We start from the raw sequence: 72,089 nt of genomic DNA, 5'->3' as shown, positions 1-72,089 counted from the left end.
CATTGTCTGAGTGTATAGTCGTAGAGTTACCCATGTTCGTCGAGTAAGAAGAAAGAAGGTTCTATGAGGTAATGTTTCTTGAGGATATTTGATTCAAAGAGCGACGATGATCATGTTTAACATTTAAGGATTGTGTTATCGGTGCTGAAAGAGAAGAAGGTTATGTAAAGCTTTCTGAATGTGAGTTTGGTTGGAAGAAGTGAATTATCTTGGATATGGGATTTCGAGTTGAGGTGTGTTGATACAGATATTGATAAGTGGTAGCTTATGCTTCAAGGTAACTTAAAGTTCATAAGGGGAATTATTCGATGTATGTATTGGAGTTGTTTGCCTTTGTGTTTGTTTTGGAATGTAAGAGGCATTGTTTGTATGGATCAAGGTTTGATGTGTTGAGTGATCACAAGAGTTGAATATGAGGTAAACAAGACGAGTAGAATTTCGAAGGATTTTAATCTTTGGTTTGAATTACCATCCTGGAAAAGTGAAGGTTGTGGCCGATGCATTGGGTAGGAAATAAATTTATAAGTTATGTTGAGGATTCAAGAATTAGAAATCGTTGGAACGATTTAGAGAGTTGAGTTTGGTTGTGAAGCGACGTCTTCGTGTGTTAAGCTTGGTATGTTGAATCTTACTAGTGGTATTTTGGATGAGATTCGAGAAGGACAAAAATCTGATTTGGGTTTGGTTGATCGATTTACATTGATTAATCAAGGTAAAAGTAGTAACTTTTGGATTGTCGAGAATGGTGTCATGAGATGTTGTGATCGAGTTTGTATTCCTGATGGTTCGAATTCGGACAAAGAGAATTTTGGATGAGGAACATCGTAATGATTTGAGTATTAATCAGGGTGTTAATGATGTATCGAAATTTAAGGAAATGTGTAGTGGTAGGGCATGAAAAGGGATATACCGGAATTGTGTATTTGAGTTGGATTTGTCAAGAACCGTTTTGTTTGGTGCAACAGTTATCTATTTTCGGGTAGAAGTGAGATAGTAACTCTATGGATTTTGACGAGGCACCGAGTAATTGTGAAGTGAGTTGGGTCAGTGTGGATAGTCGACGAAATGTGCTCGTTTTATTCCGATGAGGATGGATTATTCGATGAAGAGACTTGCTAAGTTGTACATCGAAAGGATTGTGTGTTTGCATGGTATTTTCTTCGGATATTGGAATGACATCTTTTGAACCTTTGTGTAGTCGTAAGTGTAGAACATTTTGTATTGGTATGAATCGGGAGAGAGTAAGTGTGGTTTCGGTGTTGAAATGGTTGTGTCGATTGAATTTTCGAGGACGAAAATATTCTAAGTGGGGGAGAGTTGTAACATCCCGATTTTTATTACTATTTTATTAATTATATTAGTAATTATATTATTTGGTGTTTCTAATGATTATTTGCTTATTTATTCATTTATGATGTTTATTGAAATTTTCGCGTTTTGAGACGATTTAGTCGGTATTAGTTCAGGATAACGGATTGATATTTAATCAAAAAATTTAATATTTTTATTATTAGAAATATTAATGAGTTAATATTTAGCGTTTTGGGAATTTTTTTGAGTAATTAAGATTATACCGGAAATATGAGACATTGAGTTATTGGAGGATTTTATTAGTATTTATTTTACTATACTATTTTATATTATTTGGTGTGTTAATTATTTATTTAATTATTTGATGTGTTAATTATTCATTTAATTATTTGGTGATATAATAATTAATTTAATTAATTGACTATGTGTATATTTTTATTGGTTTAGTTTATTGAGCTAAATAGATATATTAAGAGATTATGACTATTGGGCCTATTTATTTGAAGTAGAAATAATTGAGTGAGTTATATTTTCTTAAGCCCATTTTATAAACCATAAGTTAGTAAGGGTTAAGGAGAGTAGTCATTTCATTTCATTTGGTCATTTTGAAGAGAATAGAAGGTGGAGGAGAAGAGCAAAAGGGGAAGAACAAGGAGAAGCTAGGGTTTGGAGGAGAAATTGAAGAGGTAAGGGGGAAAATCCTTATTATTATGGGTTAGTATAATTGGGTCAATGGGTAGAATATTGATAAGAGTAGGTTTGTTTGTTAGTTGAATCCATAAAAAAAAATTCATTTGCTTGTGTTGCTGTGCGTATTTGAAATAAATGAATTCTTTGTGGAATGAAAAGTGAAGAATGTTGTGCATAAGCCGCCGGACCTTGACGGTCAATAGTGTGAGGCATGTCTCTCGCTTTATTAGCAAACCACACACTTGTTTTGTCTTATTAACTGACCAAAGTCTCTAATTAAATTCAATTCACTAGAGCTAGCTTCCAACACATGCATTTCTATTTTCAAAAACGTAAAAGGTACACAGTATTTTAATTGTTTTGATTTTCTTCTTATTAATTTAAGTGGAGTAGTGCACAATCTAGTCTACCATCTAGATTAAATTTCTTATTATTTTGTTTTCTTTTCTCTGTGTACTGTCATGTTCCATTTTTATACTATTACTTTAGAAACATATAGAATTGTGTATTACAATAGAAGTGAACCACAATTATAAGATTAAATAGAATTGGAACAGTATAGAACCACTTGCCCTGTTACAGTAGTAATGGAATTTGGAAATGAACCATTGTAAATTGAAATACAGTAGAAACAGTCCCGTTTGACCGAATAGCGAAATTAAACGGTATAATTAGTTGTCCGGAATTTGATGAAAATTTACGTGGTAGCTAAGTTTAATTAGTAGATTAACGTGGTAATGTTATTTTGTTGAAATTGTGATATTTTACAAATCGACCGAAATTGTGTTTTATTTAAATATTCTTTATAAATAAATTTTAACAATTTAATATAATTGTCAACAGAGTTGTTAGAGTTGTCAATAGAGTTGTTAGAGTTGACAATAAGTTGTCAGAGTTGTTTAGAGTTATTAAGAGTCATATTTTTATTTGTTTTTGCGTAATTTTGACATGTTTAGAGTTGTTAGTGTATGATGTCGGTGTTTGTTTTTTTGTTGAAACTTTAACAATTCATATATTTTGAACCGTAACTCCGTTTGAGTCTCCGTTCGAGGCGTTAGAAAGCTAGCGCGATATTCTTTTCAATAAAAATGGTCATGAGCAATAGAATGCTAGAAATTGGAAATGGACTAGAAATATAAGTGAATTAAATTAATATAGTATGATTATTAATAGGTTGATTAAATTAATAGTTGAATTAATTTCAATGTGTTTAATTGATTGGAGTATAATTTGGAATTAGATCAACTATTCGGTCTGATGGTAAATTACGATATTTTGAGAATTTATCTGTAATTGGGTTTTTGGCTCGAATATTTATGTTGAGAATAATATATTGTCATGCCAATGATGTTGTTTTGATAATGTGTATATTCATATATATGTGATAAATGTGAATTGACATGAGATAGTATGGATACTAGTGTTAATTGGATTTTATGAATCGTAATTGATTAATTGGCATTTTATATGTGAATGATATGTATGTGTTGAGAATGTTTTGTACAATATTGTGGATAATCCATAGAGTGAATTATTGTGATATGCTAAATATTAAGATGGTAGAGATGATCTTAATTGCATATGTTTGATTAACATTGTACATACATTCATATCATGGTGTGCCTTGAAACAAAGGTGGTTTGCTTTGAAACAAAAGCGAGGCTTCGATTCTAGAGTAAATCGGAAGCGGTAAACTATATGTTTACATTTTGGTGGGCTTTGGTCTTGTCCGGATCGGAAGCGTGGCTTGGATTCTAGATATTGAATCGGAAAGCGGTGAAACGTTGGGTTCACATTGCGGTACCACATGCATAGCGTCACATATCTTGCATTGAGTCACATTAGAATTATGCGATAATTGATTATGTGAAGTTGGTGTAGTTGTGATGTGTGTATGAGCTTGATAATTGAAATGAGTGATGTTGTAATGCATATATGATTAAATGTGTGAATATGTGATCATTATGGTTGTGTGCGTAATTGAGAATATAATATTGGAATTGAATATTATACTCTTTATACTTGTTGTATACTTGATAACATGTGAAATATCGATCGATTATAATTATCTATATGGTTATACATAGTGTGATTAATTACTTGAAATGTTGATTCAACCATTGTATCTTATTATACTTTCTTCATAATGATTCGTATTCTCACCCTTCTGTTTTAATGTTGCCCTCGTTTGGCGACATGCAGGTTCTGGAGTTAGTAGTTCGCGTGTGATCTTAGTCGGAGTTTCTTCTGAGTTTTTGGAGATTAGGTAGTAAGTCGATGCTCTGGTCATGTAACACTGGGTAGACTAGTTATTTGAACTCATGTTTCTATTCGGTTATGTATTACGCTTGATTTGAGAACCCGTTATGTTAATACTTGTTTTTTGATAGGCTCTTAAGCCAAATATTCCGAATTATGTTTTAATTTATGTTGATATGATTATTGAGACTTGATCATGGTATGGGACATGGATCATTTTATGAAACACATGAGTATTGGTAGTTTTCGCTGTGAATGCATATTCTAGATAAAATATGATTAATTGAGAAGTGTTATTTGAAATGACCAGGTGTATCATATATTGTAAGTATATGTTGTCGGTTTTTAAAGGCTTTTAGTTTTTGAAAAGTCGATGTGACGCCCTTTTGAATTATATGCATGCTTATTCTCTGATTATATGCTTATTTATTTTGGGGTATAAAAGGGGTGTTACACCAAGGCATAACACTGGATCTCATCCAATCATGTTATAACCAATGCATATGATTCAACTGACACTATGCATGTGGTACCGAAATTCGTGAATCACATTCACATGACTTCTCTCTTTGATACTGCCCTTTAGTCGCTCACACCCCACATGGGCACACGACTACTGCCTCATCGCTCACACCCCACATGGGCACACGATGACTTCCCGCTAATCTCCGCACAATGGGAATTAGCCTTCCAATGCAAATGATTTATGAATAATGCACACATGACACATACTTACATCATCATCATTCCGATGCTTAACATTGCTTATCACCTCGTACCAATAACGTCACAACAAGTATGTACATGTATAGGCATCATTCAATCATTCACATACGTTCACCATAATCAACATATTAATATTAACAACATATTAATATTCACAATCATCAATCATCACCATCATCATACATCGTTACATCTATCATCATTACACACCATGTAATAAATTGCTAAAACAACTCAACAGTAAAGTCACAAAGCATGTATCATTTACGACATGTTATATACCAACATCACTCATTGGATATCATAATCCCATCACCAACATAAATACATGCATCAATACTAATATGAATAAGCACATATACATATACCATGTTTCAATTCATCAACAATTAATTCGAGTTTTTAAAGTAATGTCGGCTACTGCCCATTTTATCACTTTATCAAATAAAGCACCTAATTAGCTTCTCAACGCCCAAAACGGCAAATAAATCGGATACTCGGATCAAAAGTTATGGTTTTGTAAAAATAAAACATTTTTAGAAAATATGCTGCAGAACCCGGGTTGTCCCTACGTGGGAACCGGTTCCTGGCTGCTTCCAAAATCACGCCTCTGATTTTTACTATGGGGAACCGGTTCGTCCCACATGGGAACCGGTTCCTACGTACCTGCACAGCCAAATTCACCACTTTGACAGCATTTACCCTATCCCATTTCCCCAATTTCAGGTACATACGAACATAGCACACAAATACCATCAATTTTCACATCATCACATATTTTAGACAAATTTTACACAAGTATTAACAGCATATATCATGAGTATTAAAAGAATCATGTAATTCATACAAATTCATCAAAACCTAACAAATTCCCAGACCCGACACGTACGATTGAAATAGACAACAATCCTAATCAATCCTACTACCTACAATCGCATAAGGATTACTAACCCGAAGAATCCCCCCTTACCTCAGAGTCGAATCTTCGAAGGTCTTCTTCCCTTTTGGTTCTTCCCTCTCTCACGTGTTCTTCCTTTCTCAGAGTCTGTCTCCTTTTCTTCTCTTCCTTTTTTCCCAATTTCTTTTATTTTATGAAAACTAAAATAAAATATTATAATGGGCTTGCTTAGCTAACACCCCCTTACTACTAACCACCACTCTAGGCCCAATGCCAATATTTCATCATTTTCCAATTAATTCCCAAAAATTATTAGTTCTAATAATTTAGTTAAAAATAATAATTAAATTAATAAACAAGAATTAACGGGGTGTTACAATTTCCTTCATTTATCTGTAACGTCTACAAGTAACACTATGTTTTCTGTTATTATTATGAGTAGCTAAACCTCCCATTGCTAGGGGTGACCCTGATTTTGATCTGTAATGAATAAATTTATATTTTTGAAATGACAATTTGGTTTGTTCTACATTGACTTGTTCTCTTACTGTTTTATTGCTTTTTCTGTCGGACAAACGGAAATTGATTTTGTATGATACAATTAAGCCGGACAAGCTGTTGTTCATGATATGTCTGAGAACATATTTGAGTAAATATTACCTAGGACTAGGAATACCCTTTAATAATCAAAATATTCTTGGTATTGGAAAGCTTAGTGTCAACCGTAATTTTCTATGGACATAGTGATTAGGTTGAGGGATTAAAGAATTATTACCTGAGGACTTAGGAATAATAAATCTTAAGAACTGATAGTCAATTTGGCAAACTAGTTGTTGCAAGATATAATTATATTTGTTATATGATCGAATCATTCACCATCCCTAGCATACTACTCATATCTGTCTTCATCCGTGCTTGAATTATTTACTATATGTGCATTTTATTCATGACAAATCAAAACCCAGATGATCTTTTGTTTAATTGAAATTGTTTTAAAACTCAGTATCGTCAAGCAGTCCTTGAGATTCGATATTTGGTGTTTCCCCATTTCTACTACATAGGCAGAATAGTACACTTGCTATTTATCATATTATATTTAACAATTAAAATCAATTAGGTTTAGTTGTTTATTATTAAATCCTAATTTGAAACCGTAATTCAAAAAACCTAGGTTTAAAACCCTAATCCAAAAACATGTTGATCTTTGTTTATCCATGATTAATTAAGTTTGTTATCTTGTACATACTTGTTTATTTAATCTTTTTTTTATACTTAATTATATTTTTACCATTATCTTGTTAACTTCTCTTATGTGTTGCTTATCTAACCCCATGTTTATGCATCATATCAATGATTCATCATTCATACATGAGTTTGAATCCAAGGATTTAGATACATCCATCTCTCTTATTTATTGATTATCATACTCACTTGTTTGTTCTTGTATCACATGATATCCCACACACACACTTGAGGTATCCATTGTTGATTGCTTAAGTTTGTTGTTTTTGTCCAAAAGGATGGGAATGATATTGGCTAAAATTGTCAAGGTACTCAAACTCCCATTCCAATCTCTTTTATCTTGTGTTTAAAGTATTGTTAAAGCTTTTTACCTTGTCTTTTAAAATGGTTTTGTATTGTTAAAGCTTAACCAAATTCATTTGTTATTAAACCTTGGTACTAAAGAATAGAATTATTCCCAGTGAAACTATTCTTAGTCCATTGACCTTTGTATTGTTAAAGCTAGGTCTTTTGTTTTAAAACCTTGGTGTTAAGAGAAGAATTATTCTCGATGAAACTTCTTCTATCCCATTGACCTTGTATTTTAAAGCTTGGTCCCTTGTTATTAAAATTGTTAAGTATTTTAAAGCTTAACCTTTTAAACTCATTAGGTATTTTAAAGCCTAATTCCCTTTTAAACTTGTTAAGTATTTTAAAGCTTAACCCTCTTTTAAAAAACTTGTAAGTATTTTAAAGCTCACACCCAAAAAGACTTTGGCCACTTTGGCCCTCTTTTATTTTCCTTTTAAGAGGAACCACAAAAGCTCTGACTTTCCTATTTGCACTTAAGAGGTATGTAGGCCTAAGATGCGATGTCTTATCGAGCTCACTTTCAAAAATTTCTTTCCCCATCCCCACACTCTTTTTAAACAAGTTTCACACATGATTTTCAAAATGAATGTACAAACAAAGACAATAACATAAACAAAGAGGTTCCCATGGAGTACCATGGATATGAGGGGTGCTTAAAACCTTCCCCTTATATAACAAACCCCCTTACCCAAATATCTGATAAGTTTATTAGTTCTGATTTTAAAAACTTCTGTGGGTTTTATTCGCTCTTTCTCCCATTCCTTTTGGAAACAATAAAGCACGGTGGCGACTCTGTTTAAAACAAAATGAGCTAAGTCTTTCCCATGGCTTTAGTCTCACCAATTTCAGCGCTACAAACATTACCTACTGTCTTTCAAATAACCAAACTACATGCCCTAAAAACATCATACTTACAGATATTCAGGCTTCATAGCTTTTCCCTCCACTGCATCTCCAACAACACTTAAACTGCTTCCCTGCCCGGCATCAAATTCTAAAGAACTGCATATGAAAAAACAATCACATTAACATCAACACAACATCCCAAAATACACGGTTACAGAAAATACAAATACCTTATCTCTAAAACAACTGTTGCAGACAACTATATTCTATAAAAAAACCACATACAAAATTACAGACTTTATAAACTTAAAACATATTCATTTATTTCAAATGTCTTACCCTTTTAAATCACGGCTTACAGATGTTTGCACAAATGACTTTTCAGGGACACCAACCACTTCTCCTGCCTTATTAATTCCTATGTCATCACCACCATCCTTCAAACTCTCACCACCCACCGGTTCGACCACAAAAATCTTAAAATGATATCAACTTACACTTCTTCCCGGTCCTCTCCTCATGCTCTTCCTCAGCATACAGGTATTCAACATAAAGTTCTTTTACCTTTGAATCGTACACATTAAAATCCTTCTGATATGAACAGCTACATGCATTCCAAACATTATTATCACTGTGGTTCCATAAAATTAAAAATTAATACATATCTACTCCATCACTACAACCCCAAAAATGGGTCCCGAACAACTAAAATGCATGAACAAACACACAAATTCTATACTTTACATTATTTTACCATACGATTATATATCAAAACATCCTTATGTACTCCATAACTACAATACCACATACTTCTTTATAAAACAAACTACAACAACAAAATCGCTACCAAACCACTACCATGCAAGGCGAAATATACAGTTTCACTGCTTCAGATGAAAATCACCAGATACACATACCTTTTATCTTCCACTTTCCGGCCGGGGCTCGACATTGTTGTCGTCCGAGAAGAAGATAGCAAAACCGCTTTTGGAACTGACCAACAACCTTTGAAACTTCTATTTGGAGAGTACTTCTAAAGTTTCTAAGGAAAGATCAGTAATTGCAGTGTACCACAACTAACTCTTTGTATCCTAATATGTTTCCAAAAACTTTTTTAAAACTGTTGGGATTCATTAAAATTAATATTTAATAACTATACCACACGTGATATATTATGCCTTCCTCATGTACCTTTTTATTATTTCATATTATTAACTACACCAAATTCATATATTTTTTTTATTAAATAAATCAAAATTACCTATATTCCACATTATCTATTTTAAAATTATTTTTGTCCCAATTTTACACATACTACTAACCAAATAAATTACATAGTCTGTCCCAAAACTTCCTCCAAAATATTAAAATTAAATTAAATTATTTAACACACATGTTTATATAAGTTTTAACTATACAAAAAACTATTTATTAAACAAAATGACCCGGCACCAAAAGGAACCCGTGCACATGCACGGGTATCACACCAGTTTTACAGAAAAAAAATTATTTAACTAGTATTTTTACAAGTGGCGTAATGGTAATGGGTTCAACGAATTAGATGGGTTGATGTTTTGGAGCTTAGTACCACTTAAAAATGATTTGTAAAATTGACTTAAAATAATCTATTTATGTTAATGAGTCACTTTTTTCTTTAACCATTAGATTTATATAAAAATCATATATATAATTTAGGGTTAATAGTCATTTGTCCCCCTGCAATAGTAGCGATATTCGGTTTACCCCTCTTTTAAAAAAAAATTTGTTTTACCCCCCTGTGATATTTGGGTATCCCCCTAAACGTGTAAAAACCAGGGAGTAAAATCAAAAAAAAATATTTTACAGGGGGATAATTTTCCCTCTTAGGGGGCAAAAGACTTACAATTTTAATATTATAGGGGGGTAAAACAATTTTTTTTTTAAAAGGGGGTAAACCGAATATCGCTACTATTGCAGGGAGGCAAATGACTATTAACCCTATAATTTATTCAATAAAAGTAAAATTAATTACTTTTTTACCGGAGTATCATATGAATCAAAACATTAAAAAGTATATTAATCCCATACATTAAAAAAATAGGTAAAATACATTTTTTGGCCCCTTATGTTAACCTCTGGGTTCATTTTAGTCCCTTAACTTCAAAAAGTATCACATTGGTCCCTTAACTCTTCAAAAGGTGTCATTTTAGTCCTTTTTGTGACATTAGTGACAAAAAAACTAAAAAATGGGTCGCTATTTCCGTCGCTAATATGACAAAAAGGACTAAAATGACACCTTTTGAAGAGTTAAAGGACCAATATGACACTTTTTGAAGTTAAGGGACCAAAATGAACCACGAGGTTAACATAAGGGACCAAAAAGGGTATTTTGCCAAAAAAATACTATTGCTATATTATCACTGTTGTGAAAAACGATGTCAAGAACAAAATATAATAAGAATTAGGAAGATAAGAAGAACACAAGAATTGGTTATAACTGCTATTCGTTTACTTTCTCTTTGAACAAGATAACAAGTTTACAAGAATAACAAATAACCTCTCTCACCCTAAATTAGGATTTGCAGCTTAGCAATGATGAGAGACTAGTATGCTATTTATAATAAAACCTAACTTACTAACTAATGGGCTTTTCCCACAAGGCCCATCACACAAGCCAACTTAATAAACAAGCTAACTTAACAAATTATGGTTTAAACACTAAAACCTAATTTAACATGCTACCCTAGCATCTTCGACACAAGCATGTGAACAACCTTCGACTTCATACTTAATCCTGTCGAACCAAGAAGCCACTCTTCGACCATACTAGAGTTCGATCCAATACCTCACAAATCTCCACCTTGGATCTAACTCTACAGCATCAAGGGAACAAACTAGCTTTCTTCATGCAACTTTATCAACTCCATACAATGAAAACACTTGCAACTCGGCAATGTCTTGGTGATCATATCGGCATCATTGTCTTCAGTCGAAACCTTCAGCACTTGGACTTCTCCATGCTCGATAACTTCTCTGACGAAATGCAACCTCACATCAATGTGCTTAGTTCGCTCATGATAGGCTGAATTCTTCGACAAGTGTATTGCACTTTGACTATCACATTTAACAGTGATACCTTCACCTTGAAATTCAGCTCTTTCGCAAAACCTTCAAGCCACAATGCTTCTTTCACAGCTTCAGTTAGGGAAATATACTCTGCTTTAGTGGTTGATTGAGCAACAACCTTCTGAAGCGTTGCTTTCCAATTAATTGCAGTGCCAAACATAGTGAAAACATATCCAGAAATAGATTTTCTGGAATCCATAAAACCTGCATAATCAGAGTCGACATATCCTTCAATTACTACTTTACTATCTTCACCCAAGGCTCCACCATAAATTAGGACTCTATTCAGAGACCCATTTATGTACCTTAAAATCCACTTCAATGCTTGCCAGTGAGTCTTTCCAAGATTCGCCATGTACCTGCTTACAAGACTTACTGCATATGCTATGTCAGGTCTAGTACAGACCATAGCATACATCAAAGAACCAACTATATTAGCATATGGGATGCTATTCATATAGACTCTTTCGACATCAGTACTGGGATACTGATCAATACTCAGCTTGAATTGAGGGTTTGTTGGAGTCACAACTGGCTTCGAATTCGACATACCAAACTTTTCGAGAATCTTTCGTAGATATGCCTCTTGAGATAAGCATAACTTCGACTTCTTTCTATCTCTTCGAATGTCAATTCCAAGAATCCTGGAAGCAGCTCCCAAATCCTTCATATTAAACTCCTTATTGAGTCCAGCCTTCACCCTCGTCATATCTTCAACATTGTTGCTTGCTATGAGAATATCATCCACATAAAGCAACAAAATAACAAATGAATTACCAGGTCGAAATCTGAAGTAAACACAGTGGTCGAACTGACTTCTAATGAAACTTATGCGTGCCATGAACTCAAATCCCTAAAGCTGAGCACTTACAAATTCTGTATGGCTTCGCCAAAATCTTCTTCCGGGAAGTAATCTAAAGTGTTCTGCAGGAACAGATGCTAAGGCCAGGTGTGTTTTCCACTCTGGGGCACTTGGTTATCTGATTGAAGACTGTCAGCCATTCAAAGGCAAGGTTCGACGCCTGATTGACTCAAAGGCTATCATATTCGCTCTTGAGAGCCAGAATTGATGTTCTCCTTTGACTTAGCGGATCTTTTGAAGCAATAAGTCCATACGGAGAGAATCTCCTCAACATTGGCAATTCTTAAATCATCATGCATTTTCATGTGTAATCTTTCTTGCTTTGTTCAATACTGTTTGCATGCAAAATTTGTTTGTTTTTGAACTATAATAATAATGCATTGGATATGTTTGTCTTGAAAAAATCCATTCGCTTTTGCTCTTATATGTTTTCCTATGCTTTTTTGTGATACTTAACTCTTGTTAACAAAGCATGATAACTCCGTAGGGAGGATGATGAACACATAATACCAATAATCTCAAATGGTATGCTTTTGAGTAGAACCCCGTTGATGATGTACAGGCATTGTTTCAAATTCCCAAACACTGGAGATATAAGGGAGTGAAACCCTTGTTATCCCCTCTGAGCCTTCGAAGTAGGAGTTTCTTTTCAGAAAAAACCCTCACCTTTAACCCTGGGGCAGGATAGTGTTCAGTTAACCTGATCGAGTGCTCGAAATTCATCAGGAGCACACATCCAAAGATACAATAATGGTTATCTTTCAGAAGGTTGAGGAAAGTCAGAACCACAATGGTTAGCCTTTACAAATTCATAGTAACGATACAGCATCAATTATCCCTCGCATCTGGAGGTCGAGACCTACATCAACACCGCAGTGGTTATCCCTTACATCAGGAGGCCGAACGATGACAATACCACAATGGTAATTCTTCATCTACCAAGAATTCAGGCAGTCACAATCACTCCCAACAAATCTGAGACAATGCAGGATCACGCGACTTGGTAAAAAAAAGAAAAAAAGGTGATAAAAAAAAGAAAAAAAGAGAAAAAAAGAAAAAAAGAGACAAAAAGAAAAAGAAAAAAAGTGATGAGAATGGATGATACAACAAAAAAGGAGAAAAGGGAAGGGAGACTAACAATGAAGTGAAAATGATAATGAAATTGCTGAGCAAAGACAAAGTCGTGTGATGTTAAATTAGAGGATCAAGAAAGTGAGTGGTTGTCGTGTCCAAATACCTCATTGATTCCTCAACTATCTCATGTTCCTCTTGAAAGATGAATGCTCGTGTCAAGTTAACTGAATTTAGGACTGGAGAACGTCATGAAGGGGGTGGGCACTAAATAATTTTGAGTTTAAAAATCTTTTTTTCTCAAATTGTGAATCTGACCACGTTACAACCCTTAAAAGTTCTAACTAAAGCATGGGTTAATTCGAAAGCACACTGTAATGAGAATACGGTAAGCTGACTCCTAGGAGATCCGCTAAATGCTTGAGTTTGTATCACACCATCTTTTTTTCAAATAAATCGATGTTATGACATCCTTTCAAAAAGTTTCTTTAAACTTCAAGCCAAACATACTCTTTGCATTAGACTTATATTTCTTATAATAAACATTCTTTGCATATGAAAAAGTGCTTAACATCAAGGAAGTTTCCATCATGAACTTCAGATGAAAAGTTTTATCCTCCCGAAAGACAAGTTGTCTTCCGAACTCCGTTGAGCAGAGGCAGCAATATTTCAAAGTCTGATCACCCTGAGGGGCACAAAATCAGTTGAATACTTTGTCGAGCAAGTTTTCAGACAATCTGAGGCAATCAGGTCAAGATTAGAAGAATCTGTTAAAATACTAAGCAATCAGGGGCATTCACCCAAGCGTACCTGAAGCTACCTCCAGCACAGGCCATGCAGGGGCACGGTTTCAAAGTTCATGATACTGGGGCAAGTTGGCTATGTTAGCACGAATCTCAAGAGAGCCTAATGAGGCAAATTTATTCAAAGTCCCTACAGGCTGGGGCAAGAAACTATGCATTGGCATTTTATCCTCATCAGTAGGTATTCAGTTTAAAGTTCAAGTCTGAGTTAAACAACTTATGAAATTGAGAACCGTCAGGGTCATTGATCGGTCACCATTTCTACCTAATTTCTGTATGACGGAAGGTGAACAAGAAGACAAAAATCTTAAAAATCTCCAAGAAAAAGTTTCAAGCATAGCCTCTCTGATGGAACCAACTTATGTAGCTGTCAAAAGTCCTAAGAAAGCTAAGGAAGTCAAGAAGAATGTGGGAAGCAAATTGAAGAGAAAAGTTATCCAGGCTTTTCATCTTCACGAGTTCGCGGTTGCGGAAGTGGCAAGCAACAAGGTTTGGAAAAGGAAATACCCTCCATAATAAAGGGTAATGGACCGTCGAGCCATGCGACGTTAAACGAAGCGCTTCGTGGGAGGCAACCCACGGTTTTAATAATTAATTTCTTTGTCTGTTTGTTTTATTTTCATGAAATAAAAGAGAGCATCTCTAGTGGAAACTAGGAAGTGATCATTGGAATGCAATACCTCTGTAAGCAACCTCTCCAAGGCTGGTTCTAAAACATTGAGGACAATGTTTAGTTCAAGTGTGGGAGGGGTTCTTTTCATTTCCTTTTAGTTGTTTTCCATTTTTGTTTTTGTTTGTGTGTTATGTTGACATTGTGTTATAGATTGACTTATGGATGCCGAATGAATGATGAATGGTATTTAGTGGATGAAAGGTGAAACCTGAACCTATTCCCCCGAGGCACCCTGGAAGTTGATGGAGCCGAAAGAAAAATAACTGTTGGACGCAACTTGGTGATACTGGACAAAGAGGATTGTATGGTGTACCTGCGCCGGAAAGAAGCCACATGACACGAGGAGTGCCTTGGAACCTGTAAGCTTACCCAACATGGTGAGGTTATAAAAAGCCAAACACAACAGATTATCATCATGAGAGTTCATTCAGGTATGACTTTATCATTCTGATTTTGCGTATGTTTTACTGACACAGCATAATATGAGGATACACACTGAGGCATTTGTTTGTTTTACCACCTGAGCCTTTCTAGCCATCTGAAATTATATGTTTATCCGTTGTTACCCTAGTTGAGCCATATCCTTTTGTTTTTTATAACCATATCTGTAACCCGTAGCCAAACACTTCCAACACTTGCTCGGCATAAACGTTGTGGTTTTCAGAGTTGTGCTAAAATCTAAGTTTGGGGTAGTAATCATCAAAGAAGAGGGCAAGTAAAAAAAATGAAAATCAAAATTTTGAGACATATGAATGTATGTCCCACAAAAAAAGAGAAAACTTGCTTGAATGAAAGATTGAGTTACATTAAGCACTCACAGAAGAATTGAGTGAAGCAAAAGAGTCTAAGTCGAATAAATTCCCAGTGTAACAAGTTGAGCACAATTACGAGAAACACAACATGAATGCCGAACCCAAAACCAATTGTTTATCCATTTCCTTGTGTATCCCACCATACCTAAACCCCATTACAACCCAAAAGACCTCGAAAAGTGTGTGAACTTTGTTAGTGTAGTGTAGGTAGAATTTATTCAAAGTTAAGAGTTGATATTGCATATCTTTATTTTGTGAGTGCAAAACACTTTAACCCTGAGAGATTTGGTGAGAAGTGTGAAAAAGCTTGCAGGTAAAAAGGTACTCTGAGGTGGAAGTGTGGTAGAAAGTTTGGTTCGGCAAGCCAGAGATTCTACTAGAAAGGTAGACGCAAGTTGCGAATAACATCGGCAGTGTTGTGGAAAGAAATATCCAGGGTGACCTCTGTTGGTCTCTTGCATCGCTTGAGGACAAGCAATGAGATAAGTTTGGGGTTGTGATCGGTCACCATTTCTACCTAATTTCTGTCATGTATTCGGTCTAAATTGGTCGATTCGGTAACACTTTGATCAATGTTTTATTGCTTTTGTTTAAGTATTCCATGTTTGATTGTTTTTATGTTTACTTTGCATTATGTTTTAATTTAAGTTATTTAGATTCTTTTTATTCCGTTTGGTTAGTTGTGTACGAATTTCAGGTTTGAACAAGTCATCTTAAGTGTCAAAGCAACTATGAAGGAAGGAGTGGCAAGAGAAAGATGAAAATTCAAGGTTCTGGGGTCTAACACCGCCGCCCGTGCTTCCACGCACGGCCCGTGTCAGGAGAATGACACTCTCCATACAAAATCCGGGGACGACACACGGCCGCCCGTGCTTCCACGCACGGCCCGTGTCAGGATGGCTGGGAGCAAAAATAAAAATAAAGAGCAACACAGCCACCCGTGCGTCCAAGCACGACCAGTGTTGCTGAGAGCGTGAAAACTTCCAATTTTAGGGCTTTTTCATTAAATCTCCACCTTGAGGGCACTTTAGAGATTTCATTTGGCTGAGATTTGTACCTAGACTATTTAGTTGAGTTTGAGTGAATTATTTTGGAACTTTTGCATCATACGATAGAAAATCACAGAGGAGAGAAGATAGCTTCATCAGGAGTTTTGGAGACAGAGATTCAAGGGTTTCCAGCATTGAAGATCAAAGTCACCATTATTTTTTAGTAATGTCTACATTCTTTATTATGTCTTTCTTGAATATTATGAGAGGCTAAACCCCCCAATGCTAGGGGGGTGGTCCTGATTTGGTTTTTGTAATAACAATGAATTTGTGATTTCGTCAATACATTGGTTTATATTATTCAGTTAAATTATGCAATGTTCTCCATGTTTTCTTTATCGGTCAAATAAGGATTAATCCATGGCTAACAAATACAGGACTGTAGTTGTTAGGGTTTGTGCATAATTTGATTATAGTAGATATCACCTAGGACTAGGGATACCCTATAATTACCACATAATCTTGATTATACAAAAGCTTGGTTTCAATTTAGGTTCCTAAGGACTTAGGATTTAGGTTGGAAGACCAAAGTTTTCTCACTAAGGACTTAGGAGGAAACACCCTAAGGATGTGGTAACTGAATGTTATGAACTTGTTGAAGAGATCTTAATTCTAGGTGTTACATGCCAAATCAACCCCTCAACCTAGCATCTCATATATTTGATAACAAAAATCAATTTATTTTCTCGTTATTTTTCTTTGCAAGGATTTAATCCACCAAAACCAAAACATTAGTTTTTGTTCAATTGAATCATACTTTAAGAATCTGTTTTTCTTATGCAGTCCTTGAGATCGACATTCGGGGAATTTCCCCTATTATTACTACAGAGGCAAAAATAGTACACTTGCTATTTTTCTGATCAGTCATCCTCCTCAGCAGTCAGAAGCTGAAAGTCCAATCTTCATTGGAATTTATATTCATAGTTTAGCGTGATTTGCAATTCTCAGGTTGCAACCAAGGGTGATTGATCAATCAGACAGTTATCCCCGATCGTGAAGTCTGAGCTCCGTTGGCATCTCTCTTCAGTTCAGTGTGATTTGCAAGTCCTTCATTGGAAGTTGACCCTAGCGGTAATTGGCGAATCAGTCTATTATTCTCCTTAGTTGTCTATCCTGAGAAGTCCTAGTTGACTTCCAACTTTGTGTCAACATGTATCGAAGCATAATACCATTGAAGCTTGTTTCAGAAGCCTAAAGCAGGGGATACATCCCCACAGATGATCTTACCATACATGTTTGGTTTATTGAACCATTACTTGTTGGAATGTTCTCGATTTTTCTGTAAGCCCATTACCTGTTGGCACCCTTACAATCAATACGAATATGCAAAACACTTTGAAAACTAATGCTTGTTTAGTGCCTTTGAAGTCAACACTTGCTTGACCCCGTAAGACCACTTCTTGGTGGCACTCTTTCTAAAAATCAATGCATGTTTGATGCTCCGACCGATACTTGTTTGGTGTTCTAATCATTGCTTGCCTATCAGCTCATTGAATCATTACCTGTTTGGAAAGTTTCAAGCCCAGATGTCTGACAATTTGTTGCTCTTGCATTTTCCCATTGTGGATGAGCATCACTATCCTCTGTCATGTGAGGAAACCTCATGAAGATGTCATGCCATATCCTGGGGCATTTTCACCTGTATATCTCGCAGGTACATCCTTTCGAGTGCACCACATCAGCGCATTCGAGGATCTAGCCAAGCGAGAGATCCTCATTCCCCAGCTGAGTGCATCTAGTTGAGGATTTCTTTGTTCCAAGATTCTCACCTCCTCAGCAAAGCACGTCTCAATGAAATTTACGTGCTTCAGAAGTCTTGTTCCCCGGTGGAATGTTTCCTCTCCAATAGAATCGTGATTGAATGGTATCTGATTCCCCAGCAAGCTCTTAATGAGGTTCCTTGCCCGAGTTCCTCACTTTCCCCAGTAGAGTGTTTCTCTCCCCAACAGATTGACTTGTTTTCCCTAGGAGAGTCATCTTATTCCCCAGTGGAGGTGTCTTCATAAAAGGTTCTTATGCAAGATTCCTTATCCCCAGCAGATTTCTTCTCTCCTCAGTGGATCGTTATGCAGAAGTATTCATCTTCCCCACTGAGTCTTCAATCAACAGAGATTCGCACGCATCCTTAGCAGAATCTGTGTCCGTCAAGGATTTCCCCAGCGAAATGCGTCCTGCACAAGTAAGTTGGTCACTCCCCATCAGAGTTGTCTCCATGACTTGCCTTATCTCCACATCCCCAGAGTGTCGAGAATTTGTTTCTCCAGTGAAGATTCTAGGGTATTCCCAAGCAGTCGATTGGGATGTTCATATCCCCAAGCAGGATTTATTCCCCATCCAGAGCTCGCGTCTGGATTTGATCATCTCTAGTAGATTTCTGATCCATCTTTGTCAGCTCGTAATGATGACCCTTGGTCACTCATCTTGTCGTCCCCGCAGAGTTTCGTACTCTCTCCAGGATTTCTTCGGCAATTCAGTGCTCCTCCGCTGTCCCCCTAAGCAGCGTCCGAGTCATGCATCATTTGCATAGTATTCTCAAAAGCGTAAAGCGTCTTCCTTCTCAGGAACGTTATTCCATAAACACTCATACATGCATCATGCATAAATCATATGATATCTGTTTCTTTCTGAAGGGACGTTATTAAGATATGAATGCTCCCCAGAGAGTAATGTTTGCCTAGTCATTACAGGCGCTTATCCTGATGTTTTGAATTAGAAGAGGACTGTTCTACTTATTTTCTGACGTAGCTCAGATCAGTTCAAAGACATTCCTATTCCCGATGCCCCTAGATCGGTGGAAGATATTTGTTCCTATCCTGATATTCAGTTCAATTTTGAAGGAACCGCCCCCGAATCTCTGTCGATCTTCCAAAGGAGCAAGCCCTCTGATGCATCAGATCAGTTGGAAATATCTACTCCCTGACGATTTAGTTCATTCAGAAGAAGAACTCGTTTGCCCAGTCCTGATGCCTAACTGTCAGTTGAAGACATTTTCTTTACCCGGCGTACACAATTCGGAAGAGATATATGTTCCTATCCTAATATTCAGATTCAGATTAGTTGAAGGAACCGCCTTCGGTTCTCTGTCGCTCTTTCGAAGGAGCAAGCCACTGATATCATCGGATCACATGGAGATGTCTACCTGGTCGACTTTGTCTTTTAGATGAAGATTATCCTACTTATTTGCTAGCATCATGTCCAGATCAGTTTAAAGGCATTCTTTCCCCAGCGTACCCAGTTCGGAAGAGATATTGTTCCTATCCTGACTTCCCGTTCAGTTTTGAAGGAACCGCCTCCGGATCCCTGTGGTCTTACAAAGGAGCTAGCCGCTAATTCCCAGATTAGTAGGAATATCTACCTGATGATTTAATTGCATCGGAAGAGATGTCTGCCTTGATTCCCAGATCATGATTACCAGATCAGAGATACCTATTACCCGTTGATGTTTGAATCAACCGATGTATCTCCTTCGATTCCCAGATCGACCTAAGACATCTGTTTTGAAGCAAGTTAGGAGACATCTGCTACGTCTGATACTCAGATCAGTCGAGATGTTCCTTCTCTTGATAACCAGATCATTTGAAGTGTTTCCCCTGCCTGTGGGTGCTCGTTCCTTCTTATCACAAGTTGGAGCTTATTTAATTATCCAGGTCAATTGGAGTTTTTTCTCCCTGCTTGCGGGGTGGAACATTCCTTCTTATTGCAAGATGGAATCTTCTATTGATCAAGAGCGCAAATTTTTGAGTTCATTCTGGTATTCAATCTCCTTCCACCTCAACGGTTCGAAACTTTCGTTTCTCGCTCGTCAGGTTCAAGAAGTTTGAATAGGGGCAGCTGTTGCACCCCAAAATTTGCCCTCTTTATTTGAGCTATAAGTTATCAAAGACGTTTATTTCATTGTTCGAAAAGGGAAGAAAAATAATAAAGAGTTTTCATGGTTTTAAGGAAATGTGACGTGAAGATTGGTTTATACGGTGATGATGCGAAGAAATTCACAAGTCTTAGCTGGAAGGTGTTATGAGCTTGGTTCCCGAGTATCCGGGACTTTTTCGACGTTCCCTACAACTTTCGTGTTTGGCTTAGAAACAAATTCTTTGAGGAAGGTTGTCAAATTTGCAAATTACTCGAGATTTCACATTGAAAAATGGTGTTGAATGTAGGTTTTCGGGCCTTAGAAAATTCATATCTCATGATCCGCTTGTCGGATTCGCTCGAAATTTTAACTGCAGCTCTGTGTCATTATTCTCGATATTTCATATGTTCGGACCGAAGACCAATTATGCAAAGAGAATGCCCAGCATTTTGAAGAGCGTCGTAACTTTTTAGTGAAAAGTGTTTTCGGGTATGTCGCCACAAGTTTGAAAATTCCTAACTTCTTCAATTTTTATCGTATGAAGTCCATTCCAACGGAATTTTCTCGTAAATTTCATTAGCTTCGATTCATCGTAACACATGTTTGTTCAGATTTCAAGCCGAAGATGGAGTTTTATCAAGTTCTTTGAGCGGTACTTACAAAATTCTGCACAATCAGACCAGATGAATCAACGTTTCTCATCATTCAAACGCTCGTAATTTATTCACCGCTTATCGGATTGAAATGATTCTCGCGGCTACGAGCCACAAATTTGGTCATCTTCACAGTGATGTTGATTTCGTTTCCGAATTTTGCACCGAGTCACGTTTCGTCGAAAACAAGCCAAAAAGAGATAATTAAGGTCGTTTTGGATATTTCACCACTCACACTATATAAGTCGTTTTCTCTCTTTTTCTCTCATAAGTTCAATTCTCCCAAAAAATATCAAAACTCTTCTCTCAATTCACTCTCAATTCTCAAAGATCAAAAACTACAAAAATCACCAAAAAGCCTTATCAATCTCCATCAATCTCAAGAACAACATTCATTAACAATCAAAGCACGAGAATCAAGATCTCTTCTATTCTCCGATCATCGAAGTCCCGCGATCTCTCTCTTCCCCATGGTGTAGCACGCTTCCCTCCATCTCTTTGCACGGATTCGCTTTCCCTGTTCGCGTTCGAGTTCGTTTGATTTCGTCGACACGCTCGCTCGCGAAATCTTTGGTTTTCTTTATTACTATTTTCAGAAATTCACAGATCATAATCCGTTTGGTATTGATCTTGTTTCATTTTATCTTTTCTCGCACTTTACCGCTTTTTCGCATCATCCTATAACATGAAAAGTAGGACTTAGGCATTCATCTGGCCAAGCCCTCGAAAGAGGCTCTGTTTTTGTTGGTGTGTTTATATTTGTGCTTTGTGGAAGGGAGTCACGGTGTAATAAGACCATTAAACGCACTCTGTTAAGTCCTCATGGAAGGCATGCGGAAAGGGTTAGTAATCAACCCTCACCCAAACTCATCGAGTCCGTTCGGAAAGCGCACGTTACATGTTGCTTGCTTCTGAACTAGCACAAGATATTGTTATCGAGTATGTCAGGTAAAGGGTTCATGCAGTCGAACCCCCGCATTTCCTATAGCTTACATTACCCGACGTTGATGCTCGGTGTACGCACGCACCGTTTTCCTTTTAGATCTGGGACGGCTTGGTTACTGAGAGGGATTCGCTCCTCTTGTCTATGGCCAGATCGCTTTGTGCGAGGTCTGATGCTTGGTTGACTCGGGGGATCCGCTCCCCTTGGCTATGGAGGGACCGCTTTTCTATTACTTGGCCTGCGCCAGTAGGTGTTTGCTTTATGAGCGAGACTCGTTTGTTTGATACTTTTGTTTGCATTCGCTTTTCCCTATAGGGTTGCTAGCTTAGTTTAGACTTGTACCCTTTGTATGAAAACATAGGTAGCAAGCCTTCCCCCCCCCCCCTTAGCTTAGGTTTTCCTCATGCATTCTTTAAAACAAAAACCATACTCTTTGATTTTCTTTTCTTAAGATCTTATTATTTCCGCTCCATGCCCAAGCGTAAGCCTCCAAAGGTCGAGCAGCGGAGTGCAAATGTAACTCGTTCACCTAAAAAACACAAAACAAAGAGAAATTAGTTAGCCGAGCTACGGTACCTCTGATTCCTCAAAAAGGATACGTAGGCAGCGGGGTAGGGCCCGTGCTTGTATAACTCTTTCTCTTCCCTACATTTTGCATGCATATTACTTCAGATTAGGCGTAGATTTGTTACACACCCATAGTTTTAGACACAAGCGTGGATACCATCGAGTACGATGGGCGTGAGGGGTGCTAATAACTTCCCCTCGCGTAACCGATTCCCTTGTTTTGTGGTTTGCTGGCATTCCCTTCATTTTCAGGATGAATATGTTAGTGGCGACTCTGTTAATTTTCGCGGTAGCGACACTTATGTCCTATGTGGAAATGCATGGAGCCACATGAGATGAAAGATGGTTTTTGGACTCCGGGTGTAGTAATCACATGAGTGTAGATATGAAATGGTTTATTGAAATAGATAAATCATTCAGACAGAGTGTTAAGCTTGGAAATGACTCCAAATTGGTTGTCATGGGAAAAGGCAAAATTCAATGAAAATAGATGGACGAGTTATGGTCATCACAGAGGTATTTTACATTCCTGATCTTAAATTAAATCTCCTTAGCATTGGTCAGCTTCAAGAACGAAATCTATCCATATTAATTAAGAATGTTTGTTGTAGCATTTATCATGATGTTAGAGGTCTGATCATACGAACTGTGATATCCACAAATTGTATGTTTGTGCTTCTGGCGTCTATTCCTATTGTCTCTAATGATGTATCAAATAAAGCGTGTTTCAATGTAATCTCTGAAAAATGTTACAAACTTATGGCATCAAAGGTTCAGACATCTTAACATGAAAGGACTGTGGACTCTTGCCTATCGAAAGATGGTTCAAGGCCTGCCAATATTAAAGAATCAATCCAAGGTGTGCACCATATGGATGAAAGGAAAGTAGCAATGTGATTCTTTTCCGAAAATAAGCACTTAGAGAGCATCCAGACCTCTACAACTAATTCACTCACACATATGTGGCGCAATTACTCCTGAATCTCACAGTCATAAAAGGTATATAATTACTTTTATAGATTATTATAGCCGAAAAATGTGGTCCTACTTTCTACCTGCCAAGTTTGAAGCTTTTGATACATTCAAAAGGTTCAAGTTATCAGTTGAGAAGAGAACAGGATACAACATCATTTGTTTACGCATCGACAGAGGTGGGGAGTTCACTTCATCAGAGTATTTTAGCACCAATGGAATCGCAAGACAGCTCACTGATGCCTACTCACTGCAGCACAACGAGGTTGTGGAAAGAAGAAACCGAACCTTGATAAATATGGTGCGATGTATGCTTGCAGCGCGAGATGTTCCAAAGGAGTACTGGTCGGAAGCAGCAAAATTGGCTACTCGTGTTTTGAATATATGTCCAACCTCATCCTTGCCAAACATGACACCCGAAGAAACATGGAGAGGAAAGAAACCATCAGTGGTACACCTCAAGGTGTTTGGATGCATAGGACATGTTCATATTCCTGATGTCACAAGGAAGAAGCTGGATGAGAAGAGCATCAAGTGTGTGTACATGGTAGTTAGTGAGGAGTTGAAAGCTTTTCAAATGTATGATCCAAAAACAAAGAAGATCATCATTAGCCGAGATGTAGTTTTTGATGAAATGGAAAAGTGGGATTGGAAGAAGACAGGAGAAACTAACTCTCTTGATCCTATGTGTGAAGAAAATGAAGAGAATAAAGAGAATACAGATTCAGAAGATGAAAGCATCAATCTTCCTGAAAAGAGAAAAAGAAGGAATCCGGTATGGATGAGAGACTATGAGACTGGAGCTGGATTGTCTGAGGAGGAAAACGAAGAAGTGGAGAAGCTTACCTAGGAGATGCAGCATCTTGCTATGTTTGTTTCAAATGATCCCACCACCTTTGAGGAAGCAGCAAAAACTCAGGTATGGAGGGATGCAATGGACCATGAGATTGCAACAATTGAGAAGAATAGAACATGGGAATTAGCATATCTGCCAACAGGAGCAAAAAAGATTGGTGTTAAGTGGGTATTTAAGACCAAAATGAATGAAAAAGGAGAAGTAGACAAATGCAAAGCGCGGCTTATCGCAAAAGGGTATGTTCAACAATCTAGAATCGATTACACTGAGGTATTTGTGCTCGTGGCAATATGGGATACAATTCAACTAACGTTGTCCATTATCGCTAGTCGAGGATGGAAAGTTTATTAACTCCATGTCAAAAGTGCATTCTGTAACACCCTTCTAAACCCCGCGGCAATTAAATAAATATATCAGAGTTAATAAATATTATTATATCATAAATAATAACACATCATAGTTATATTATTCACCTAATTGTATTATATTAAGACAACTCAACAACACACAATCAACGCATCATCAATTCATAACACTGAAAAATATTCAATCATGTTATAAAAATCATGCATATGAATGAACTGATACTATGCATGTGGTACCAAACATCATCTATAGGAATAACCCACCGACAGATCCAACATCGTCAAGATACGGCCCTACCAGCACAAATTCCACACAATGGGAATTATGCCCTTCACTGATCCAACACATCATCATGGATACAGCCAAGAACAGATGATTATGAATTAATGCAAACATATATGAAGCATGTTAGAACATAGTTTAGTTCCAATCACATTTCAGTGTTTTGATGATAACAAACAAATAAATTTTGTATAAGCAAACATGGTGCTCTAATTCTATATTGTTGATTTCAGAAGATGTACCAGCACAATAAGAACTTGGAATAAGTATAAAGCTGGATAAATGGAAGAGACACTCAAGGAGTCAAGGCAACTTCTGATACTGCACCAAAACCGTTATGAATACGCTTACAATTGAAGATCACAAAGGAATACGCTTACAACAGAAGATCACAAAAGAATACTCTTACAACAGAAGTTGAAACACAAGCCGAAACAGAAGATCACGAAGATTGATTCAAAATAAAACAGTTAAAGACATAATCATTAGCAAAAACGGCTGCAACACTCTAAAAGCGAAATTCCCAAGGTTGATTGAAGAAGCTATCCACATGCAAATCCTTGGAGAAAACAAAAGCAAAGACAACACGCAAACCATTTAATGTTGCATACAAGTGTTGAAAGATAACGGTCAAAAATTCTGAAGCTATATATACTCATGATTGTTAGAAGAAATGACAATACAATAAGTGATATAGAAGAAAACAAGAAAGAACACACAAGAACACTACAACTCTGAAATATCATCAAGTGTGGAGAAAAACTCTTTGTAGTAAAAACTCTCATATCCATATTCTGAGTTCATTACTCTGTACTTAATCTTAGTGAAATATCACAGTTGTGATTACAGCTTTCTAGAAGCAATACTATACACTATTAGCAGAAGTTACGTGGTAACTGAGTCCTTGAGAGACCACCTGGGTCAGGAGACTCAAGAAGTCTAGAACTAGTTGAGTCTTGGAAGATGGTTAGTCACAAACAGTTGGTTTGTGCAGGGTTGTTAGTCACCAACAGTTTGGCTCATGCATTGTATTGTGAGTCACAGCAGTTGGTCGTGCAAGTGTAATCATGTTCTGATTATAGTGGATTAAGAACTCTGTTGAGAGGCAAATCACCTTGCCGATGGTGGACTGGAGGTAGCCTTATTGAGAAGGTGAACCAGGATAAAAATAACGGTGTTCTGTCTATCTTTCCTTCATCAAGTTTTTAAAGAACCACTTATTCAACCCCCCTTCTAAGTGTTTTCTCAACTTTCAAAACATACTTATACCATCGTCATGTCCATGAGTAACATCATCTAATACTCAAACTATCATCATCACCATCATCAAAGCATGTTTATATATATTAACATCATTCAAATAAAGTCATATCATTAATCAACACAAAGGTTATTTCATCCGGTTCATCATACTCGAAACGGCACTCAAAACAGGACAACGGTTCAAAAGTTACACGTCATCAAACTTTCAAAAATCACAAAACAGCAAAATTTTGCACTCACGCTGGTCATACGCGTACCATACGCGTATCAGCAGAGGCTGATTTCCATACAAACACACACCATACGTGTATCACAGTGTCATACGCGTATCACCTCTTCATCATACGCGTATCATACGCATACGGGCAGAAGGGCGTATTTTGGACGGGACAGGGTGCGTACCATACGCGTACGGCCCTTGGGAAGCCCCTCATACGTGTACCATACAAAAATGGCCAGAGACTTCCAAAACCTGCAACTCGTACCAGTTCGTCTTCCTCGCGTTTTTCACCATTACAGCCTGTGATTTTGGATCTAAAACAAAAATTCTGCACTCTTTAACATACATGATTCATCTATCTTCAATAGTCTATCACCCTATATCAATTTTACTCATTACATTCCTAATTTCTACTCAATTAGTTAGGGATTTACATTCATAGATTCAGTTCCATGGATGAACACAACAACACATCAAACAATCACCATATTCATGCCATAACATAAATTGACATACAATTATGCACATGATTCAGTATAGATAATCATCAATCACATAATCTTTTCAAATTCATCCTAAACCCCAATCTAACATACAATCCAATTGACCTAAATAATATCCCTAATCAATATTATCATCTAAAATACGATAAGAGATGCTAACCGGAGAGTCCCCCCTTACCTTAGACAAAAGTTCTTGATTGGTCTCTCCCTCTACTGTTCCTCTTTCACTTTCTTCGAGTTCCCAAATCCTCAGTTCTTCTTTTCACGTTCTATCCTCTTTTCCAATTTCCTTATTATTTTATGAAAAATAACATTATAATTAGTAAAGGGCTTTACTAACATAACACCCTCTTCTTACTAACATCACACATGGCCCAATGCCATAAACCATCCTTTTCCAATTTATTTTCATAAACCAAAATAATTTTAATTTTTAATTCAATTTCCAATTAAATTAAAATTAAACATACGGGTGTTACAACTATCCCCCACTAAAAGAGTTTTCGTCCTTGAAAACATACCTTAAGTAAAGTGTTCCGGATAGGAGTCTTTCATCTGGCTTTCTAGCTCCCAGGTAACATTTCTATCAGCCGGTCCTACCCAAACTACTTTGACCAATGCTATCTCTTTGCCACGTAATTGCTTCAGCTTCCGATCTTCAATTCTCACAGGTAAAGCCTCAACCGTCAAGTAGTCTTTCACCTGTACATCATCTACTTGGATCACATGGGACGGATCCGCAATGTATTTCATCAACTGAGACACATGAAATACATCATGCAAATTTGTAAGAATCGACGGTAAAGCAATACGATAGGCTACTTCTCCTACTCTTTCAGAAATCTGAAATGGACCATTGAAATACGGTGTCAACTTCTATGACTTTAACGCTGGACCAATGCCCGTCATAGGAGTAACTCTCATAAACACATGGTCTCCCTCCTGAAACTCAAGTGTCTTTCTTCTCTTGTTGTGATAACTCTTCTGACGACTTTGAGAAGCTTTCATTTTCTCCTAAATCATCTTAATGTTTTCCGTAGTCTGTTGCAAATTTCTGGCCCGATCACAGCACTCTCACCAGATTCGTACCAACACAACGGCGTTCTACATCTCCTACCATACAAAGCCTCAAACGGAGCGATACCAATACTCGAATGATAACTATTGTTGTAGGTAAATTTAATCAAAGGCATATAACTATCCCAAGAACCTCCTTTTTCCAACACACAAGCACGCAACAAGTCTTCTAACAATTGGATCGTCCTCTCAGTCTGTCCGTCAGTCTGCGGATGATAGGCAGAACCCAATCTCAGCTTAGTACCCAAAGCCTTCTGCAAACCTTCCCAGAACTTGGACATAAATCTCGGATCTCTGTCAGACACGATACTCGAAGGAATACTGTAACACCCCAAATTCTAAACTAATTATTTTTCGCGTGATGCTTAGCTGTATTGATGAATTTTGGTGTATTTTAGAATAATTAGAATAATGAGTGGATTTATTTTAATTAGTAAAATAAAACAATAACAGTCTTAGAGATATTAAGGGCAAGAGTGGTCAATTGTGAAGAGTAATTGAGGGCAATATGGGAAGACCATATTAGGGGTCTTAGGGGTAAAAAGAGAAAAGAGAAAAGAGGGAATCATTCTGCACGATTAAAGTTTTGAGAAGAGGCAGAAGGAGAGAGCTAGGGCACGAAGAACATGGAAGGATACGTATAGAGAACGCGAAGAGAAATAGAATCCAACCGTGAATCGAGGTAAGAGGGGACTCTTCTAGTTAATTTCTATTATGCGATTGTAGGTAATAGAATAGATTGATATGTGATTCGATTCGATTGAGTATATTGGGATTGGGATTGTTGGATTTGGGGAGATTGATGATATTGCATGAAATTATGATTGGAAAATGTGTTTTAATGATGCTTGATGATGTGTGATAATGTCTACTATGTTTTCATACCTTTATATGATGTTGGGAATTCATTTGGGGTGAAAGGAGTGCGAAATCGCAGGTCTGTCGCAGAATAGCGAATTGCTGAAATCGCAGGTCCGCTGAGCGGAGGGGGTCCGCTAGCGGAGGTCCCAACATAGTTCGCTTCTGCCTGGTCCCGCTGGTGCTCCCCTGAGCGGACCCTGATGGACAGAACATTTTCCAAACTTAGAAATTTCGTATCTTTTGATCCGTGTATCCTTTCTTGGTGCCGTTTTGGGCGTTGTAAAGCTAATTAAATACTTTTTAAAATTGATTTAATTGCTTGTGAACGAAATATTGTGCAAATGTGGAATTGTGTGAATATGACATTATTTCGGTGTGATGATGGACGAATTGTAATTATTATTACTAGGATGATTGTTTTAATAATTTAATGGTTGTGCATGATTTGGTTAATGTAACAATGTGGTGGGGTTGTAATGATATAACGGTGATTTTGACGTTATATGTGGTGTGAATCATATTGATATAATTGTATATGGTGTTGAAACCGAATATATCATTCGATGTTGTTTTGGTGAGTTATTGGTGATGACGTTGTTCATTTTGATCATGTGGCGATTGTTTTAATCGTATGATGATGATTGATTTGTTTTGAATGATGCATGATACATGTACATACTTGTTGGTGATAACTATGTGAGTTATGGTGAGACGATGCGGTGCATCGGATCGGTGATGTTTTAAGTATGTTATATGTGTGCATTCATTCATGTGCATTTGATGATGGATCCCGGTGATGTTTGGATCGTTGGTGGACATATTTCCCATTGTGTGGAAATTGTGTCGGTGGGCCGTATCTCGATGAGGCGTAGATCGGTTAGGTGGATTGATTCCACGGATTATTGGTACCACATGCATAGTGTCAGTCGGTCATATGCATCTTTGTCATAACATGATTAAGTTGATTTTGTGTTATGTTTGGTGTTGTATTTGTTGTGATAGATGAATGATAATTGAATATCTTAATATATGTCAAATTGGGTGAATGATATGTTATGATGTTTTATTGCTTATGATTGCATAACATTGATTAATTGAGAATGAAACTCACCCTTACTTGTTGACATTTTTCAGATTTGAGAAGTAGCGACATTAGTGCTCGGTGAGGATGACTCATAGAGTTTATCCGTTTATGTTGGATCGTGTCGGTCATGCTCTGATCTGTAACACTGGGGAACGATAGTTATAGAGTTTTATGAAATTAATCTACTTTATTGATGTTGGATTATGATTCCATTGGATGTATTTGATGGTGTTTAGTATTCCGCTGTGATAAACATGATTATATTTTGGTGAACCGTTTCCTAATGAAGCATGACTTTGACCTTAGTTGTTTTAATTATTTTAAATAATTGTGGCACCCTTGTGCATATGTTTTTACTTTGATTAATTATTAAATTTTCTGCGGGGTTTAGAAGGGTGTTAGAATAGTGGTATCAGAGCAAGTCGGTCCGTCCGGCCAATTGTCGAGTCAGTTGAGTTGCACGACAGTTGAATACTGTCCGCGTATTATCCCTTGGTACGCGACATGTGAGTGAATCACTGTCGGTACTTGTTTGTTTGTTGCGGGAGTTGGTTTGAAACAAGTGGGGGAGAAGCTTCGCTTCTCAGTTATGTTTCAGTTGTGAGACGATTGATTCAGTAGGCTGTTGTTGGCAACGGTGCAAGCGTTGTTGGAGTTGTTGTTTTTTTGAATCGAAGGTGACTTGAAATTAGGAAGTTACAATGTATCAGCTCTGCTGGTGTGCTGCGAAGTTGTCAGTTGAGTAGCCTTATGTCTCGGAAGAGGTTCAGCTACAGGTTTGCAAAGAGGATTGATGTCGTAATGTTTCAGAAATCGCACTTCGGCGATCGAATGTGTTGCTCAAGTTATAAGAATTTTTGGAAGTGAAGAGATATGATAAGGGGCTGTTTGGAATGTGATCGAGTTGAAGAGAATGAGTTTTGGAGTGAGATTTTCGTAAGCAAAACGCAGGAAAATTGCTGAATAGCTGCAGAACTTCGAAAATTCATAACTGGAGTTCTGGACATCCGATTTGAGTTCCGTTTGAAGCGTCGGAAAGATAATGAGATGAACTTTGTTATAAAAATGGTTGCAGCAGTTGTAACATATTTAATTGTGACAGGATATTGTTGGAAAGAGGTGAAGTTGCGGTTACACTTGTTCTTAGAACTAGACTTGTTTGTTGGTACTGCACGGGATGTTAGTGTCAGAGTTGAACGAATGGAAGAAATAATCGAAAGGTTTGTCTCTTGGACATGTTGTTAGTATGTAGAAGTTGGTTCAAGGTGGTCTTATTGGTAAGAGTGCAAACGTTATTGAAGCAATGTTGTTGCGAACCGGTGAGAGTATGGACCCATGAATTTGTATCAGTCGAGTTTGAGATGTGCGTAGATTATGGACGGCGAATTGATTGAGAATGAGGAATTATTCCAATGTAAATGATAGTTGATGAATTAATTATGTAGATGGTATGTCTTGAGTATTGTTGGATTATAGTTGGGTGATTTTCGTAGTTGGATGAAAAGAAAGGATGTGGGTAGATCTTGGGAGCAAACGAGAGAGATGGAACTTATGTTCATCAATCTCAAATTCCGATTTTTGCAATTATTGATTCAGATTGAAGCGATTCTGGACTTTTTGGAAAGCTTACAAAATTTCCCACAGTTTGCATATAAGATTGGTTATTAGGAAGTTTGTAAAGAGGGAGAAAAGTGTGTTTTAACATTTGGGTATGATGCTTACTTTTTCGAAAATTCTGCATATGAGAATTATGAACCAGTCCCATTGAAAGGATGTTAACTTTTGCTCGTAACTCGTATTTGAGCAATTCTTGATGCTCTGGAATCTACACGAACTTCCCTTCATTTTGGAATATAATTTTGTACTTAGGAGGTCTATATTGGAAGAGAAAATTGTGTTGGAAGTTGGGTGACTCTTGCTGAAAATTGAAAAGGTGAAGAAGAATGTAAAATATTGATGAGTAATGAAACATTGGTATTTGTAAGAATGCGACGGTATAGAGAAATGCATAGAGATGTAATTTATGTAGAATGAGAATGATTATAGTAGCAATGTTATGAGATGGTAATGTTGAGAGGAGAAGGAACTCAAGAGATATCGCGATAATAATGTTGAGTTATGAATTGAATGAGGCCAAATGTGAAACTAGGTGGATTATAAAGGTTCTGAGAATAAAAGAAAGACGATTGGTTGGTTAGCGTGGTTGAAATTCTTAACTTGGATGAAAGTTGCAATTGGAGCGAACCGAATCTAATTGTACTTGATGTAGTAGAAATTCCCGATGTTAGAAGGATGTTTAATTGATAATTGTGTGGTGCTACAAGCGTGTATAAGAATGTGTATTGGATTTTGAATGTTTTTGTATCATTGGCGAGGTTGGAATTGAGGATACTAAGAAGACTTTGGTAGGCCTTAGAGAATTGGCAGAACATTATGCATATGGACTTTGGGCACAAGTTGAAGTACGCTATTATCGTTGGGTAATGATTATTTATGCCACTGTCATGGTTATCGGCTGTCTATTGGCAAATTGAGGAACCGATCACCCTTAATCTATTGTTGATAGTAGACGGAATCATAATTGATGGATAGATGTGTCATGACAACTAGTATAGTATGTACGTTGAATTGGTTGAAGTCAAGCCGAGCGCTTGAGTATTATTTGATTTGTCAATGGTCGTTTTTAAAGAATTATGTGCGTTGTTATACGATGTGTTAGGGGAAGCCTTACGGAGTGGATCCTAGATTGTGGAATCCATTGTGAATTGTGGCCTTTTGGCAAATAAATGCATTGTCTAAATTAAAGGTGAATGCATGTTAATTGTGAATGAGTTCGTTGCAGTTTGGCGTAACTGGTGGGAATGTATGTGGATTATATGTGATAGTATGAGATGAATGCATGAATATATATTGTGAATATGTATGCATTTCAAGAGTGTCTTGAGTTATTTTTTGCACGTGAAGCATCATGATGTACATTCTTGTGTTGTGTGATTCTAATGAGAATTCGTCGTAACATCGTGTGCCCATGTGGGGTGTGAGCGATGATTACAAACGATTGTGTGCCTATGTGAGGTGTGAGCAATCCATAAATATTGTGTGCCCGTGTGGGGTGTGAGCAATGGGTGAACATCGTATGCTCGACGGTGAGTTACATTAAGTAACAAACGATGATTCCAAGAAGTTCCTGAATGAACTTGAGATGATTGAGTCGGTATTGCATGTGCATAGAGTCGTGAGTCTGTCTCTATGATTTGCATTTATCATCTCTGTATTTGTGCATTGATGAATGAACACGAGTATGTATGTTTATGTCGAATGTTCCGAGGTGTTGTCTTACGGATCTAAGTTTGAAGTATTCGGTAACTTCGAGAGCGTAGAATACCTGTTGGAACAGAACTTTCAAAGAGTTAAGTCAAAAATCTTTATTATGTCGGTTTTGGTGATTGAAAGTTGGAGTAAACTTGGCGGAGTGGATACTTTACAAGTAATCAGAGTGCGCAGCGAATGCATGGTGTAGTGCAGTTGTTCATACGTGAGTAAAAGTGATGTTGGTAGGTTGGTTGCGTTGATGTCGTATTTAAGTTGTGTGTTCTTATGTTGTTGTGTTCTATATCTTAAACTGGAGAATTCCTAAGTTGGTTACTCTTTGTGTTGTGATGTTAAGTTATGAAATGTGTTACTTGAGTGACAAGTGTGTTGTTTTCGCCATTGATGTTATGAATTGTTGTATCATACATGGGTTGCCTTTCGGAGATGATAGTTGATTAGTCGGATGGAATAAGTAGTTGGAGTAGTTGAATCGGATAAATTTTCGAGGACGAAAATATTCTAAGTGGGGGAGAGTTGTAACACCCCAAATTCTAAACTAATTATTTTCGCGTGATGCTTAGCTGTATTGATGAATTTTGGTGTATTTTAGAATAATTAGAATAATGAATGGATTTATTTTAATTAGTAAAATAAAACAATATCAGTGTTAGAGATATTAAGGGCAAGAGTGGTCAATTGTGAAGAGTAATTGAGGGCAATATGGGAAGACCATATTAGGGGTCTTAGGGGTAAAAAGAGAAAAGAGAAAAGAGGGAATCATTCTGCACGATTAAAGTTTTGAGAAGAGGCAGAAGGAGAGAGCTAGGGCACGAAGAACATGGAAGGATACGTATAGAGAACGCGAAGAGAAATAGAATCCAACCGTGAATCGAGGTAAGGGGAGACTCTTCTAGTTAATTTCTATTATGCGATTGTAGGTAATAGAATAGATTGATATGTGATTCGATTCGATTGAGTATATTGGGATTGGGATTGTTGGATTTGGGGAGATTGATGATATTGCATGAAATTATGATTGGAAAATGTGTTTTAATGATGCTTGATGATGTGTGATAATGTCTACTATGTTTTCATACCTTTATATGATGTTGGGAATGCATTTGGGGTGAAAGGAGTGCGAAATCGCAGGTCTGTCGCAGAATAGCGAATTGCTGAAATCGCAGGTCCGCTGAGCGGAGGGGGTCCGCTGAGCGGAGGTCCCAAAATAGTTCGCTTCTGCCTGGTCCCGCTGGTGCTCCGCTGAGCGGACCCTGCTGGGCAGAACATTTTCCAAACTTAGAAATTTCGTATCTTTTGATCCGTGTATCCTTTCTTGGTGCCGTTTTGGGCGTTTTAAAGCTAATTAAATACTTTATATGATTAATGGGTGATTGAGCGGTGGCTTGACTTCTTTTTAAAATTGATTTAATTGCTTGTGAAACGAAATATTGTGCATATGTGGAATTGTGTGAATATGACATTATTTCGGTGCGATGATGGACGAATTGTAATTATTATTACTGGGATTATTGTTTTAATAATTTAATGATTGTGCATGATTTGGTTAATGGAACAATGTGGTGAGGTTGTAATGATATAACGGTGATTTTGACGTTATAAGTCGTGTGAATCATATTGATATAATTGTATATGGTGTTGAAATCGAATATATCATTCGATGTTGTTTTGGTGAGTTATTGGTGATGACGTTGTTCATTTTGATCATGTGGTGATTGTTTTAATCGTATGATGATGATTGATTTGTTTTGAATGATGCATGATACATGTACATACTTGTTGGTGATAACTATGTGAGTTATGGTGAGACGATGCGGTGCATCGGATCGGCGATGTTTTAAGTATGTTATATGTGTGCATTCATTCATGTGCATTTGATGATGGATCCCGGTGATGTTTGGATCGTTGGTGGACATATTTCCCATTGTGTGGAAATTATGTCGGTGGGCCGTATCTCGATGAGGCGTAGATCGGTTAGGTGGATTGATTCCACGGATTATTGGTACCACATGCATAGTGTCAGTCGGTCATATGCATCTTTGTCATAACATGATTAGGTTGATTTTGTGTTATGTTTGGTGTTGTATTTGTTGTGATAGATGAATGATAATTGAATATCTTAATATATGTCAAATTGGGTGAATGATATGTTATGATGTTTTATTGCTTATGATTGCATAACATTGATTAATTGAGAATGAGACTCACCCTTACTTGTTGACATTTTTCAGATTTGAGAAGTAGCGGCATTAGTGCTCGGTGAGGATGACTCATAGAGTTTATCCGTTTATGTTGGGTCGTGTCGGTCATGCTCTGATCTGTAACGCTGGGGAACGATAGTTATAGAGTTTTATGAAATTAATCTACTTTATTGATGTTGGATTATGATTCCATTGGATGTATTTGATGATGTTTAGTATTCCGCTGTGATAAACATGATTATATTTTGGTGAACCGTTTCATAATGAAGCATGACTTTGACCTTAGTTGATTTAATTATTTTAAATAATTGTGGCACCCTTGTGCATATGTTTTTACTCTGATTAATTATTAAATTTTCTGCGGGGTTTAGAAGGGTGTTACAAATATCATGCAGACTAACTATCTTTTCAATATTTAATTGAGCCAACTTCTCCATCGGATAATCCATTCTTACCGGTATGAAATGTGCAGACTTCGTCAACCTTTCCACAACAACCCAGATAGCCTCGCAATTCTTAAAAGTTCTCGGCAAACCCGAAACAAAATCCATTGATATGCTATCCCACTTCCACTCAGGAATAAATAGCGGTTGCAAAAACCCATATGGTTTCTGATGCTCAGTTTTTGTCTTCCGACATGTCAAACAAGAATAAACAAACTCTGCAATTTCCTTCTTCATTCTAGGCCACCAAAATAACTTTATCAAATCATGATACATCTTGGTAGCACCAGGATGAATGCTCAACCCACTACGGTGTCCTTATTCTAGAATACTCTTTCGGAGTTCAGCAACATCAGGAACACAAACTCTATCACCAAAACTCATTATACCATTCTCGTCGATTCTGAATTAACCGCCTTTACCTTGGTTAATCAAATTCAACTTATCGATCAACTCAACATCAGCTTTCTGACCCTTTCTAACCTCTTCAAGAATACCACTAGTCAGCTTTAGCATACCCAATTTAACACTATTAGGAGTACCTTCACATGCCAAACTCAAATCTCTAAATTGTTCCATTAAATCCAATTATTTCACCATTAGCATAGACATATGTAAGGACTTCCTACTCAATGCATCAGCAACCACGTTTGCCTTACCAGGATGGTAATTCAAACCAAAATCATAGTCCTTAAGGAATTCTAGCCACCTTCTCTGCCTCATATTAAGCTCTTTCTGATCAAAGAGATACTTCAGGCTCTTATGATCACTAAACACCTCGAATCTCGAACCATACAAATAATGTAGCCACAACTTTAAAACAAAAACTAAAGCTGCCAACTCTAAATCACGAGTCGGATAATTCCTTTCATGCACTTTAAGTTGTCTCGACGCATAAGCGACCACTTGTTGATTCTGCATCAACACACAACCTAAAACCATCAGTGATGCGTCATAATATACCACAAACGATTCTGTCAGATTCAGGAAAATCAAGATTGGAGCACTAGTCAAATTCTTCTTTAACTCTTGGAATCCTTCTTCACATTTCGAATCCCAAATAAACGCTCGTCCCTTCCTGGTTAATTTAGTTAACGACAATGCTAACTTTGAAAATCCTTCTATAAACTTTCTGTAGTAACCTGCAAGACCAAGAAAACTACGAATTTCTGACACTGATTTTGGAGCTTCCCACTAAGATACCACTTCTATCTTTGTAGGATCGACAGCAATACCATTCTTAGAAATCACGTGCCCAAGAAAGCTAACTTCATCCAACCAAAATTCACACTTTGATAATTTGGAGAAAAGTTTATTTTATTTTAACAACTCTAACACAATTCTGAGATGTTCCGTGTGCTCTACCTCACTCTTAGAATATATCAGAATATCATCTATAAATACCACCACAAATTTATCAAGATAAGGATGGAAGATCCTATTCATATACTCCATAAAACACCAGGTGCATTAGTAACTCCAAACGGAATTACCGAATATTCGTAATGATCATACCTTGTTCTAAATGTCGTCTTCTGAATATCGTCCTCCTTCATTGTAATTTGGTGATACCCAGACCTCAGATCAATCTTACTGAATACACACGCTCCAACCAGCTGATCCATAAAATCATCAATCCTCGACAATGGATACCAATTCTTGATAGTAACCTTGTTTAATTGTCAGTAATCTACACAGTCTCATAGAGCCCTCTTTCTTCTTTATCAACAATACTGGCGCACCCCACGGAGAAACACTCGGACGAATGAATTTCTTTTCAAGCAATTCCTCCAATTGTTTCTTCAGTTCAGCCAACTCAGATGGTGACATACGATACGGTGCCATCGACACTGGACTAGTTCCCGAAACCAATTCAATAGCAAATTCTACTTCTCTCTCTGGAGGTAACTCGTTCACATCCTCTGGAAAAACATTCGGAAAATCACATACTACAGGTAGTTCATTATGCATTACCTTCTTCAAGTCCATCAACGCAAACAACATAAACATCGTTGCACCGTCTTCAATAGCCTCATTCACTTGTCTAGCAGTCATAGCCAGATCATCAGCATTAATAGCTTCAGGAAACTACACCGTCTTTGAAAAACAGTTGATATGAACGCGGTTGAATTCCAACCAGTTCAATGGAAGACACACTAAGTCCATTCCAAATTCCCTACCAAAAATATCTATCGGACAATTCAAGCAAGAAGACGAAGTAGTTAGTGAACCCGACGCAGGAGTGTCATTAACCATACTTTCATTTATGTCAGATATTTCTAAGTTCAATCTTTTAGCACATTCCAAAGAAATAAAAGAGTAAGTTGCTCCAGTATCAATAATTGCAACTAAAGGTGTGCCATGAATGAAACACGTACCTTTAATCAATCGATCTTCAGGAGTGGTTTCCGGCCCGGTCAAAGCAAAAACCTTTCCTCCAAGTTGGTTCTTGTTTGGCTTAGGATAGTGTGGGCTAATGTGACCTTCTTAACCATAGTTGTAGCAAGTCACAATCTTCTTCTTACAATCAGCAGCAACATGGCCCACTTTATCACACTTGAAACACTTCTTCTGATCAAGCTTGCATTCATTCTTACGGTGCCCAATTTCACCACAGTTGTAGCACCTGACAAAAAAACTGGAGTCTTCCTCACTAGGCTTCTTCCCATCAACGGATTTACCTCTACCATATGGCTTACCCCTATTCATATGCTTCTTACCTTTTCTGTCAACCTACTCGCGAGAGTGAGATGACTTCATCTTGATGTTATCCTCTTCAAATATCCTACTGCAGTCAATTAAATTAACAAACCGTCGAATCCTCTGATATTTGATACCCTGCTTGATTTCATCACGGAGGCCGTTCTCGAATTTGATGCATTTCAAAAATTCACCAACCTCATCATTGTTGTAAAGAGTGTAGTACTTTGCCAACTCTACAAACTTAGCAGCATACTCTGGAACTGTCATATTGTCTTGCTTCAGCTCCAAAAACTCAATCTCCCTCCTTCCCCGAACATCCTCAGGAAAGTATTTCCTCAGAAAGTCCCACTTCAACACAACCCAAGTGATTGATATCCCATCAGTATCCAGCTTTGTCTTGGTAGAAATCCACCAGTCGTCATCTTCCTCAGATAGCACGTGAGTACCATACCTCACCTTCAAGTTATTAACACAGTCAATCACTATGAAAATTCTCTCGATTTCTTTCAGCCACTTCTGAGCGCCTTCAGGGTCGTGAGTACCTTTGAACAACGGAGGACTGTTCCTTTCAAATTCTGCCAATTGTCTGTTCGCACTAATCCCAGCACCATTGGCATTTCCTCCCAACACGCCAGCAATCATCCCCAAAGCCTCAACAATTGCATTATCGTTTCTTCCACCTCTTCCAGGCATTGCTCTGCTTAAATCACAAACAATTTAGTCAGAACAAAAGTATCGACAAGTTAACTTATACTAGTCGCATACACAGGGAAAATTGACACAAGACTCTAGTCACAACGACCGACTATGCTCTGATACCACTATTGTAACACCTTTCTAAACCCCGCGGAAATTAAATAAATATGACAGAGTACATGGAACAAGAGTGCCACAATTCAAATTTAAAAACAAACATCACATGTCATTGTCATGCATTCACTGAGGAAATTCATCATAAGACATAATAACTCATGTTAACACAGCGAAAAATCAGTCATACGGATAAGTTCAACATCTTTGAAAACTATATCCCACAAAACTCGAAATAAAACAAATAGAGTCATGAACATAAACTCAAAACATCGTGTTCCCCAGTGTTACAATATCAGAGCATGACACCTGACGCTAACTAAACGCACTGACTTATGAGTTAATCCTTAACAAGTCAAAAAGCCACTATCCTCAATATGAAAATAACAACATGTAAGGGTGAGTCTCATCGCAATTAACAAATATTATTGCATCATAAATAATAACACATCATAGTTATATTATTCATCCAATTGTATTATATTCAGACAATTCAACAACATACAACCAACACATCATCAATTCATAACACTGAAAAACATTCAATCATGTTATGAAAATCATGCATATGAATGAAATGACACTATGCATGTGATACCAAACATCATCAATGGAAATAACCCACCGACCGATCCAACATCGTCAAGATACGGTCTTGCCAACACAAATTCCACACAATGGGAATTATGCCCTTCACTGATCCAACACATCATCATGGATATAGCCAGAAACAAATGATTATGAATGAACGCAAACATATATGAAACATACTTATACCATTGTCCTGTCTATGAGTAACATCATCTAATACTCAAACCATCATCATCATCATCAAAGCATGTTTATATATATTAACATCATTCAAATACAGTCATATCATTAATCAACACTAAGTTTATTTCATCAGGTTCATCATACTCGAAACGACACTCAAAACAGGCCAACCATTAAAAAGTTATACGTCATCGAACTTTCAAAAATCACAAAACAGCAAAATTCTGCACTCACACTGATCATACGCGTACCGTATGCGTATCAACAGAGGCTGATTTCCACACAAACACACACCATACGCGTATCACCTCTTCATCATACGCGTACCATACGCATGCGGCCATAAGGGCGTATTTTGGACGGGACAAGGTGCGTACCATACGCATACGGCCCCAGTGAAGCCCCTCAAACGTGTACCATACGCGTACCATATGCAAATGCCAGAGACTTCCAAAACCTACAACTCGTACCAGTTCGTCTTCCTCGCGTTTTACACCATTACAACCTGCGATTTTGGATCTAAAACAGAAATTCTGCACTCTTTAACATACAGGATTCATTTATCTTCAATAGTCTATCACCCTATATCAATTTTACTCATTACAATCCTAATTTCTACTCAATTAGTTAGGGATTTACATTCATAGATTTAGTTCCATGGATGAACATAGCAACACATCAAACAATCACTATATTCATACCATAACATCAATTGACACACAATTACGCACATGATTCAGTATATATAATCATCAATCATATAATATATTCAAATTCATCCTAAACCCCAACCTAACATACAATCCAATTGACCTAAATAATATCCCTAATCAATATTATCATCTAAAATACGATAAGAGATGCTAACCGGAGAGTCCCCCCTTACCTTAGCCAAAAGATCTTGATTGGTCTCTCCCTCTACTATTCCTCTTTCACGTTCTTCGAGTTCCCAAATCCTCAGTTCTTCTTTTCACATTCTATCCTCTTTTCCAATTTCCTTATTATTTTACGAAAAATAGCATTATAATTAGTAAAGGGCTTTACTAACATAACACCCCCTTCTTACTAACATCACACATGGCCCAATGCCATAAACCATCCTTTTCCAATTTATTTTAATAAACCAAAATAATTTTAACTATTAATTCAATTTCCAATTAAATTATAAATTAAATATACGGGTGTTACACATTCCTACGTGGAGAAATAATAGAGGAAGTATATGTGGAGCAACTGAAAGGATATGAGGTGACAGGTGAAGAAGACAATGTGTATAAAATAAAGAAATCTCTCTATGGGCTTAAACAGGCCCCTCGAGCATGGTTCAGCAAGATAGAATCATACTTTGTCAAGGAAGGCTTTGAACAAAGCATGAGCGATCACACTTTGTTTACAAAGAATGAAGGAGGAGGAGACGTTCTTATTGTGAATTTGTATGTCGATGACCTCATCTTTACAGGAAGTAGTGAGAAAATATTCAAAGAATTCAAGAGCTCAATGAAGAAGGAATTTGAGATGATTGATATGGGATGCATGAGATATTTTCTCGGTGTGGAAGTTACACAAACTTCAAATGGAATTTTTATATGTCAAAGGAAGTATGCTAATGAAGTATTGGAAAGGTTTGGTTTACAAAATTGTTCATCTGTCAGTAACCCAATTGTTCCAGGGTGCAAACTTACAAAGGATGTTAGAGGGCTGAAGGTTGATGCTACCACATATAAGCAAATGGTGGGAAGTCTTATATGCTTAACTGCCACTAGGCCAGATCTGACGTATGTTGTGAGTCTGGTGGCTCGTTTCATGGAAGCTCCAATGACTATGCATCAACAAGCTGTGAAAAGGGTTCTGCGCTACTTAAGAGGGACCACTGAATTGGGGTTGTTTTACAAAAGAGAAGGAGAAGAGAATTTGGTAGCGTTCTGTGATAGTGACTATGTCGGTGATCTTGAAGACCGAAAGAGCACCTCAGGGTATGTTTTTAAGATGTCAAATTGATTAGTTGCTTGGAGTTCTAAGAAGCAGTATGTGGTGTCGTTATCCACCACCGAGGCCAAATTTATTTCTGCAGCAGCCTGCGCTGCACAAAGCATTTAGATGATGCAGGTACTTGAGAGGTTGGGGATTGAGCAAAGTAAGTGCATTATCTTCTGTGATAATATTTCAATGATTAAACTTTCGAAAAATCATGTTATGCATGGTAAGAGTAAGCATATTCACGTTCGATTTCACTTTCTTTGTGAATTGGCAAATCAAGGAGAAGTTGAACTAGTGCACTGTGGCACTAAGGATCAGTTAGTTAACATCATGACCAAAGCCTTGAACCGGGAAGTATTCGTGAAATTGAGAGAAAGACTTGGAATTTGCAGCATTGAAGAGATAAACTGAATGTATTTCTTGAATAACAATTCAGTTTATGGGAGAGTTTGTTGAAATAGTGGCGTTATTTAGTCAAGTTAAAGTTATAAGTTAGTTTTTGAATAAACCTATTCGTTAGGAGGAATATGATTCTTTATTGATTTATTCCTCCTTAAAAATAGCCATGATATAGGTAATGTAAATCATAGTCCTTATTTTACTGCATTTCAATTTCTGTATTGGCTATAAAGCTATTCATTTACATTCAATAAAATCAAGCTTAAGAGCTACAATCTTATTTTAACAAAACCATTTCTAAAAAATATAAACCAAACAAATTTTCTAATTTTTAAGTTTTAGAAAACACAAAAACTATTTTTGAAAACTCAATCAAACAGACCCTAAAACAACTTTTGATTTTCTATTTTTAAAATTTGTCTCTTTTCAAAACTGATAAAAATACAGAAAAGTGATCATATTCATTAATGGTAATAGTGTAAAATAAGTTAAAGTATTTTATTTTATGTTTAGTTATAGAATTGAAGTTATGGTTTAATGATGTAAATTTTTTGCTCAATATTATTTCATAAAATATGGGTTAAGCCATATACAGTTACAATAATAATTCCATCTTACAAAAAATTTGTTTAGTTTTTTTCAATTTCTTTTTTTAGTTAACACCTTATAGTATTAGATTTTATTTTAATAATTACTATTCTATTTTTAATTATAACCACAGTTTAAAAGAACAAAATTTTCTCTAACATAAGTATTAGTTATAAAACATATTTATTAATATTTAAATTTATATATTTAACTATATTACTACTAACTTTTATCTATACTGACACGTAATTTTTTATATTTCTAAAAAATATACCATAATTTTTTTTATTTATTTAATATAATAAAATAAAATTTATAAATTAAAATTTTAATTTTGTTTTAATTTTTCATCCTAAAAACAGTTTTAAAAATTAGATTGTCAAATAGTTTTTCTCATTTTTTATCTTTTAAACAATTTTAAGAAATTACCGTGCCAAACACAAACAAGCTTATTTCAAAAAGAGTATTTTAATACAAATTTACAAAACACTTTTTTAAAACTAAAAATCAAAATTGATTCAAACAAAAAGGCAGTTTTTATACGTACTAGTATACTACTATCTAACTCACGACTCAACTCGTGTCTTCGATATTAACCGTTAACAAATTTAGAATCACGAATTTGGCGTTACAGTTAACCTGTTTTTATAATTAATGATCGACTAATAATACTATAATAGTTTATGATCGAACAGGTTCATTATCTAACAAAACTGCCTTATATTCCCCAAAAAGTGGAGGGTAATAAATATCCATCATGACTAGCTTTGATGGAAAAGTACAAAAACATTAATTGGGTCTCTTAGACCATATGCAATGGGTGTGTTTAGTTGAACTCAACATGCAAAATCTCTTCTAATGGGTGTTTAGAGTAGTGTTGAGTGTGAGGTGGAAGAGAGAGGTGTTGAGAAAACTCAACACAATTGAAGCTAACGCAGGGGGCATGTGGCAGCTTCTGATTGGCTGGCCAGATTTTTATCCATTTAATACTTTGAACTCAATTATTTCGTTGCAAATTATTTTTTTTTACCAAAATTCATGATTTTTTTTCTCTATAAATAGAGACTTGATTCATTTGATTTGGACACAGAAAAAAAAAACCAAGTTTTTTACTATCTTAATCTTATTATTATCTTTCTATTAGTGTTTACGTTACTTGTGTGTTGTATTTTAATTTAATTTAATATGATTTGTATCGTATCCAATTATTTAAATAAATTTTGTTTTTATTACAAAAAATTAAAAAATAAATTGTTAAGTATTTATTATTTTAATTTAATTTTAATCGATAATTGTAATTTTATGTAATTATAAAAATAAAATTTAAATAAGAATATGAAAATAAAAAGTGGTGGGGTAGGGTGTTGAGTGAAAAACCATTGGAGAAGGTAAAAGTTGAATGAGTGTTGAGTTATTAGGTGGAAGAGAGAGAAAATGATGTGGAGTGTTGGGAGTTGAAAAAGTGGGTGTTGAGTGTTGAAACCATTGTAAATGGTCTTAGTCGTTAAAATTTCTATTTCCTGTGTATAGCGTTGATAAAAGTTAAAGATTAAAACATTTATTTTTACCTACTTAAACACTAATTTGATTGTCATGCCCAATTGATTCTTACCAGTATACTAGTAATAAACTCGTGCGTTCACACTAGGGGTGTTCAAAAATATGGTTAACTGAATTGTATACTAGAACTGAATTGCATTGCACTATTAAAAAACTTAACCACTTAAATGGTTAATGAACTGAACCATTTAATTTAAACAATTCAAATTCAGTTTAAAACCGGTTCTAAACCAGCTTTGTTTTATAAATTGGTTCGAAAATATTTGTTTTTTCCTTAAACCAAAAATAATAATTTAGCACAAAAAAAATATTTTTATAAAATATTTATTTCATAAGAATTAAAAAAATCTAAAAATAATTTTTTTGAAAAATTTTAAATAATTAGGGAACCGTCCCTTTCTCTTTCAATTTCCAAACTCCACGTTTTTGTTTCCTTCCCCTGTTCTCACACTTCCATTCTCAGCTTTCCTCTGTTCCAATCTTTCCCTCCTACTCGATTCTCTCTCACACTCTTCTCAAACTCAAGTTTTAGAAAAACAAATAGCTCTCAAACACAGTCCCTAAACATTCACATACCAAAGTATCAACAATGAAGACAAAAAGTTCTAGCAACAAACAACAATAACCGCTAATCAAGTGATGCCAATCGAGATGAGACAAGATTTTACTGTAACAACAAACATCTAATTCTAAAAACTGTAGCTTTTTATCTTTCGTTTTTTTTAACATGTAACTTTTTATTTTTGCATTGAATATATATATATATATATATATATATATATATATATATATATATATATATATATATATATATATATATATATATATATATATATATATATATATATATATATATATATATATATATAGGGGGAGATAACTTAAAAAAACAATTTTGAAAATAATTTATAAAATAAATTTGACTTTAATAGTTTAAAATCAGTTTATAAGTAGAAATTGATTGTAAATCAGTTTATAAATTCAATCTGGTTCAAAACCAAATTAAAATTGAATTGGAATTGCTTTAACAGTTAATTGGTTTTTTATTAAAGTGGTTTTCAAAAACTGAGCTGAACCACTAATTTGGTTCAGTTTAGTGCAGTTCTTGAACCACGAACATCCCTAGTTCACACGGGTTCTGGTATGGGACGCGTATTTGTTTCAAATGTATATTTTTTATTAGAAAAATATCTGGTACCTGTGAAAAAATAATAATTGAATGTATAAAAAAATGTCTGATATCCGTGAAAATATAATAATTGAATGTATAGAAAAATGTCTGGTACCTATGAAAAAATAATAATTGAATGCATAGAAAAATTTTCGATACCTGTGAAAAAATAATAATTGAATGTTTAAAAAAATGTCAGCTACCCGTAAAAAAATAATAATTGAATGTTTAAAAAAATGTCTGGTACCCGTGAAAAAATAATAATTGAATGTATAGAAAAATGTCCGGTACCCGTGAAAAAAATAATAATTGAATGTTTAGAAAAATGTCTGATACCCGTGAAAAACTAATAATTCAATATATAGAAAAAAATTTGGTACCCGTGAAAAAATAATAATTGAATGTTTAGAAAAATGTCTGGTACCCGTGAAAAAATAATAATCTTAATATATAGAAAAATATCCGATACCCGTAAAAAAATAATAATTAATTATATAGAAAAATATCTAGTACCCGTAAAACTGGAATAAATTGGATAACTGTTGAGTCCTATCTGCTAATGTTTTTTATGCTAATGTTTTTTAAAATCTAAAAGTACAAAGCAAAACAAAAAGTTAAAAATAAACAATTTTTTAGTTGGTTTATAAAAAATAAATTATAGTTTTGTTCTTAACTTAAATAAAAGATAAATAATTAAGATATATTATATTTATGTTTTTTTGAAAATGAAGAATTTATTAAGATGATGGAGATTTTGAAGAACTTGAATTTTCGGTTTATAAAATGTTTTATAGAATTTCTAAAATATTTTATATCATTTTATTCCTGTAACTCCAGATTTCCTTTTATATTTATTTTTAAATTTGATAATTAGAATTTCTAAAGTGACATACATAGAATTATAACAAATAGAGTTATTTTACAATGATAATGTATGACTTGATTTAACAATAATAATAAAAACCATCACCTCAACAGAAATTCTTATCTATCATTGAAATATTATAACCAATTTTTTAATGAAATAGAAATTTATGAACCACCTTTACTTGTTACAATTCATTATAAAAAAACACAATCACACATTTAGATACATCATTCATACATATTTGAAAAATTCTCCATGTACAGATCATATCACCTTCACTAATTCCTCACGGATAATTGAGTAATTTTCTAAGCACTTTGTCTGCAGTTAACCAATATTAAGACTTATAATCTGCAAAAATATTCACAAAAGCTATGTGAGTTAAAGTTATGCTGCAAAAATATTCCAGGATCATTGATGTCTAAGATTCCATCAAAGGTTTCATCATTTTGAAAAAGATCCGTCTCTAAAATCTCCGACGATTGAAGAAGCTTGAAGCACCAATTTGAAGCACATAACATTTAATAGAAACTGCGACCTGGTTCTGCTCGATTACACCTCGCACATTATAGAACTCGGTAAGCTGGAACTACCTTCAGTAATCTAGCAAGATCATAAGACATGAAGTCTTTTCCATAACATAAGCTTAAATCCAGTGCTGTTTTTCCATCCTGAATCATAACCAATAAATTAAGTTCAACTTCTACCACTAGTAAAAATGATTACTTCTGCTATCGATGTTAAGAATAAACAGAATCATAACAACACATGTCCACCATGTTGCATTTTAACAAAGTTCCTATGTATTGTCTCAAAACCAAACTAATGTAAAAATTAGTGAACCAGTTAGGTGAACTTTTAAAATAATGTAGAAAAATTTATTTAATATAAAAAGTATAGAACATTTACCTGAGTCTCTTTGACAGTGTTTGTCTCAAAAAAGTTTTCCTTCTCAGCCTTGGTGAGCACTTGATGTACCGACACAAGCTCGCGTTCTATTATGTTCACCAGCAGTTCATCCTCTTACACAACCAACAAATACATCAAGCATTATGTTCACCAGTAGTTCATCCTCCTGCACAACCAACATTTACAAAAAATGAATCATGTATGCACCTATAACATCTAAGGCATAACATGCATCATCTGCAAAACTGCATTCACAGTGAAAAGAGAGATTAATGAATAGAACTCTAGCTACTACTATAAATTAAGCATGGAAGAAATAATGTAATCGAAAGATTAAAATCCCAATGGGGTTATAAAATCATAATAACTTGCATATAGAAACAAAATTTGAAACAGTTAAGGAGAGGCGAATCGGGACCAACCAAGCAAGTGATGAAATACTGTAAAATAACAAAAACCAGTAAGAAAATATTCATATACATGGCATCATTTCATATTTGATAGTAAAAATATTCCTATATATATATGGCATCAGTTGCAAACTTAATTTTCAAGAAATGCAATCAAATTAATTTCAAGTTCATTCAAATGCCATTAAAAACTATTGGATTTAAAACATCCAAATCTAAATTTTTTGGGGCATAACCCGGATTAGCTTGACAAATTTTAACAGTAAGATTCAAAATCCAAGATTCAAAAAGCATGATTATACATCGAAACCCATAAAATCAAATAAGAAGCGACATCTTTTATGGTTTCGTTACCCATGTCACAGTTTTTTGCTTGTTTGTAATTGGTTCAAAAAACGAAAAACACTAACAATAACAAAACCAGTCAAAACCCTAACAATTAAATCAACTCAAAAACTTACCAATTGTGGCAGAATCACATATGCAGATTCCGATCAGACAACCCCATACGAAGCGACATCGTCGAAGAAGGAGTTTTTAAACGAAAATTTGATAAATTAAAAGGCGGAGCAAGAGACGGAGTGAGAAGACATGAAGCTTGAAACACAAAATATCAAAACCTAAATATAAACCTGAATCGCACATCGATAAGCGTTTTCATGTCCAAATCTGCAGTAAATCAATGAATATAATTAGTACAATCAAATGTAACATAAAACAACAAACAGTAAATCAGAAGAAATCATATTGGAAAAAATTGAAGAAGGATGAGAAAGAGAGAGGAACTTTCATGAGAGAGGAAGAGAGAAAGGATGTAAAAACTTGTGGTTATGGACAGATCTGAACTTTAGGATGGAGTTTGTGAAATACAAAATCTGAAAATTAGGGTTTGTTGCAGAAAGAGAAGAGAGGAAACATGGAAAGATGAAAGGGAATGGAAGAGGTGTATGGATGAAGCTTGCAATGACAAAGAATAGTAGAAGACGGCGAAGCAGGTGGATAGTGAGGCTGAAAAGACAAAAAGGAAGAATAGAAGGGGAAAGTCTGCAGGTTATGTTTCCAAGGTAAGGTATTGAAAAATATTGTGTATTTCCAATGAACCAAACCATGAACCAGAGCGTGTATAGATGGTAAAAGCAGCAGAATAGTGGAAGATGGTTAAGGTGTCCACGTGGAACATGGAAGTAGGAGGGTAAATTGGTATTTTCCTAATCAGTTAATTTTCTTATATTGTAGATTTTAGGGTTCTTAATAGAAAATTTTAGGGTTAAATGTTAGTGTTTTTCCTAAATATTTCATATTTTATTTTTATTTTTAGTTGTTTAAATAAAAATGGTCATTCTAAAATCTACCATATAAGAAAATTTGGGTCTCTGCAAAACTCTAATATACCCTTTACTCCACTTCTGTCACATCACTAAAATACTGATTTTTTGGTCTTTATACACTAAAATCTTAATTTTTAATATTATAATATTATTACTCATTATTATATAAACAAAAAAAACTATTTTTCTTCCTTTTATTTCTTTTTTCTCTTTTTTCGTTTCTTTCTTTCGCTCTTATACTATTTTCTATCTTCACCCTTTTCACCCTTTGATCTTCATTTTTCTTAATCTTCAAGCTGTAACAACTTTGTTACAACAAGAACGCCACTCTTTCACCTCTTCATATTGATGCTACTAATGGCTAAATGGAGGTATGTTGTACTTTTCATCTTTCTAACAAAAATATGAATAAGGTTTTCACCAGTTGCTGTTATATTTTAACATTCAGATCTGTGGTGGCAACAACGGGTTACCGGCGATTAGTATGGTGGTGGTGAAAACGGGTTTCCAGCGATGAATGTGGTGGTGGACAAATTCAGAAAGGTTTATGTATGACATTTTCAATTTAGGTTTCATTATTAACTTATTCTATTGTAGAAAATGCAAGATCTGAACTAATTATTATAGATCTGAAATTATTATGATAGATATGAAATTATTATCGGTCTTTATGGTATATTGGTTTGTACGGTCTTTATGATACAATATTTCTCAGCTTTGATAGTTCTTTTTGGAATGGCCAGAGATGAATGGTTGGAGCAGCTGCTATAGAACAATCCATTGTACATACAAAGCTTCACGGAGGCCAATGATGCTCTCAAGCTTCATCATTTTGTCCATTGCTCGCTTGATGTGGTTGATGACTGAAGTGTGTTTGCTATGTGATAATTCTCATTTCAATTTGGGCGTTTTTGGTTACTTTGTTTTATCTATAGTTTTGAGTTGATTATATAGTTTTTAGGAGTGGTTTATTATTAACATTCGACATATCTGTTGAAGATTGCAGAAAACACAACTTCTTAATATTTGAGGATCGTAAGTTTGCTGACATTGGTAACGCCGTGACCATGTAGTATGAAAGGTAATACATTGCTGGAAAGTTTTGTAATTTTCGAAATAACTGACCATGCGATTGTTGTTGCTCTTGCAGAATGTCCGAAGGAGTTTAATTTGAGGACTGCGATAAAGTTGAAACGATGGTTTCTTAAGGTTTGAATTGAATATTTCGTTGTTCATTTGGGGTAATTCAGTTTTATTGTTTTAAAGAATGTCATCTAATGATCAAAAATGGTTTTTTTACTGAACTGAGATTGGAAAGGCTGTCATTCCTCTCCAAAAGTAACCATCAAAGGATGTTTGTCAACTCGCTCGGGTCCTCATCGAGTTTTATCAGGGGAAGTGTAGTTAAGTCAAAAGAAATATGAAACCATCACTAATCTTTGTATATTGGCATAGCATTTGAAAGAATTTAATTAGCTCTTTGTCTAAATATGCAGGAATTATTTCTACGTTATCTCTTGGTCTAAATGAGCTCTTTTGTATGTAGGACTGTTTCTACATTATCATGTTTACACTCATTTTCTTTGCTTACTACCACTTTGATTGTTAGATAATCATTGTCATTTCACTCATTTTCTTTGCATCACTACCACTTTGATTGTTACCGTGGAAATCTAACCATAATAGTTTCCATTATGTTCATGTTGCAGGTGAAAATCTAAATGATGATTCATGTGTTGTACTGTTCTTGTATTTATACTTTATTTTTGGTCACTCATTTTCTTTGCATCACTACCACTTTGATTTTTACCGTCAAAATCTAAACATAATAGTTTTCATTATGTTCATGTTGCAGGTGAAAATCCAAATGATGATTCATGTGTTGTACTGTTCTTGTATTTATACTTTATTTTTGGTATACAAATATATACTTAAATCAGTTATACAACTTGAGGCTTATAATTGAAATTATCATAATTATTGGTATCTGTAATACGGTGGGAGAACTGACTTTTTGAAATGTTGCGGATAGAAAGAGTCGCCACCGACTTTTATTTTATCCAACTTGGAAAGGCTAAAAGAATAGAAAAAGATCTTTTAAAAGACTTTGAGTTCGGGGGGTAAGTTATACAAAGGGAAGGTGTAAGCACCCTTTGTATCCATGGTTATCCATGGGCTCTTAATTGCTTAGCTCACTTTTGTTTTCAAATGTTTGAAATGTAGTGTGTGAATAGTAAAACTTTGTTAAGGACTTTAGCTTGTAAATAAGCGTAGCCTTGTTTTTGAAAGTATTTGAAAAGATAGTGTGAAAAAAGATTTTTGAATTTATATCAGAGCAAGCAATTAGTAGCAACTACCCTAATTTTAAGATTTCTGTTCGTTAAGCTTCTCTGTTTGAAAGGGCTATCCATACCATAAAGAGGGCAGGTAGTCCTTTCATTGGATTTGAAAAGGGTCATCGAAATTATTGTTCGCCACAGGGCTGTCCCTGCCATAAAGGGGGCAAGTAGTCTTAGGGAAGGATATAATAGTCATTAATCTTTTAAGCATCATGCGAGGATACCTTAGCAATTGGGACAATCATCATGTTTTATCGAGGCAACTTCGAGGGACAAGATCATTTGATGATGAACTGAGAGTAACATTTGTTTTGCTTAGGTATCCTCGGAATCGAGGGACTTGACTATTTCAAAATTGTAATTAAAAGGAAACAAGCAACAAGGCAATAAGAGAGGTTACCCCAAAGGTGTGTGTGTGGCACAATCAAGTGATTCAGTTCAGTTATATTTATCTTATAATTTAGGCAAACTAAATTCATTAGCAGGCTTGCACTCCCTAGGATTACTAACCATAGCAGAAAAATAAAACAGTTTAATAGTCCTACTCTATTACAATAAACACCTGTGGGCAGAAAAACTCAAAGCTTAAATCAAACCATCCATAAATCATCAGAAACTCAAGATAAACACAAATCCAGTATCAAATCATGTTAAAGATGCATGTATACATGGAATTGAAACTGGTTTATTTTAGATACAAACCGTGGCTTAGGGAGGATGATTCGTGATGCTTCACACCTTGAACTCAATTGGAGAAGTTTCCTTGATGTTCCTGGAACGCGAATTAATCCTCAAATCCTTCTACAAGTGGCTGCCAATTGGATTCCGAATTTTGCTTGAACTTGAATTTTCAAGAGTTTAATAAGGGTTCTTGAGGCTACACCAAAAATCCGTCCTTGGCATCTGGAGATGTTCAGCACTTATAAGGGATTGAATTAGGTTAATATTTCTGGTCCAAATCTTGTTAAATCTAAAGATTGAGGTTTGATAGAAATTTGATTTTAAATCTTTCTAAAATTGGCCTAATTTTAATCTTTTCCAACCACTCTTTCTTTGCTCGAAATTTGGTTGATATTGAGACATTATTGATGATTGTATTGGATCCAAATCATATCTTTTACCAAATATTTGATTTTTACTTGATTATTTCAATTTTAAATGAGTAAAAAATTCATATAAAATCGAACAAATCTCATAAATTCGTGGCAATGGGATTTGATATATTAGATGACTTGGGGAACAAGATTGGGCCAAAAAAGATTAGGTCTATTTGCAAGAAAATCCAATTTGAGGTCTTTTACTTCACATTTTTTCCTTCAAAATTAGTAGACTTTGACAAGACATATCTCCATCAATTTTTAAGGTATGGAGGAGTTCTAGGAATTTTTAGAAACCTCAAGATGTCTTCTACAAGCCACTTTTGAAGCTTTTTTCCATTTGAAAATTTTATCTTAATGATATGGGCTTTGACAAAAAACTGCTTTTGGTTGACTTTTAAAAAAGGACCTATAATCTTTTGATCCATATCTCTCAATTGAAGCATTTTTAGACTTGGCATGTGAGAGACAAAGTTGTAGGGAATTCAATTTCCTTCAAATTGAGCGTTGGATGGAAAATTTATGATGTTCCATGTGAAAGTTATGACTGGTCAAAGTTCAGTTGACTTTTAGGCCAAAAAACCTAATTTAGAAACTTTAGGTTTTGTTGATTTCTGAACCTTCCTTGATGAATCATGATCAATCCTTGATCAAATGATGAATGATACTTCAAAATAAGAATGTTGACAAAAAATCAGGAGTTTTGACTGTCCTTTGACCACAGTTGACTTTTAGGTCAAAACTAGTCGACTGTTGACTTTCTGAGCAATTGACTGGGCAATCCTTGGAATTGAAGCTTGTACTTTGTCATAGAGATAGTTTGAAACATCATAAGTCAAATGAAATCCATTGGGGACCTTGATTCATTGATTTTATTTAGAGAATTCAAAACCCTAGTTTATTGAGCCATTGTTTAGGAGAGTGTGTCTTTGAGTCTTGAACTTTGGTATGAGCTTGAAAGGAGAAATGATATAGGCAAATTTTGGGGTATGACACTCACACTAGTTCATCTTGACTGATTTCTTCTTCTCAGTCTTGCATCCAGGTTTACACTTAATAAGTACTAAGTCTCCCGTCAAAGTACTTATCAGTTAGTCAGTTAGAATTTACTACTCACACTAGAATATTCTGACTGAACACCTCTTCACACTTATATATTTTCCTCTTGGAAAAAAAAACTAAAGATTTTAAGATGATGTTGTAACATATGATATGACATCTTCACTCATGGTTCTTGGTTAACATCTAATTCATAGCACTTGGGGTGGAAACAAAAGAGTGTAATTATCAGCAATATCCAATCATATCAAGGAATAGAATAGCCAACATCTCAATAAGCTTTTCTTCATACTTTCATTCTGATTTTGAGATGATGGATGCCATAGTCTGTACCTATAGAGGAGATTCCCTCATTTAGGTTTCTAGAACAGACTCAGTTATGGCATAACACTGAATTAGTCAGATTCTTCTGAGCCATCTGAGTTCCTTGATCCAAAAAGAATACCGCCCCTTCCGGATGACAACTAGGGCAGTCAGCATTCATGACCATATTTCACTATGGTTGAGATACAATATTCAGCTCCAACAACTGCTTTATGGTTATGAATTAAAATTCACATATCTGGTTCCTTTGATCAGAGGAAAATACCAGATGTAAGCTCATCTTGATTTAAGCATAAAGGATCAGAAAAGAATACCTTCACGAGTCTTCTTTAGCACTGAGCTTTTACTTCTAACCTCCCATAAAATAAGATTTGGAGTAGAAGTACATGTTGATTGTGTCCTGATCAACTTATAATTAGATGTCTCCTCTTCCAGACCAGGAGTAGGTTCCAAACCAATGTTCTCACACTACATTAGTTTAGCAATAGAACATCTGTTCTTCAGCTGGTAGCTGCACACCAGTACTAATGTCCCAACATCTGGTAGGACATTTGTTCCTCCTTCTAGGAACACTCCAGCCTTGAAACTCTTCAAGGTTCACACTTGCAGATGATTATGAATATCATTGATTAGTTGACATTCATCAGCTCTAATAAATCATGCCATTATGAGTGGACTTGAGAGATTACTCAAGTATCTTTGACACTTTAATTATAGCTGTAAGGTTCTGCCACACATTCTGTTGAATACACATAACCCTAGAATCTTTATTTTACAGTAGGGGTTGCACCAGAGGCTATGCACCGGAAAATAGCCATATATCAACAGAAGTTACACAATGCTTACTCCATGAACCGATTGTAAGCATGACATCCAAGGATTGAATGTAACTCAACCCTGCATAATGCTTGCTTCTACACCAAGCAACATACTAGATCTAACCAAATTCCTGACCTGATAAAACCACATAGGTACAGAGGATACCTTATCAACATCTTCACTCCCGCATGAAGCTTTTGATACTTTTCTTCTATGTACATAGATACAGACTGAACAGTTCAATTCAAATTCTTCACTCCCGCATGAAGCCTTTGGATTTAGCTCTTCTTGTTCCAGCATCAATAGCTATGGTCATGTTGGTCTAATCCTCCACATATAGGTCATCCTCTACTTCAAGGGACCATACAATATGAACACTCCTTGTTCAATCAATCTTCTACCTTCAACACAACCAGAAAGTATCCCCCATGGATCTCATCCAAAAATAGATAGGATGCCTGCTGTGATATCAATTGAAATTCTGGTATGACAGACTCAAGATGTCAAGACATCTGATATGTTATCAACTTAGCAAAGGCAGAACAGAAAGATCCCCAATTTTTGATTACCCCTAGGAAGAAGGAGTCTATTGAGTACTGGGATCATGTTAGTTCAGTCAACATAACCAGATTGTAAACTTTATTGGTTTTGTAATTGGACACGCTATCAAACCTGAACCTGATGTTATATACGATGTTACAACATCCAAGACTGAATAAACAATACAATGTAGAAGACAAATAACACAGTGAATTGTTAACCCAGTTCGGTTTAACTACCTACTATGGAGGCTACCAAGCCAGGAAGAAGATTTCATTATTAGTAGTACTATTTTATGTAAACAACCTCTGGTTAACAGATAAACAACCTCTGGTTTACCTATTCACTAACCAATGCAACCTTTATCTTAGAACTCCATCTAAGACAAGAGAACCTCTTCTCACTCCCTAGTGATATCTAACTGTTACAACCCTGCAACAGCTATTTAAATAATTAACAATAAACACTAACTTGATCTTGCTTCACAGCTTCAATCAAGAACATAAGACTCAACTCTTACCTACAGGTTTCGAGTGAGAACAATAACTTCTCTTACCTACAGGTTTCGAGAAGGACATGGCAGCCATCCCACAGCCTGGGTGGTCTACCTATAGAAACCCTAATGACTACATCTTTTCTAAACACGGTTTTCTATATTAAACTAGGTTACAAAGGTTTCTATTTATAACCTATTCCCAATTGGACTTGGGCTTACAAATCGTAGCACTATTGGCTGTTACAAATCTGCAGATATCTTTTGCTAAAAGAAAGGTCTGCAATCACAAGTTTCCTAATTTATCTCCTAAATTAGAAACTACTGAATCTATAATATTCTGATTTGATTCTTCAATATTCTGACTTGATTCTATTGACCTTTAAATTTGTGCCATATAGGATTACATAATATTCCATAGATTATTCTGTATCTGTTGAGTATTATACTGAATCTTCATGTTCCAGTTCTGCAGGCGCGATGTCATGAGTTGATGTCATGACATTCCATATAATGAAGCGGACACACTCATGAGAAAAACCCATGAAGGTTCCTTTGGTACACGCACCAATGGACATACCATGACAAGAAAAATACTGAGAGAAGGTTATTACTGGCTGACCATTGAATCAGATCGCTACCAGTATGCCAAGAGGTACCACAAATATCAAATCTACGCCGATAAAATTTATGTGCCACCATCTCTTCTCAACATACTCTCTTCCCCGTGGCCTTTCTCCATGTGGGGAATCGACATGATCAGAATGATCGAGCCAAAATCTTCGAATGGACATCACTTCATCTTGGTAGCAATAGACTATTTTACCAAGTGGGTCGAAGAAGCTTCATATGCAAACGTAACTAGACAAGTCGTGGTCAGGTTCAACAAAAACCATATCATCTGTCGCTACAGAATCTCTAACAGGATAATCAGTGACAATGGGTCAAATTGGAACAACAAAATGATGAAGGAACTTTGTGAAGAGTTCAAGATTGAACATCACAACTCGTCACAGACCCAAGATGAATGGAATTCTAGAAGAAACTAACAAGAACATCAAAAAGATCATTCAGAAAATGGTCGTCACTTACAAGGATTGGCATGAAATGCTACCTTTTGCTCTTCACAAATACCATACGTCAGTCCATACATCCACTGGAGCAACTCCTTTCTCCCTTGTATATAGCATGGAGGCAGTCCTCCCCATAGAGATTGAGATCCCATCAATGAGAGTCTTGATGGAGGCAAAATCAACTGAAGCTGAGTGGTGTCAAAACAAGTTCGATGAGTTGAACTTAATCGAGGAAAAGCGAATGACATATTTATGCCATGGACAGCTTTACCAGCAAAGAATGAAGAAAGCTTTTGACAAAAAGGTTCGATCTCGTGCGATCAAAGAAGGCGACCTTGTGGTAAAAAAGATTGAATCTTTTCTCATAGATTCCAGGGGCAAAGGGACTCCCAATTATAACGGCCCATACGTGGTCAAGAGAGCTTTCTCGGAAGGTGTCTTAATACTCACGACTATGGATGGAGAAGAATTCACCTGTCCTTTAAACGTCGACGCAATCAAGAAATACTTCACCTAAACAATCAAAAGAACAACTCGCTAGGTTGAAAACACGCAAAGTGCAACTTAGGCAAAAAAGAGCGTCTCGATGGATTGATAACGCGAAAGGGCGATCCAGATAAAAGTTAGAGACTTCAAAAATAAATCAATCAATCCCGACAGATTTAAAACCGGAAAGGAGTAATCTACGCAAAAGTTAGGGATACATGGCAAGTAACTACGTTCAAACAAACTTGTTCATCCAGAATTTCCCCTGCAAAGTCTTCATCGTCAATAGGTCATTTTCTACGAAGCTCGAATACAGCGGAACTCAAAAGTTGAAGGGAAGCATAACGGTCATAACGTTTCAACGTCGCCCTTTTCCCTAAAATTACCAATTTCCAACTTTGTAAATACTCCGTGGAATCACGCCTTCGGCCGATTACCATTTGACATAAATAACAATTTGAGCCTTATGCCTTCTTATTTGTAATCGTGTCTTATTTAGTATCTTAAAATGACATTTTTAAAGTCTAATAGTCATTTTCTTGAAACAAACGTTTTCAAAATAAAATGAATTTTACTTGCAAAATAAAGGTGGTTTTTCTTTCTAATGTTTGTGAACACTATAAAGAACACCAATAGTTGCTCCGATAACGGTCGAGACTCAGGGAATTAATTCCCCAAAGAGATCACTTTGCGAACGTCTCTCGGCGATGGATCTTCACTTCTAATCATTTAGATTCACTTCAGCAGCGGAAACCGGTAGCCAGGTATCCCCAACTGAGTGATGTTGCACCTTTCAAGAGGAAGCATCTTCTGATCAACGAAAGAAAACTCCAGCCGTACATCGAGGATTCACATCCTCGGCATTTCACGTTCATATCACAGTTCAGGTTCATATCACACTTCATTTTCATTCTCATCATCATAGACATAACATTCATTCATGCTTCATGCATTCATTTATCATAAGTATGCATAGTCAACATAGTTCAGTTAGGTTTTGATCATACCATCGCCTAAATCACATGGACCTCAAAAAGGAGATTTCCGAGTAAAGTTCTTTCAAAGACAAACAAGCATTACCCCTGTCAACAGGTGTCTATTAGCAAAGATCTTCACCAAACTTCCTCAGCGAAGTCGCCAGCCAAGTCAGGATGGTAATCGTGACCAAGCACTTTTTCTACAAGACAAAGTTCTCCGCCAAGGTCAACACATGAGAGTCTTGTTACATTCAGGGGACTTCTCCAGCGAATCCCCACAGAGTCGATGAATGGCAGTTTTCCTCCGAAGATAGATCATCCATTCTCCTAGTCAGAATCGATGAATAGCAGTTTTCCTATGAAAATAGTTCATCCCCATCCCCGCGGAGTCGGTGAATGGAAGTTTTCTTCTGAAAACAGTTCGTCCACTTTCTCACATGAAAGTCCCCATCGGAGTCAAGAAATGACATTTTTCTCCCAAAGACAATTCATATGCTTTCTCATATAAGAATTCACGTAGAGTCAACGAATGGCAGTTTTTTCCCGAAAACAGTTCATCTGATCCTTAGCATGAGTCGATGAAAGGCAGTTTTCTTCCAAAAGCAGTTCATCAATTTCCCAGCTAATCAACGAATGGCAATTTTCTCCCGAAAACAGTTCGTCCAATCTCTAGCACGAGTCGATAAATGGCAGTTTTCCTCAGTAAAACAGTTTTTTAACTCCCCAGCTAGCCGATGAATGACAGTTTTCTCCCGAAAATAGTTCGTCCGGCGAGAAGTATGATAAAGAATCGAAACTTTGGAGATTTTCTCTTTATCTGAGATATCGTCCAAAAGAAAACTAAGACCAGTTTCACGATTAGAAATTCGACACGAGGGGAGGTTTATTTCAAGATAACTGAGACCAGTTTCGTGATTGGAAATCCAAAACGAGGGGAGATTTATTTCAAGATAACTGAGACCAGTTTCGCGATCGGAAATCCGAAACGAGGGGAGGTTTATTTCAAGATAACTGAGACCAGTTTCGTGATTGGAAATCCGAAACGAGGGGATGTTTATTTCAAACCTTACAGGTGGAGTACCTGCTAAGAAGAAATTGAGACCAGTTTCGTGATTGGAAATCTGAAACGAGGGGAAGTTTATTTCAAACCTTACAGGTGGAATACCTGCTAAGAAGAAACCAAGACCAGTTTCGTGATTGGAAATCCGAAACAAGGGGAAGTTTATTTACCTTTTGTTGCACCCCAAAATTTGCCCTCTTTATTTGAGCTATAATTTATTAATGACGTTTATTTCGTCATTCAAAAAATTGAAGAAAAATAATAAAGAGTTTTCATGGGTTTAAGAAGAAAGGCGTGAAAAATGGTTTAAATAGTGGAAATACGAGAAAATTCGCAAGTCATATTTGGAATGTGATATGAGCTAAGTTCCCGCGTTGTCCCCACTGTTTCGACGATATCTACAACTTTCGTGTTCGGCTCGGAAGCCAATTCTTTGAGGAAGGTTGCCAGATTTGCAAATTATTTGAGATTTCACAGTGAAAGACAGTGCTGAATGTAGGGTTTCGGACCTCGGAAAATTCATATCTCCCAATCCGCTGGTTGGATTCACTTGAAAATTTAACTGGAGCTCCGTACCATCATTACCAAGATTTCATATGTTCGGACCGAAGGCCAATTATGCACGGGAAATTCCCAGAATTTTAAGGATCGTCGCATTGTTACGGTAAAAAGTGTGTTTTCGAGTGTGTCGCGCCTAGTTTGAAAATTCATAACTTCTTCGATTTTTATCGTATGAAATCCACTCCGGCGGCATTTTCTTGGAAATTTCGTTAGCTTCGATTCTTCGTCACACATGCCTGTTCAGATTCTGAGCCGAAGATAGGGTTTTATCGAGTTCTTTGAGCGGTACTGATAAAATTCTGCACAGTCGCACCAGATGAGTCGGTGTTTCTCACCATTCAAACGCGCGTATTTTCTTCATCGCTTATCGGATTGAGGTGATTCTCGCGGCGATGAGTCACAAATTTGGTCATCTTCACAGTGGCATTGGTTTCGTTCCGGAATTCAGAGCCGAACCGAGTTTCCTTAAAAACGAGCCAAAATAAGACGCACCGAGGGCGATTTGGACAATTCGCGTTGACAATATATAAACATTTTGCTCTTCACAAATCAGGGGAGGACTCTCATAATTTCCATTCACCAAGTTTCTTCACAAACACTTTCTCTCAATTCTCTCTCAATTCTCATAGATCAAAACCACAAATCACATAAAACTTTCATCAAAACTCATCAATCTTCATCAAGATCAAGAACATGGATTGAAGAATCAAGATCGGAAGTTCGAATTTCTCCTCCTCTTCTCCTTGCATCTCGCGCGCCCTCACTCTCTCTCCCTCCGGATTTCATTCGAGTTCGCGTCGCGTTCGTGTCGTGTTCGCGTTCGTATCGTGTTCGTGTTCGCGCTTCGGTTAGATCTTCATTCGGTAAGCTTTCGGATCTCGAATTAAGTGCTTAATTGTTGATTATTATGTGAATTCGAATCCCGATCCGCCTCTTGTTCTCAATTAATGGATGATTGATGATGATTGATCGGTGAATTTGTTCGTTTCTTGCTTGAATTAGTCATATTCATGTGAATTGTGTTTGGATTTTATGTTGATTGCATATAATTGTTGCTCGTTGATGATGAATTGTGATATTCGTGTTCGAATCCGTGATTATTGGATGATTTTGTGTGCTTAATTGTTGATGTTCATGTATGTTACTTGTGTCGCACTCAAAGTGTTTGCACAAATGCATGTGTAGTGCTTTTGCTTAATATTTGCCTTGCTTGACGCGTCGCACGTAGCATGTTTATTGATATGTGACTCATTTGATTCGAGAATTTACGTATAGCATGAATTTTCAATGTTTGTTTGCTCTAATTTCAAGTTGGAACGGTTTTGGATTGAGTGCGAATGGCCCCGGAGCCTTAAAAATGCATAAAAACCTGTTTTGCTACGCCAGGATGCGGGTTGTCCCAGGCGGGAACCGGTTCCCACTCAATCCAAAATAGCTGGTTTTCTGTGTTTTTGTACCAGGAACCGGGTTGTCCCTAGGTGGGAACCGGTTCCTGCGTTGTTTTTCCCCCTGTGTTTTTGCACCAGGAACCGGGTTGTCCCTAGGTGGGAACCGGTTCCCAGCTGTATGAAATGTTATTGGTTCTGTGTTTTTGTACCAGGAACCGGGTTGTCCCTAGGTGGGAACCGGTTCCCAGTTTCCTGTCTCTGGTTTTTAGTACTAGGAACCGGGTTGTCCTATACAGGAACCGGTTCCTGTGTGTAATTTTGTGTTTTCTGTTATAACTTCAATCTTGCATAACTTTTTACTCGTAACTCCGATTTGCACGTTCTTTATATCGTCGGAAAGCTTATGAGATGTACTATCTTACTAGATGCTTAGTTTCCATTAACTTGTAGATCATTCATGTTTGATTTCTCTTTGATGTTTCATTGTCCATTTCATGTTTACCTTACTTGTCGATTTCTTTTCGTTTTATGGTAATAACGCAATTCCGATTGCGATGGTTGTTATCTCTAACTTGTGTGCTAGTGTGCAAGGCTCTTGGATAGATACCGATCGGAACTTGTTACTTGTGTGTTCCGTTTCACTTGCGGAACACAATCCTATTCACTCGTATCGTGTTCTCATCCGGGAGACACGATCACTATTACTTTATATCTGCTTGTTTGGTTTGCTTGTTCCTCTTGCAGGTGTATTGTGATCATGCTTGATGCATACGTTGATCGTTGTGTGCTTTTGTGGCTAATCGGTGTGCTGACTATTTGCTTTTGCTTTGCTAGCTCGCTTGCGGGATTCTTAGTTTCTTCGCTTTGCTTCGCTTTAGTTTACGGATCATCATCCGTTTGGTATTGATCCCGTTTCATTTTACTTTTCTCGCACTTTATCGCTTTCTCGCATCATCCTTTAACATGAGAAGTAGGACCTAGACATGCATCTGGCGAAGTCCTCGAAAGAGGCTCTATTTTTGTTGGTGTGTTTATATTTGTGCTTTGCGGCAGGGAGTCACGGTGTAATAAGTCCTATATGGCACTCCGTTAAGTCGTCATGGAAGGCGCGCGGGAAGGGTTTGCAATCAACCCCCGCCTAGTCTCATCGAGTCTGTTCATTATGCGCACGCTTCGCGTTGTTCGCTTCCGAACTTGCAAAAGATCTTGTTATCGAGTATGTCAGGAAAATGGTTCATGCAGCCGGACCCCCGCCTTTCTTATAGCTCGCGTTGTTCGACGTTGATGCTCGGTGTACGCACGCACCGTTTTCCTTTACGATCTGTGACGGCTCCGTTGCTGAGAGGGGTCCGCGCTCTTGTCTATGGCCCGATCATTTTCGCGAGGTCTAATGCTTGGTTGACTTGGGTTGAGATGCTCCCCTTGGCTATGGCGGGACCGCTTTTCTACCATTCGGTCAGTACCGTTGGTTTGTTTGCTTTACGAGCGGATGCTCGTTTGTGTGCTCATTGTTTGCTTCCCCTTTTCCCTCGTAGGTTGTTAGTTTAGTTTATACTTGTACCCTTTGTATGATAACATTAGGTAGCAAGCTTTCCCCCTTAGCTTAGGTCTTCCTCATGCATTCTTTAAAACACAAACCACACTCTTTGATTTTCTTTTCTTAAGAGCTTGTTATTTCCGCTCCATTCCCAGCATAAGTCTCCAAAGGTCGAGCAGCGGAGTGTGAATGTAACTTGTTCACCTAAAAAACACAAAACAAACAAAAATTAGTTAGCCGAGCTACGGTAGCTCTGATTCTGCAAAACAGATACGTAGGCAGCGGGGTAGGGCCCATGCGAGCACGATCCTTTCTTTTCCCTACATTCTGCATTCATTTTAGTCCAGATTAGCGTAGATTTGTTACACACCCATAGTTTTAGACACAGGCGTGGATACCATCGAGTACGATGGGCGCGAGGGGTGCTAACACCTTCCCCTCGCGTAACCGACTCCCTTACCCTTTTTCTCTGGTCGTGAGACCGTTGTTTTGTTTTGTGGTTTGCTGGCATTCCCTTCCTTTTCAGGATAAATATGTTAGTGGCGACTCTGTTAATTTTCGCGGTAGCGACACCTTTTTTTTATAAGTAAGACTACTTAGTCAAAGGAAGATGGCAAGCATGTTCTGCATTGCCATTTCATCGTCAAGAGTTACATAGCATGTCCCCAAGAGAGTTTGTCTCTTTATCCCCCGCAAAATACAATGCCAGAATAAGGCCATGCGATTCATAGTCATCTTTCATCACAACATCCTTTGCAGATTTCAAGCTCTGCATCACATCATCACCATTGCGACATCTCAAGAGAGCTCCAAAATTGGGCATTATTTTGTATTTAAGTCTTTCTCTGTAACACGGTGGGAGAACTGACTTTTTAAAAATGTGTAGATAGCAAGAGTTGCCATCGACTTTTATTTTACCCAATTTTAGAAAGGCGAAAAGAACATGAAAGACCTTTAAAAGAGATTGAGTTCGGGGGGTAGGTTATACAAAGGGAAGGTGTAAGCACCCCTTGTATCCATGGTTATCCATGGGCTCTTAATTGTGAAAATTCTAGTAACACACGCTCGATGTCAAACTGGATGTTATGACATCCACAATTGCGCAACACAGATAGTAATAACAGAACATCATAAAAACAATAAAGAACACACATTATTGTTTACCTAGTTCGGTTCAAATAACCTACTATGGGGACTACCAAGCCAGGGATGAAGTCCACTATTAGTAGTATCAATTCAAAGCTAAACTCCCCCATTTACAACTTCTCACTTAATCACTACTTAATGACCCTTCTACCTAGGTTCTCCCTAGATATGGAATATCTCCATTCCACCCCCCCTCAATCACAGCAGTGATTACACATAAACATATAACAATTACATAGAGAAGACACTCTTTAAAAACACACCTTGATCTGCTTAAAAGCTTCAATCAAGAGACACACGCTCGTGATTAAAAGCTTAGAGTTACATTAATCTTCTGTCTGCGTTCCAAAATAGGATTGCAGTCTTTTTATATGCAGTATTGGGCCTTGGGATTTTTAAGAAACAAATTAGGGTTAACCAAGTTAACCTAATTCACACGCCATCTGTCTGTTACAAAATGTGCTGTCAGCAGGATCTTCTGGACGAAATATTCAGCACACAATAAAAGGTTTCCTAAATTGATAATTGAGATAAATCAGGAAACACATTTAATAAATAATAACAGCTCCTGCTGTCACACACGGATGTCATGACATCGATCATGACATTCACTACAGGACCTGTATTAGCTTCACACATATGCAACCTGCATAACACAATATCAACCAGGTATGTTTTACCATTAATGCAGCCAACATGAAAACACCTTCAACCTCCCCCTTTGGCAAATTTTTGGCTAAAACAACCTGTCACACCATACCAAAGAAATACTTGCAGCGGACACAAGATAACCAAAACACAATAAAAACAAGCTAATTCAAAACAAACAACATACATCACCAGTATGCACACAGTGCTTAGACAAACCAGACAAACAGCCACAAAAGTAGCACAAGCACAAACAGATCAACATAAAAATAAGCAAGTTAGTATTATTGATCACACACAACCACCATTCTTGTTGCTCTGGGGTGACATGTATTACTTCTCCCCCTGTTTGGCCACAAAAGTTGCCAAAGCCAAAAAAAAATGTCATCTCCCCCTCACCAAGTTTTAAATACGTTCAACAAAAACTTAAACTGAACTAAATTAAATAAAACAGACAGAGCTAAATGAAAGAGAATGAAATAAACAAAATCAAAACAAAAACAAAAAAAAAAACGAACAAGACTCTAGCTTCAATTACTGCCCAGATTCAGACCCACTTGAGGTGTCTGAAGAACTTTCTTTCTCAGAGCCATCAGCAGGACTAGCATTTTCTTCTTCCACTTCTTTAGTATCTGCAAATTCCTCATTCTCATCCATTTCCAGAGTACGTATCATTTTTTCAAGAGACGTCTTTCTAGATTCCAGCTCTTTGCAAGTCTCTTTTAGCATTGCTATGACTTCTGCTTTGCTGGTTGATGTTCCAAATTTGAAAGTTTCAGCTGATGTTATGACAACGTCTGGAACATGTTTACCCTGAAACAGTTTATAATGGAAGGCCAAGGGACTTTCTCTCTTGCACACTACATCCTGTTCATTGAGAATGTATGGATACTGATCCAAAATTATACCACACAGGAGGGATGGAAACGCAATTGGACCCTTAATACTGAAGCTTCCATCATGCTTCATGGTTTGGTCAAAGTTATATGTTCCATAATCAAATTTTGCCTTTGTCCCTACAACATATATAAATCTCCCAAGTACAGTTGAAATAGTGGACTTGTGATTTGTTGGCACCCAATTAGCTGCTCCTATCTTGTGAAGCATTGCATACTTGATGCTCAGCTTACTTGCAGTTAGCTTCTCTTTTAGAGGCAAGCTATTTACTTGCTTGGCTGTGATCACTTGACAAACTTTGTTGTATGTTACTTCAAGCTCAGTTTGAGCTTCATCTGTTCTTTCCAAGAAATTATTATTCACAGACGGAGAGAATGAGACACCCTTACCTCTCATAAACACTTTTATGAAGTCCACACTTCTGCTGTTGCCACATTCTTCTGATAAGTTCACCACGAACTCTTTAACCAGCTTCTCATAACACTTAAAAGCTTCAATCAAGAGACACACGCTCGTGATTAAAAGCTTAGAGTTACATTAATCATACACAACTTATTCCAACGCAATCATTAAAGACAATTGCTTGGATCACACGAGACAACTACAGAACAACAGTTCTTCACAATACACAATCTTCTGTCTGCGTTCCAAAATAGGATTGCAGTCTTTTTATATGCAGTATTGGGCCTTGGGATTTTTAAGAAACAAATTAGGGTTAACCAAGTTAACCTAATTCACACGCCATCTGTCTGTTACAAAATGTGCTGTCAGCAGGATCTTCTGGACGAAATATTCAGCACACAATAAAAGGTTTCCTAAATTGATAATTGAGATAAATCAGGAAACACATTTAATAAATAATAACAGCTCCTGCTGTCACACACGGATGTCATGACATCGATCATGACATTCACTACAGGACCTGTATTAGCTTCACACATATGCAACCTGCATAACACAATATCAACCAGGTATGTTTTACCATTAATGCAGCCAACATGAAAACACCTTCAACCTCCCCCTTTGGCAAATTTTTGGCTAAAACAACCTGTCACACCATACCAGAGAAATACTTGTAGCGGACACAAGATAACCAAAACACAATAAAAACAAGCTAATTCAAAACAAACAACATACATCACCAGTATGCACACAGTGCTTAGACAAACCAGACAAACAGCCACAAAAGTAGCACAAGCACAAACAGATCAACATAAAAATAAGCAAGTTAGTATTATTGATCACACACAACCACCATTCTTGTTGCTCTGGGGTGACATGTATTACTTCTCCCCCTGTTTGGCCACAAAAGTTGCCAAAGCCAAAAAAAAATGTCATCTCCCCCTCACCAAGTTTTAAATAGGTTCAACAAAAACTTAAACTGAACTAAATTAAATAAAACAGACAGAGCTAAATGAAAGAGAATGAAATAAACAAAATCAAAACAAAAACAAAAAAAAACGAACAAGACTCTAGCTTCAATTACTGCCCAGATTCAGACCCACTTGAGGTGTCTGAAGAACTTTCTTTCTCAGAGCCATCAGCAGGACTAGCATTTTCTTCTTCCACTTCTTTAGTATCTGCAAATTCCTCATTCTCATCCATTTCCAGAGTATGTATCATTTTTTCAAGAGACGTCTTTCTAGATTCAAGCTCTTTGCAAGTCTCTTTTAGCATTGCTATGACTTCTGCTTTGCTGGTTGATGTTCCAAATTTGAAAGTTTCAGCTGATGTTATGACAACGTCTGGAACATGTTTACCCTGAAACAGTTTATAATGGAAGGCCAAGGGACTTTCTCTCTTGCACACTACATCCTGTTCATTGAGAATGTATGGATACTGATCCAAAATTATACCACACAGGAGGGATGGAAACGCAATTGGACCCTTACTACTGAAGCTTCCATCATGCTTCATGGTTTGGTCAAAGTTATATGTTCCATAATCAAATTTTGCCTTTGTCCCTACAACATATATAAATCTCCCAAGTACAGTTGAAATAGTGGACTTGTGATTTGTTGGCACCCAATTAGCTGCTCCTATCTTGTGAAGCATTGCATACTTGATGCTCAGCTTACTTGCAGTTAGCTTCTCTTTTAGAGGCCAGCTATTTACTTGCTTGGCTGTGATCACTTGACAAACTTTGTTGTATGTTACTTCAAGCTCAGTTTGAGCTTCATCTGTTCTTTCCAAGAAATTATTATTCACAGACGGAGAGAATGAGACACCCTTACCTCTCACAAACACTTTTATGAACTCCACACTTCTGCTGTTGCCACATTCTTCAGATAAGTTCACCACGAACTCTTTAACCAGCTTCTCATAACACTTAAAAGCTTCAATCAAGAGACACACGCTCGTGATTAAAAGCTTAGAGTTACATTAATCATACACAACTTATTCCAACGCAATCATCAAAGACAATTGCTTGTATCACACGAGACAACTACAGAACAACAATTCTTCACAATACACAATCTTCTGTCTGCGTTCCAAAATAGGATTGCAGTCTTTTTATATGATGTATTGGGCCTTGGGATTTTTAAGAAACAAATTAGGGTTAACCAAGTTAACCTAATTCACACGCCATCTGTCTGTTACAAAATGTGCTGTCAGCAGGATCTTCTGGACGAAATATTCAGCACACAATAAAAGGTTTCCTAAATTGATAATTGAGATAAATCAGGAAACACATTTAATAAATAATAACAGCTCCTGCTGTCACACACGGATGTCATGACATCGATCATGACATTCACTACAGGACCTGTATTAGCTTCACACATATGCAACCTGCATAACACAATATCAACCAGGTATGTTTTACCATTAATGCAGCCAACATGAAAACACCTTCAACCTCCCCCTTTGGCAAATTTTTGGCTAAAACAACCTGTCACGCCATACCAGAGAAATACTTGTAGCGGACACAAGATAACCAAAACACAATAAAAACAAGCTAATTCAAAACAAACAACATACATCACCAGTATGCACACAGTGCTTAGACAAACCAGACAAACAGCCACAAAAGTAGCACAAGCACAAACAGATCAACATAAAAATAAGCAAGTTAGTATTATTGATCACACACAACCACCATTCTTGTTGCTCTGGGGTGACATGTATTACTTCTCCCCCTGTTTGGCCACAAAAGTTGCCAAAGCCAAAAAAAAATGTCATCTCCCCCTCACCAAGTTTTAAATAGGTTCAACAAAAACTTAAACTGAACTAAATTAAATAAAACAGACAGAGCTAAATGAAAGAGAAAGGAATAAACAAAATCAAGACAAAAACAAAAAAAAAACGAACAGGACTCTAGCTTCAATTACTGCCCAGATTCAGACCCACTTAAGGTGTCTGAAGAACTTTCTTTCTCAGAGCCATCAGCAGGACTAGTATTTTCTTCTTCCACTTCTTTAGTATCTGCAAATTCCTCATTCTCATCCATTTCCAGAGTACGTATCATTTTTTCAAGAGACGTCTTTCTAGATTCCAGCTCTTTGTAAGTCTCTTTTAGCATTGTTATGACTTCTGCTTTGCTGGTTGATGCTCCAAATTTGAAAGTTTCAGCTGATGTTATGACAACGTCTGGAACATGTTTACCCTGAAACAGTTTATAATGGAAGGCCAAGGGACTTTCTCTCTTGCACACTACATCCTGTTCATTGAGAATGTATGGATACTGATCCAAAATTATACCACACAGGAGGGATGGAAACGCAATTGGACCCTTACTACTGAAGCTTCCATCATGCTTCATGGTTTGGTCAAAGTTATATGTTCCATAATCAAATTTTGCCTTTGTCCCTACAACATATATAAATCTCCCAAGTACAGTTGAAATAGTGGACTTGTGATTTGTTGGCACCCAATTAGCTGCTCCTATCTTGTGAAGCATTGCATACTTGATGCTCAGCTTACTTGCAGTTAGCTTCTCTTTTAGAGGCCAGCTATTTACTTGCTTGGCTGTGATCACTTGACAAACTTTGTTGTATGTTACTTCAAGCTCAGTTTGAGCTTCATCTGTTCTTTCCAAGAAATTATTATTCACAGACGGAGAGAATGAGACACCCTTACCTCTCACAAACACTTTTATGAAGTCCACACTTCTGCTGTTGCCACATTCTTCAGATAAGTTCACCACGAACTCTTTAACCAGCTTCTCATAACACTTAAAAGCTTCAATCAAGAGACACACGCTCGTGATTAAAAGCTTAGAGTTACATTAATCATACACAACTTATTCCAACACAATCATCAAAGACAATTGCTTGTATCACACGAGACAACTACAGAACAACAATTCTTCACAATACACAATCTTCTGTCTGCGTTCCAAAATAGGATTGCAGTCTTTTTATATGATGTATTGGGCCTTGGGATTTTTAAGAAACAAATTAGGGTTAACCAAGTTAACCTAATTCACACGCCATCTGTCTGTTACAAAATGTGCTGTCAGCAGGATCTTCTGGACGAAATATTCAGCACACAATAAAAGGTTTCCTAAATTGATAATTGAGATAAATCAGGAAACACATTTAATAAATAATAACAGCTCCTGCTGTCACACACGGATGTCATGACATCGATCATGACATTCACTACAGGACCTGTATTAGCTTCACACATATGCAACCTGCATAACACAATATCAACCAGGTATGTTTTACCATTAATGCAGCCAACATGAAAACACCTTCAACCTCCCCCTTTGGCAAATTTTTGGCTAAAACAACCTGTCACGCCATACCAGAGAAATACTTGTAGCGGACACAAGATAACCAAAACACAATAAAAACAAGCTAATTCAAAACAAACAACATACATCACCAGTATGCACACAGTGCTTAGACAAACCAGACAAACAGCCACAAAAGTAGCACAAGCACAAACAGATCAACATAAAAATAAGCAAGTTAGTATTATTGATCACACACAACCACCATTCTTGTTGCTCTGGGGTGACATGTATTACTTCTCCCCCTGTTTGGCCACAAAAGTTGTCAAAGCCAAAAAAAAATGTCATCTCCCCCTCACCAAGTTTTAAATAGGTTCAACAAAAACTTAAACTGAACTAAATTAAATAAAACAGACAGAGCTAAATGAAAGAGAAAGGAATAAACAAAATCAAGACAAAAACAAAAAAAAAAACGAACAGGACTCTAGCTTCAATTACTGCCCAGATTCAGACCCACTTAAGGTGTCTGAAGAACTTTCTTTCTCAGAGCCATCAGCAGGACTAGTATTTTCTTCTTCCACTTCTTTAGTATCTGCAAATTCCTCATTCTCATCCATTTCCAGAGTACGTATCATTTTTTCAAGAGACGTCTTTCTAGATTCCAGCTCTTTGTAAGTCTCTTTTAGCATTGTTATGACTTCTGCTTTGCTGGTTGATGCTCCAAATTTGAAAGTTTCAGCTGATGTTATGACAACGTCTGGAACATGTTTACCCTGAAACAGTTTATAATGGAAGGCCAAGGGACTTTCTCTCTTGCACACTACATCCTGTTCATTGAGAATGTATGGATACTGATCCAAAATTATACCACACAGGAGGGATGGAAACGCAATTGGACCCTTACTACTGAAGCTTCCATCATGCTTCATGGTTTGGTCAAAGTTATATGTTCCATAATCAAATTTTGCCTTTGTCCCTACAACATATATAAATCTCCCAAGTACAGTTGAAATAGTGGACTTGTGATTTGTTGGCACCCAATTAGCTGCTCCTATCTTGTGAAGCATTGCATACTTGATGCTCAGCTTACTTGCAGTTAGCTTCTCTTTTAGAGGCCAGCTATTTACTTGCTTGGCTGTGATCACTTGACAAACTTTGTTGTATGTTACTTCAAGCTCAGTTTGAGCTTCATCTGTTCTTTCCAAGAAATTATTATTCACAGACGGAGAGAATGAGACACCCTTACCTCTCACAAACACTTTTATGAAGTCCACACTTCTGCTGTTGCCACATTCTTC

The 72,089-nt window shown here is 36.5% G+C and overlaps 4 protein-coding genes across 4 annotated transcripts; 2 read left to right on the top strand and 2 right to left on the bottom strand.

Annotated features, from left to right (window-relative positions):
- Positions 1–24,536: 24,536 nt before the first annotated feature.
- On the top strand, positions 24,537–24,890 carry LOC131662555 (uncharacterized mitochondrial protein AtMg00820-like). The gene has a single exon (XM_058932371.1). It carries the CDS (start codon positions 24,537–24,539, stop codon positions 24,888–24,890), a length of 354 nt encoding a protein of 117 aa, XP_058788354.1.
- A 14,012-nt stretch (positions 24,891–38,902) lies between these two features.
- Positions 38,903–39,565, bottom strand: LOC131662545 (uncharacterized). Its single transcript, XM_058932366.1, has one exon. It carries the CDS (start codon positions 39,563–39,565, stop codon positions 38,903–38,905), a length of 663 nt encoding a protein of 220 aa, XP_058788349.1.
- Positions 39,566–41,827: 2,262 nt separating this feature from the next.
- Positions 41,828–42,454, top strand: LOC131662537 (uncharacterized mitochondrial protein AtMg00810-like). The gene has a single exon (XM_058932359.1). The coding sequence runs from the start codon at positions 41,828–41,830 to the stop codon at positions 42,452–42,454; it is 627 nt and encodes a 208-aa protein (XP_058788342.1).
- Positions 42,455–65,747: 23,293 nt separating this feature from the next.
- On the bottom strand, positions 65,748–66,506 carry LOC131662530 (uncharacterized). Its single transcript, XM_058932347.1, has one exon. The coding sequence runs from the start codon at positions 66,504–66,506 to the stop codon at positions 65,748–65,750; it is 759 nt and encodes a 252-aa protein (XP_058788330.1).
- Positions 66,507–72,089: the final 5,583 nt, after the last annotated feature.

The sequence above is a fragment of the Vicia villosa genome, linkage group LG1 (assembly GCF_029867415.1).
Source record: "Vicia villosa cultivar HV-30 ecotype Madison, WI linkage group LG1, Vvil1.0, whole genome shotgun sequence".
NCBI classification, from domain to species: Eukaryota; Viridiplantae; Streptophyta; class Magnoliopsida; order Fabales; family Fabaceae; genus Vicia; species Vicia villosa.
Note: the sequence above shows the minus strand (reverse complement) of the source record. Positions and strands in the feature narration are given on the sequence as shown.

Excerpts from the sequence above, each read along its gene's own strand:
- LOC131662555 (XM_058932371.1), top strand. The coding sequence starts at position 24,537 with ATGCAGCATCTTGCTATGTTTGTTTCAAATGATCCCACCACCTTTGAG.
- LOC131662545 (XM_058932366.1), bottom strand. The coding sequence starts at position 39,565 with ATGCCTGGAAGAGGTGGAAGAAACGATAATGCAATTGTTGAGGCTTTG.
- LOC131662537 (XM_058932359.1), top strand. The coding sequence starts at position 41,828 with ATGAGCGATCACACTTTGTTTACAAAGAATGAAGGAGGAGGAGACGTT.
- LOC131662530 (XM_058932347.1), bottom strand. The coding sequence starts at position 66,506 with ATGAGAGGTAAGGGTGTCTCATTCTCTCCGTCTGTGAATAATAATTTC.